The sequence below is a fragment of the Hydra vulgaris genome, chromosome 14 (genome assembly GCF_038396675.1).
Source record: "Hydra vulgaris chromosome 14, alternate assembly HydraT2T_AEP".
Taxonomy (NCBI): domain Eukaryota; kingdom Metazoa; phylum Cnidaria; class Hydrozoa; order Anthoathecata; family Hydridae; genus Hydra; species Hydra vulgaris.
The window spans coordinates 39005722-39077810 of NC_088933.1; the positions used below are offsets into that span (position 1 = coordinate 39005722).

Below are 72089 nucleotides of genomic sequence, written 5' to 3' on the forward strand. Positions count from 1 at the left end.
TAAAGTAAAAATATCTCAAAAACCCATTTGATGTCAGCGCTGAGATAAATGGTTATATACCTGTCCTACTTTCCAATGGAATACCCCTACCAGCAATTTATTATGCTGTGCTTTTAAAAAACAATTGTTTTAATAGGTTTATAACACTATTTCTAAAACTTGGTATTCTGATAAAATTTAAATCCTGTTTTTCAATTTTAAATAGAAATATCTTGTTTTTATTGACTTTTTTTTTTTTACTAATGATTCAATTTTTTTATTTAAAATACTTTTCTGAGAAATATTGTAAAAGTTTAAAGTATTTGCTCACGTTTATTGTTGTGCACCAATCCAATAAGTTTTACCAAATTGCAGTGTAGAACCCAATTAAAATTAAGATTTAGTGGTAGAATGCCTAATAATCCCAAAAAGAACTCTGGATTTAGAAGTCACAAAAAGATTACTTTTTCCTAGTTTTGGTATCCAGGAGCTCTAAAAAAAGCTTATAAACTACTAATAGAAAAAAGTTAGGACGTTTAGGAGTCCTTAAGTATAATGGCAGCAAGGACTTGGAAGCAATAAGTTCCAAGTCAATAAATCTCATGAATTTTTTTCCTGTAGCAGATCATAAGTCAACTAACATGTTCAGAGCTTCTGGACATAGAGACCAGGAAAAAATAGAGATATAAAGCCGGAGTCCTTTTGGACTCACATCACTGTTTCAAATATAGTCAACGCCACTAGAAGTCTGAAAATCTGGAAAATAGTGAGGTTTTTGAAAAACTCCAAGAAAACCCGGAAAACTCAGATTTTATTTTAAATTAGTGTTTAAGCAACTAATTGTTTTGTTTCTTTTATTATTACATTATTGTATAATTATTATTAATCATTATTATATTTTGTTTTGTAGTAAATAATTATAATTAAATAGTTTGTTATATATACACATATATATGTATATATATATATATATATATATATATATATATATATATATATATATATATATATATATATATATATATATATATATATGTATATATATACATATATATATATATATACACACACACACACACACACACACACACACACACACACACACACACACACACACACACACATAGATAATGGTTGTTTAAGAATGTTTTATAATAGTTTCTACAATTATATTATATAAGAAAAAAAATGACAAGCATGTTAAAATGGTTTTTGTTATGTTTTGTGGGAGTGTCTTGTGATTTGCCTACAAACTGTTCATATGAAGATACTGTTGGATCATGGATATTATTGACTAGTCAAAAACAATATTCAAATAAAATTAACTGCAGTCAATCATTTGATGTTGCATCAAAACTTAAAGTTGAACTTTTGTTTCCTAATTATGTTGTTGATGAACATGGGAATGTAGGTACCTGGACTATGATTTATAATCAAGGGTACGATAAAGTTTTTTTGTCAAAACAGGTTTATGTAATTAATGATTTTAATTTTTAAATTAGTATAATAGTATTTTTTATAATTGTGATTTATAAATATAATAATGTGATTTCTAAATAATTTCTTAAGACATTGGTATGGTCAAATATTGGTTGATATAGTTTTTTTTTAAGTTTTTGTATAAAAAATTGTAGGGGAAGACGGGGAACATTCGACCACTTAGCTGGGTTTTTTTAATTTACAAATGATTTTTTGCCAAAAACAATTAAATTTTTTTTAGCATTACAAGAATGGGTTAAACAAACAAATTAAAAAGATAATGTATATAAAATATTGATTTTTGGTAAATCTACCACTGTTTTAAAAGTGAGCCTCAAAGTGGTTGAATACACCCCACTGCTGAGGTAGTTTCAACCACCAAGAGGGGTACTTTCGACCATATCATTAATAAAATGATAAATCTATATGCTTTCTTAATTTTAAATGTTTTATTGTACAAATAAAAACTTTTCACAAAACATATAAAAACAAATAGTAATAGCTATTTTACAACAAGATCTGTGAAATTATATTGAAATAAAATAAAGATGCCATTCTTTCCGTCTTTGGAGTCACAGTCTTTAAAAGCGTTTTTTTTTTTCAGGTTGATAACTCTTCCTCTTTTTTTAAATTTTTTCTAAATGAAGTTTCTCAATCTTTTTCTTTTCAGGAGTGTCAACATATATCATTAACTTGGTTTCCTCTTTATTTGTTTTGTCTTTGAGGAGCCTTAGGGAAGGGCCACACATGTTCTGGAATCAGTTTTTAGTTGTTAGAGTTATTCTAGTAGTTGCAGGAAGAATGTGTTTCATTGGTAGATAAGGTTGGTAAATTATTTTGTAATGGTGTACCTATTAGCCCTAGACTTTCACTTGTTTCTCCCATTAGGGTTCTATTTATGATATATCTGGGCATGAAATCTTTTTGTGGCTTCTCGTTCAGACAGTGAATTATTGAAAATACTAATAATTGTTTCCTTTACCACATTTTCATATCTTTTATTTCGATCTGTTTTTGTTACATATTTTTGAGGCATCTAAAAGATAAGAGAAATAAATTATTGTGGTATTTTCAAGCACCGGTCGAATGTTCCCCAGCTATGTAGATTGAATGTACCCCACAATGTGTTATATATAAACAAACAAGGTTTGAATTTTTCGAAGTTAACTAAAAACAATGGTTTTTAACTCAAGATATCATTAAATAACAAACAACACAAAAGTTTATGAGATTAAAATTGGAAAAGAGATTCTCTGCGGATTATTTAAAACATAAAAAAATTACCTTTTATCAATAATTAGATTTTCTTCTATATAAGTACTAATACTAATAAAGACGGATTGATACTTACATCCCGCGATAGCTTATTAACAGACAAAACGTACATAAAAATTTTAAGCACTTTTATTTTAATCATACTGGGAAATATTTGAAAAGGTCGAATGTTCCCCATGGTCAAATGTCTTCCCCTAATATATATATATATTATTATATATATTTTATTATAATATTTTATATAAAATTATATTATTAAGTTATGTATATATTAATATTATATTATATATCCTCGTCATAGCATTAAATTATGTTGAGGCTGATGATGATGATGAGGCTCTTTAGGAGCTGTCCATTAACTATGTCAACAATTTTTTGGTAATTTTTACCTCATAAAAAACATCCTTTTTTCCCCTCCTTTTTTAAGTAATTAAATTTATTTAAAAAAAAATACATTGTTGCCATAAACTTTTTTTGAGCTCCCCCTCCCTCTTGTCACCAATTGTCAAAAAAAATGTCTGGCCAACCTATCCCTAATATGTAAGGCAATTTGCATAGAAAAAAACTCTTATATAAACCCCCAATTTAATTGTGGAGTTGCTTGCATATCTGGTGGTAATCTTCCTAATGTATCACAAAAAAACTCTGTTATGTATGTCAGTCCTGACATACATAACAGCTTAATAATAGAAAGAAGTTGCTTTAACTTTTCCTTTTATTCATATTTAAATAAAAAAATGCTGTTATAAAAGCCTGTTTAAATCACACAAGTGTAAAAAAATGGATGTTAACCTTTTTTTAAAATTATATTTATATTATTACATTGTATGCATGTATACAATTTTAGTATTTTTTTATATTTTATAACATTTGTTTAAAACATTTTGGTTTACTGTTTTTTTAGATTCGAAGTTATTATAAATGGTCGTCGATATTTTGCATTTCAATATAGCTTTCAAGTTTCACCAACACAATGGGCCAGCAAATGTAGTGAAACTTTTAATGGTTGGGTTCATGATATAGTACCTGATCATCCAACATTTCCTCCTAAAAACTGGGGATGTTACAGAGGTAATTTTTTCTATTAAACGATGTTTTGTTTTACTTTTTGCACATATATAGGGTTGCCCGATGTCCGGCTTTTACCACAAAAAACACACAAAAAAATTTTCTTACAGGTTTCGCGCTGTATTCTCCTCCATAATAGTCGGTTGTCTGGCAACCCTACACATATATCAACTATGTATGTTGATATATGTGATAACAACAATTTTAATTGTTGTTGTCACATAAGAACAGACGCAATTCTACAGTAGAGGGTGTTCAAAAATTTTTTTTTTCTCAAAATGCGAATTTAGGGCAAATATTGACATTTACCTTGCGCTCAAGCGGCAAAAAAACCCAAAAAAATTTGTACCATTATGAATACATTAGGAAAAAAAAATTTATTTGTGGTATTTTTGGGGTAATTTGCAGCTTGAGCACAAGGTAAATGTCAATATTTTTGGATCTTTTTTTTTGTAATTGTGTTTTTTTTATATTTGCCCTAAATTTGGCTTCTTGTGTATTCGTATTTTGAAAAAAGTTTTTTTTTAACACCTCTATTCTACAGGTGTGTGTTATACCCCTCCCCCTTCCCTCCCACAAAATAAAAACAAAGAAGATTTTCAAGTTATAGTCAGTTTTTTGAGGAATATAGTTGGCCAATCAAGTATTTGACCCATTTGATTTGGGTGGTTTTTAGTTTTGAGGACTTGGTGCTCAAAAATTTGAAAATTAATGAATTTGTTTTACTCTTAAAATAATAATTTTAAATAGAATCAATACATTTTTTAAATGGAAACTCGCATATAACTAATGTTCAAATTACCTGCTAATGTTAATAGTTTATTTGAATATAAAAGGAAGTTTGATAACATGATATGATAATTTTAGAATTGAATTAATTACTAAAAAGTAATAGTTTTTTAAAATGAAAATAACAAATATTAAAAATGTATTTAAAAATTTAATTAATTGATTAACAGAAAGAAAAAAAATCTTAATTAAATTTAATTAGATTAAAAATTTAATTAAAAAAGTAAACGTAAAAATGCAACAATTATATAGCATTGCAATATTAGTTATAGAAAACTATTTAATATGTTCATGCTGACGATAAAACACATTAAGATGTTTTAATGCTGTTTTATATAGCATTAATAACATAAAATGTGTTTAAAATAAAACAAAGTAAATTTAAGTATAATTAATTTTTTCATTTAAATAGTTTTGGAATAAAATATGAAAAAAAAAAATTTGATTTAATAAATCGGATTATATTTCTTTAGATTTAAGTAAATGCTTGAATTATTTTTATGGAAAAAGATTTCTTTGAACAGAAGTAAAATAATTTATTTTTTTTAATTTAAGTTTTTTATAATTTCATTTTTGGTTTAACGTTTGCAATAATACTGGTTTAATGTTTGCAATAGAATGTTTCTTCTTTAAAACTATTTTCAAGAAACAAAAAATAATTAACTATTCAAAACATTTATGATTTAAATAAAACTTTCTTCCTCACTTGCACTATGTTTTAAATCTGAATTTGTTATTGTAACTAGATATTTGTTTAACTTTCAGGAATGATCCTTGCTATGCCACTGCAATTAAATTTATAATTATTGAGCATTAAAATTCTTTTAAATTTTACAAATTTTTTTTAATTTCAAATTCAATCGCAAAATAATTTGAATAAAGGAATTTTAGAAGACTATAATTCTTTTGTTCAAATAGAATTTTTTTCCTAAAAAAACCTAAAAACAACTTGCGTATTTATAGAAAATGTTTAGTTTTGATATCGCTTTAAAGGGATCCCCAAGTGCAGAGACAGTTTGTGTTCATATTAAAGAAAATGTTTAAAAAAAATATTTAAGCTGAATTTTTTTGATTAAAACTAAATAATGAATGCACACCATTAATTTTAAAATTCATGTTTTAGTCAAAGCTTGCCGTCTCCATTTTTTTTTTGGTTCTTGGAGCCTGTATAATGTTAGCTGCAATCTGCAGACTTGATAATTTATTCCATGCATGTTTAATTCATAACAGTTTCGGCATATGACCTCATCGTATAAATTATTTCTTTCAAGATATTGTATTATTTTTTTGCCAAATCATGTTAATTGTATAATTTTTTACTAAATCCCAAAAAAAATGTTTCTGATACAATTAAAAATTAAATTTATAAAAGTTAAAAAATATAAACTAGATATTAAAAGAAGAAATTTTACTAAAGCGTATAAATCAATTTAAAGTATAAACTGAATAAAAAACAAGTGAGTTGAATAAAACATATTAACTGAACTAACTAGAAAATAAATATTAAACAAATTATTTTACTAATAACCATACAAATCAAACTAAATTAAAGTTAAAACAAATATTTATACTAGAATATACAAAAAAAAGTTATAATATAAATATAAAAATGAAGAATTGCATTAACTCGTTCACTACCAGTAGAACAAAAATCTTTTTGTAGCGACCGCACATTTTTTTGAATAAAATTTGAATGGCATAACATTGACAATTAATTAAAATTTGAATAGTAAATCTCTATATAAATGTATGTCAAACTATATATCAATAGAAAGCTTAACAAATCGTCGTGTTGGTTTGACAAGGTTCTGACTGATTTTTCTTATATTAGGAGAATAATAAATAAATCTTTTTTTATTTTTTTTTTGTCTGAATAAAAATATTTAAATGATTATTTTTCATTTATTTATCTATTTTTATGCATCAATCAAAAAAAGAATACATAAACAAATAAAAAAACAATTAAAATAACTTTAATTAAACATTAAAAAAAATTAAAAGATTTTTTTTTAGTTCTCTCAATATAAAAAGTTTGAATGAAGCATTCTTGAAAGCCACTACCAGAGGCTTGCGGTAGTGAAAGAGTAAAAACATAACTAAATGTAAATTAAACATAAAACAAACAACAAACAACTCTATTTAATCATATGAACTAAATACAAAATGAGAAACCGTATCATACTGCCTTTATTTTTTCTTTGTCTGCGAACTCTAATAATCACAAAATATGTATATTGATGTTCGAGGAAAAAAACTAGGTGAATAAGAGATTTTGGATCACTTAGGAACAGTCACAGAAAAAATATGAGACTTAATTGAATGACGATTAACACAAGAATGAATTTTAGTAGATGGTAGTGATGTACTGATTATCACATCAGGTATCACATCAGCCTTTTTTTTTATCAATTTACCGATTTTCCAACCGATGGCATTTTATTATTTTTATCAAGCATTATTATAATAGTTAAATAATAAATAAGCTAAACTTTATGCATTGCTTTTATCATGTTTTACTAAGTATTTAACTTTTATATTTTTATATTATACTTTTATATTATATTTTTCTTTTATATATTTATACTTTTATATTATAATATTTATACTTTATATTTATATTATAATATTTATTATTATATTAAATGTTTATACTTTTATATTATATTATATCAGGGATGCCGAGTCCCAAAAAGGACTCCCGATTTGAAAGTCACAAAAAGATTACGTCATCCTAGTTTTTGGTATCCAGGAGCTCTAAAAATATAAATAAGTATATGGACTACTGATAGGAAAAAAATTAAGACTTTTAGGTTAGAGGAACAATCATTTTTTGAACCTGAGTCTGTAGATATAATAGCGGCAAGGACTCCAGGACTCCGGGCTTAAAAACAATAAGTTTCAAGTCATTAAATCTCATGAATTTTTTTCTTATAGCAGATCATAAGTCAACAAACATGTTTAGAGCCTCTGGACACTACAGACTTGGAAAAAGTAGAGATATAAAGCCGGAGTCCTTTTGGGACTCCGCATCCCTGTATTATATTATACTTTTATATTATATTTTTATATTATACTTTTATATTTAGTTTAGCTTTTATATTTTATTATATTTTAATAATTTTAATTATACATTACAAAGAATTTTTTTTGAATTACTTAGAATTTTTTTGAGAAATTGCTTTTTTTGACTTTGTTTACAGACAGTATTGTTTATTCTAAAGATGATGTTTACAAGCTTTAATTTAACAGCTGATTGTACATATACTTTTATTACCATAATGTTGTTTTTAGAATAATTTTATTTTGTGTTGTTCTATTGTTACACTTAGAATTAACTTATTTAAACATTGTTATCTATATGTGTTCAAGTATAGCCTATGATATATCTATTTATTTTTTTTTTACTTTAATTTGCCTCCCCAAGGCCACAAAGAGTTTTAAGGTTTTGTTGATGTAAGAGGAAAAAAACTAGATTAATTTTTTTTTAAGATGACCCTAACTTCCTGCAATATTTGTTTAAATATATTTTTTTGATATTTGCTGAAAACTAGTTATCTAGATATTTGATCTGAGATCAAATACATATACATACAGTACCGCTATACAATACATATAAAACAGAACCGCTCAAGTCTAAGACCTGAGAACTGCTCAGATCTAAGATCTGAGTACCGCTCAGATCTGAGTTCTTAGTGCAGGCCTTGTTTTAGTTAAAAAATGCTTCAAATGTTCAAGTGCATTTTATAACATTAATTACTTCTTTTATCTTACCTCCTGAAAGACATCTTTCAACTAATTTAAATATTAAAAAATTACTAAGTTACTTAACTGAAATCGCTTTAGGTGTACGTAAAATAATGTGTATGTAAATTGCAAGCTGCGTAATGCTTTGACAAGGCCTGTAGTACCGCTCAAATCTGAGATCTGGACTTATTATTTAGTGAACTTATTTATCAAGACTTGTGTTTTTGAGTTATGACTTTTAAAGCCTTTTTATTGAATAAATATGATTGCATCCTATTTATTAAAAAATAAAATCAACAGTTTATTAAAAAGAAATAACTTTAAACTGATCAAGGCATTTTGTTATATAGTTAAAACTATTTGTAGTTAATTTGATTACCAGGGTTTTATAGTTCTAATAAATTTTTATAATATATACTTTTTAATTTATTTTTTATAATATTTGATGTTTGATTTTTGTAATAAATACTTAATTTTACCATGTATTACATATGTTAACAATTTAAAGTTTTGGTTCAAGGTAAAAAACTTAATGGTGAAACAAAGTTGAAAATTTCAGAAGTTCCACCTGTTTCTGTCCTACAAAAGCAACCATTATGGAAAGTTAAAAATTATGTAAACCAAATAAACAGTGTCCAGTCTTCATGGAAAGCTTCTGTTTATGACCATTCAATACTTTCAAATATGGTAAACTGGAGAAGAGGAAGCTTAAGACAACTTCCTCGTATAAAACCAAGGTTTAAATTAATAAAATTTGAATTAATAAAAATTAATTAGATGATAAAGATTTTGAAAGAATTTAACTTATTAGCTTAACTTATTTTAAGTATAACTTTTAAGTTTTATTTTTATTTTGAGTTTAACTTTTTAACTTATGACAAAGATTTTAAAAGAGTTTTGTTTATTTTTTGATAAATTTTTATCATTTAGAGAATTAACTGATGAAATGAAGCTTATGTCTGAAAAATTACCTGTTAGTTTAGACTGGAGAAATAAAGATGGTGTAAACTATATTTCACCAATTAGAGATCAAGGTAATTGCGGAAGCTGCTATGCTTTTGCATCTATGGCTTTATTAGAAGCTGGTGTAAGAATATTATCTAATAACACATTAAAACCAGTATTTTCTACTCAAAATATTGTTTCATGTTCACAATATTCTCAAGGCTGTGAGGGTGGTAAGTTTGATTTTCTTTTGTTTTTAACATAGATATTGATCATTAGTAACAACCAATATTAATAAATATCATAAATAAGATCTATAAGATAAACAACCAAAAGTTTTACTAAATAATAAACCTTATGTTTGTTGTTATTAATTTATGTTCATTAATTTTATAAGTTTTAGAATAAGCTTTTGTTATCTATTGTATACATGCATTATATATATATATATATATATATATATATATATATATATATATATATATATATATATATATATATATATATATATATATAAAAATTAGTAGAAACAAGTAAAACATATTATAATTATAAATATATATACATAAAACAAATCGTCAAAAAATTGCAGACCTTGTTTCTTTGGTTTATGGTAGGACCTTTGTATCAAATTTTTTTTTGCTGACCTGATGCTCTAAAAGAGGTCAGCAAAATCAGCTCGGGTTGATATATATATATGTGTATATATATGTATATATATATATATATATATATATATATATATATATATATATATATATATATATATACAATAGAAATAATATAAATCTCATGTTGTTTTCAAATTTTCTTGTGCTGGCTGTAATGCCAGTTATTGGAGAAACTTCCAGACATTTAACAACTAGAATTAACAAGCATCTTGGGACTGATAAAAAATCATTAATTTTTTCAAAATTTTATTGGGTTTAGGGGGAGCACAAAACCCTTAAGCACTTACCGTGTCCCTAATATTATTAAAAAAAAAGTTTTTTAAAAGTATGTCATGTTGGGTCACAAAAGGAGCGAAATTCTATAAAAATTTAAAAAATAACAGTCATTTTATAAAAAAATTGTTATTTAAGATTTTTAAACTCTATTATTAATTTTATTGCTTGAATTGACCATGAAGCAATATAGCTCTTGCAATGTTTTTGCTTATATTTATAAGTTTTATTTTGCAAAAAATAATATTTTATAATAGTTACATCAGCTTTATATAAATAACAGATTTTGCAATATCAAAAATATAAAAACAGAAATTTCCTTATAATTAAGAAAGAATTTTGATTAAAGTTATTTAAATTTTAAAAAATTAGTTTTTTTGTCTCAGTTTTTCTTCCTTATTTTTTACAAAAAGTTATACTCCTTGTAAACATGTTATAACTTATAACACTGCATCAAAAATATTCGTAAAGTGTATGTTGAACTTTTTTGTCTTGAGGCAAGTGACAGCGCAATGGCATATATTTTTTGATAAACAATTCTTGGAAACTTGAATCTTTGTTTCTCACAAATTTTTTTGTGAGAAACAAAGAAATTTTATTCACAAAAAAACATTTTTCATCTTAAAACTGATTAAGCAGATTAAGAACGCAAAGTTTTGATTGTAAAGGATTTATATAAAAATTTTGTAAAGATTTATATAATTATATAAAGCCATAGGCAAATAAAATCTGTTGAAAAAGCTCATAGGACTTGTAATACAGGTCATTATTGACTGTGGTATCAAAAAGATTATAAACACATTGAAGAACTTCCTAAATAAATGCACGAAAACCCAAGTATTTATAGTAAATTCAACATTTATATCATTTATTAATGGACCAGATTTTCCAAATTCTCTTTAAATAAAATAACACATTATTATGGAATATTACATTAATTTCTAGAGATGTTTTAAAAATAGTGAAAATCTTGAAGACACATATTGCAAAGACAATAAACTATTATGCAAATTAGCAAAAGTATAATAATTAACAGTGCAAACAAACTTTGTAACCAAAAGGTAACCAAAAATAAAAAGATAACCAAATGATAAAGTCAAGTGGGACTAGTTAAGCTTTTTTTTAAACTATTAGCTAATGGTCAACAAATTTCAAATAATAAAAGTTTACTAAATTAAAACTGTATTTTAACAGTAGACAAAGTAAACTAATGGCAGTTGGTAGAACACCTAAGTAGAACTATAGTAATAAAATAACAATGTTAAAAATTAAAAAAAGCATGTTTGTAATACATAATCTTTGTAGTTAAAAAGAAAAGATAACCCTACCATTGTTAAAAATATCCCTACTGTCATTAAAAACATCCCTACCATCATTAAAAACATCCCTACTGTCATTAAAAATATCCCTACCGTCATTAAAAACAGCCCTACCATCATTAAAAACATCCCTACTGTCATTAAAAACATCCCCACCATCATTAAAAACATCCCTACCGTCATAAACATCTCTACTGTCATTAGAAACATCTCTACCGTCTTCAGCTAATACAGATAAAACTATAGAAATTAAAAGTTTAATTTTGTAAACAAAATATAAGAGAACTTATTGTTATTAAATATCCTTCTATATAAAAACATTAAAAAAATATATAATCTAATAAATTTTACTTTGATATTTATGTACTCTTCTGCTTTAAAAACTTTTAAAATAGTTATCGATGAAAAATGTGATACATGAGAAATATAGGATTAAATACACTATTAAGAAAAATCAAGCCAACATTAAACTTTAATTTCTTTATGAAACTAAATTTGATGTTGTAGATATTTATAATTTTATATTCTAGACTGATCTTTACTTTTTGTTACATTCATAAAAAGTCTTTGTTCTAATGTGTATAAAATAAAGTAAAAATATCAAAAGTAAAAAAGTTGAAATATCTAAACTTTAGGAACTAAAATAAGGATCTGTATAGCATTTTAGTTATATAAGATAAGAATCTTAGCTGTAAGTAAAGGATCTAAGCTATAAGTAAGTTATTGTTATATAATAATATAAGTATATTATTGACTATAAGTAAGTTATTGACTTATTAGAATTATGATTCAGCTAGACTAAAAGTGGAAATAAGGCTTAGGCTAAAAATTGAAATAAAATTTAAAAAGTCAATATTATAGGTTGAATTACTAGAAAGAACAATAATTTAAAATACATGGATATTTTTGAGATATTTTTCAGGAAAGAATTTTTCAGATTTTTAGTATTTAACCTGGAGAGTTTTTGATTTTATATTTGAATTGAAACTAGACATAAGTTATTTTGATAGTCACACCATTCAATGTGTAGCCAAACCACTTTATTTTTCTATCAAATTTTGTACAATATAGTGTTCATACTTTTACAACTCAAAACTTAAACTTCACAACTCAAAACATCCTTGATTTTTATATTTTCTTAAAAATAAAGATTTAAAAAAAGTAGTTTGCTTTCTTAAATAGCTCTAAATATATATAAATAAATAAGTATAATATTCCTAAATAGCCCTAGTCTTCCCCCCTTTCTCTCCCCCATTTATTTACTTTTAACATGCGCATTATTGCCCAGAACCTAGACAAAATTTTATTTGAAGATTCCTCCTTACACGGTGTGTCTGATTTTATGTCTGATGCATGAAGTGCCTTTATGCACAAACACACTACTAAACACACACATTTAAATGCTGTGACAAAAAACAAAATCTAAGCAATATATATTTTTAATGATATTTAATGATATTAGCTCAACAAATAATTCCTATTCAAAGTACTTCAGGTATCATACTCACATTCAATATCATATTCACATTCATTATCATACTCACAAATACATACTATGTTTGAGTACCGCCAGAATGCAAAACTATTGGCACTAAAAATATCAGATATACTGGACAATTGAGATAACTGCCTAGATGCTACTAGATACTACCAACACACTAAAAGAGTATTTTACTACTTTGTTTGATAAACACAGCATGGAAGAAATCATCTTTAATCAGTGGCAAAAAGTCAACAAAAAACATGATATAGTTCCAGTAACTCTTCCAGTGGATGGTTTTATTAAAAAAACTTTTCAACAAATAGACTAATTAAGAGACCATCACTATGCAGCCAAAAATTAAATAGCATATTTGCTGCACTAAAAATAGCATTACCAAGTAATCATATTTTAGTATTACTAGACTTAGCAGTTTTTTAACTCAAGATGCAGCACAATGTCAAGCAACATTGCATTATTAGTTTTAATTATGCATAATAAAAAGTATGAGCTATTTTGTTTATTAAGTTAGTATATTCACTCAAATTTGCCAATTAGAAGATTTGAGAGGGTTTGTTTCTAAAATAAAAAATTTGTTCATTTTAGAAACAATGTTTTATGTGTGTGCATAATTTATTTTTTTAATATTTCAACATTTTTAATTTTTCTATTTTTTTAATATTTCTATTTTTTAATATTTCTTTATTTTAAATGAAAAAAAATGCTAGTTTTCATATGAGAATTTTCTTATTTAAAATTATGCAATAAATGATATTTTTATTATTAGTTAGATAATACCTAGCCAATAATTCTTAAATTTTTTCTTCTATTATTTATTAATTATTGGTTATTTAAAATTGGTTAACAGTTTTATTTTTTTTGTTAATTTATCTATCGATCAAAGCAATCAATTCCAATTAAAATCAAATCTGTATTAACTTATACCCAATACTTTCAAAACTTAGGCTGTAATTAGATAAATAAAATGTTAGTATTAACTCATTTTGTTATTTCTTTAAAAGCCTCTTTAATTAACAGTTTATTTTTATGATTAATAATACGTATTTTTGAAAACCATTTGATTGTTGTAACTATGTTATAATTTTAAGTCTGTTATAAATCATAATTAATAAATTATTACTTACCTAAAATTTAATTTTAAAATAAAAACCAGAAAATTATAATTTATTAACATAAATTTTCTCTAGTTCCAAGTATTGCTGTAATTTAAACTAACCTTGGTCAAAATCAAGCTTCGTTTGGTCAGACTATTATGTTTTATATTTAAACAAACTTTTTTTTAAATAGGATTTCCATATTTGGTAGCAGGTAAATATGCACAAGACTTTGGTGTTATTGAGGAGTCTCAATATCCATATACAGGTAATGATTCAAAATGCAATGCTCCACCAAAAGTTGAGCGAACTTATGTTTCTTCATTTGGTTATGTTGGAGGATTCTATGGAGGGTGTAATGAAGTGCTGATGAGAGTTGCTTTAAATAAAATCGGTCCGTTAGCTGTGAACATTGAAGTTTATTCTGATTTACAGTTTTATAGGAGTGGTATATACCACCATACAGGTATGAAGTTTACTTATACTGTTTAAGGATAACTATATTTAAAAACTTTTTTAATTTATTTACCTACCTATGATCACTATGGTTCCACTAAAGATCTACAGGTAAAGAGTTAACCTAATATTTTTACCTAATAAGGTAAAGAGGTGACCCTAATATTGATAAAAAATGTTGCTGTGTAGAGAATTAGGTTAAGCCTACAACTTGAGATGTGGCATTGTTTTTACTATGCTCCTTGTGCTTACAAAAATGAAAGTGCCCTGCATTTATACTAAAGTAAAGCTCTACCACTATTTTAGTGCTATATCATATTTTCTTATAAACAATTTAGATATTTTTGAGAAAATATTTTAATCTAAAATGCTTTTAATTAAAAATATACAGTGTTTTTTTGTGTAAATGATATGTGGCTTGCTTGTATATTGAAAAGAGAAAAAAGTTTTTTAGATAATTGTTATGCAGGTATAAATCTAAAATTGCATTCAAATTAAAGAGAGATAGCTCTACAAACTGTTTTTAACTCATATAAGTCATAAACTCTATAATTAATTTATAACTTTATGTTAAGTATGTAAAATATTTTTTGATGGTTTTAAGTTTGACTTGTAATGTGATGCTTGTTCAGATTTTAATTTGGTTTGAGACCCTAAGATTTTTAAAGGTCTTGAGGTTTCTCAAGACCTTTAAAAAGTGCGGACACCCAACATAAGAGGCAAAAAAATATAAAAAGTTAAACTGGCAAATTTCTTTTTAAAAATTGTTTTAAGATTTTTAATTTTCATTATTTGTAGAGGTAGATTATAAATTCAACCCCTTCGAAATAACAAATCATGTTGTGGTTGTTGTTGGTTATGGTGAAGAAAATGGCCAAAAATATTGGATTGTAAAAAATTCTTGGGGTGAAGAATGGGGTGAGAAAGGATACTTTCGCATTCGGCGAGGAACAGATGAAATTGCTATTGAGAGCTTAGTAGTATATGCTGTGCCTCATCTTTTAAATTTAAAAAAATGAAACTTTTTAATGTTTTTTTAATGACAACACGACTTTTTAATGCAAAAAACTTTGAATAATTTTTTATTTTATTTTGTAGAACCAAATTTTAATTGTTTTTTCTACTTTATTTTATATGAATGAAATTTCTATTTTATATGAGTGAGTTTTTATATATTTTAATTTTTATGTTATAGAAAATCACTATTTTTTTTATAAATTAAACTTTGTATAAATATTATTAATTATTGAACTTTGTTTAAAATATAAAGTATAAAATAAAAGTTAAAAAATATAAGTTATAAATAAAAGTTAAACTAATTGTTATATTAAACTTTTTAAGCTTTTTTTTTAAAAACCACTGTTGAATATTTTTAAAATGTTTATAACAATAGATTGTGTATTATATTTTATTAAAAAACTGTACTTACACATTTTTAAAATAAAATACAAAATAAATAACATTACCTGTTGATTAAAAAGTTGTTGTGACCCCTCCACTTTAAATTTCTTTTAGCTACATTATATATTTATTACATAAAAAGATTTAAGCTATATTATATATTTTGAAAAATATTTAAAAGTATTTCTGATTTCTTTAGATTAAATGTTTTGATAAAAATTCCGTTTATATTTTTTCATTGACTTAATCTACAAATACAATACACTCTGATAACATCATTTCGAGTATTCATTTTAAAACAAGTTTTTTTTAGATAATTTAAAAAAGGAAATGAAAATAATTATTTTTTGTCTTTTTATTGGTTTGGTGGTAAGTGATCTGCCAACGAATTGTATGTATGAAGATACAGTTGGTGTGTGGACATTGAACCTAGGTCCATCCAATCAGACTAATACTATTGATTGCAGTAAATTTCAACCTGTCAGTACTCTCCAAGTAGAGCTCACTTTTCCTAATTATGCTGTGGATGAGTATGGGAATATTGGGAAATGGACTATGATTTACAATCAAGGGTAGGGTTTTTATGGATTATAATACATGAGTAAAAGTAGCTTAACATGCTTTTTTGTGTTTTCTTGTTTTCTATGTGTAGTTTTTATGTGTTTTGTTTGTGTTGTGTCAACATATTTATTGTTGCACTAGTAAATAGGTTGATAGGTTTAAACTAATGGCGTAAATCACGGTTTAAACCATTTGACAATATGGTTTAAACGATTTTAAATATTTTGAAAGCATTTAAAAATACTGGTTTAAACCAAATTAAGAATAAATTTTAAAATAAGGATTAAAAAAAAGACTATATTTACAAATTTAACTATATATTTAATGTAAATATTTAATATAAATATATTTATTTAAAAGCATAAAGATCTGAAAATAAAGTTTCTTGAACTAGAAAATATCTAAAATCATTTGATTTTGGAATTATAATGGACATTGAAGGATTGTTAAAAGCATTAGCTTTTGGAGAAGAAATCACATAAACTTTTTAAAATAATAGGCTTCTATATTTAAATAAGAAAAATAACTGATGGAGGATCAAGATGACGGATGTTAAATCAATAAGAAAGATTAAAGATTGATTGTTCATAAAAAGAAAATTTATTTTTTTAATTATATAAAATTGAGAAAGATTTAATTAAAAATTAATTTAAAGTTTAGTAAATTATATAAATATAGATTAATTTTTATTATTTAAAAAGTATGTAGTTTATGTTAAATGTAAATCTTTTAAAACAATTACCATGATTTATTTGATAAAAACAATACTTTCAACAATAAATGTGTTTTTAAAGGGGTTCCAAAGTGCCAAGACAAGTTGTGTTCATATTAAAGAGAATGATTTAAAAAAATATGTTTAGGCTGAATTTTTTTGAGTAAAACAAAATAATAAATGTATACCAAGTAAAACTAACTTTGTTGTTTTACTCGAAGCTCGTCATCTCCATGTTTGCAGTTGCTTTAAGTCTTTAAAATTGCGTTTAATTCCAAAGAGTTTTAGTATATGACTTCATTGTTGGATTTTTTTATAAAAACATTAAATTTTTTTTAATCAATATTATTTTTTATTTTTTTAATTTTTTTTTTTAAATAAGCGTTTACCATCAATCCTATGACTTTCCTATAAATTTTATATGAAGCTAAACAAAAGAATGTTTTCTTATAGAGCGCCAGAACCAAATAAAATTAAGATTTTTATGATACACTCTTAAATATAATAAATATATAAAATGATGTTGATCACCTTATATTCTGAATCGTTTTTCTTTTTATGTAAGCAATGCGAACTTTTTTTCTAGTTTATCTAAGCCGTTTGTTGCTATGTTTTTGCTCTCCTATCGAAATGACATTTTACAAGCTCCTAATTTTTTAATTACTAAATAATTTTGGTAAACAACATCATTTATTAGAGATATTTGCCCAATTCATTAATTTTTAATTAGAAATTATTTATAGATTTTACACTTAACAAATTTATTGACAGTTTTTTAATAATTAAAGCAATAATTGATGTTTTATGGCAATAATTTGAGACTATTAAAATTGTCATTGTGTTGCAGTGTGCATTAAAAAACCTATTATATTTAATATTTCCCAATTTATATGTTGTATTTGGCAAGTATTTTACATTAAAACCTGTCTCTTAACATTACAAATCAAAAAACTACCAAAATTGACAACAAAAAGTTTTTCATTAAACAATTTCAAATATTTTAAAATTGACTTAATAATGCTACACTTTTTTGCAATCTTGGCCAATAATTGTTAAATTTTAAAAGTAAAATAAAATAAGCAATTATATGTTTTAGAGAATAAATTTCTTTATATAAATTCTTGGATGATTAAATAAGAATTTCGAGAATATTTGTACCCAATGAAAAGATTAGCAAATAAATGCTGTTAATTAAACTTTCATAAGGTAATACAAAATAAATAATACAAAATAAGTAATAATAGTTTTTTAACAGAATCTTAATAAAGATAATAATTGTTTAATAACAATAAATATAACACAAAAATAATTTCTAGCAATAGATAAGATTAAAATATCTGAAATATTTTATTCATATTTTTAATGGGAACTTCGCGAAATTTAGTTATTATTTTAAAATAAAATAACTAAAGAAATTCTATAGTAATTTATGATGAAAAAAAAACTTTTATATAATAAGTAACTAAACAAATTCATTAGTAATCAATAATGAAACAAAGAAAAAAAGAAAATCTATAGTTTGATGAAAATAGAATTTTTAGATTTATCAAAATTCTGCTATAATGTTATATAAAAACTCTTTGGAGTTAAACATGTTTTAATAAATAATAAAGTCTAGATTGTGAAGTATATTTTAAAGACTTAAAGCAACTGGCTAACATGACTACAAAATTAGAGTAAAACAACAAAGTTAGTTTTTATTGGTATACAATTATTATTTTATTATTATACATTTATTATATTTTATTATTATACGTATTATTATACGTTTATTATTTTATATGTTTATTATTTACTCTAAAAATTCAGCCCAAACATTTTTTTTTATCATTCTCTTTTATATGAGCACATCTTGCCTTGGCATTTTAGGATCCCTTTAAAAGAGGTATATAAAAATTGCTGAGAACAAGAATTTCAAGCAATTGCTCATTGTTATTGAAGAGAAGTCTCATACAATACTTTATACAATTGAAATCTTGGTATCAATTAATCACTTACAATCTATTATCTTTTTCAAATCTCTCTTAAGAAAACGTCCATGGCATTCGATACCCCACAGATAAACTAATCTAAAGCATATAGTTGAGATATTTAAGGAACATTTATCTATATTCTGAAACAATCTTTGGAGACTACTTGATGTTGTTATTGGGGATGTCAGAAATTGTTTAAAACCTGTTATTCTCTAAATAAATCAGCAAAGGTCATAACAGGGATTTAAAATTTTTTAGTCCTCAATTCAAAAAGTATTTAAATTAATAAATAGTAATACTCCATTCCAACTTAAGTGTTAGCAAAGCAACTATTTAAAACTGAAAGCTCTTTTTTCATGGTTAAGGAAGATAATTTAATCAAATAAAATACTCGTTGCTTATATTTAAATGAAAATTTAATAGTTAGAATGGTTATTAAATTTTCATTTATATAAGTATAACACATATACTTAGGTACAACCCTGGTTGTAGTTTAATTGAATGAGCTTGTTTACTTGATATTTGCTTTTGTGTATAATAACAAAATTGAAAGCAACAAGTAAGAAAAATTGTTACAAGAGAACTAAAAAAGAATAAAAAAGTTTATCATCTAACAATAATTCAATGGAAGACATTTAAAGAAATATAAGAAAATAATTATATTGCTATATATTCTGTTTTATAAATGTATGTTTGATATTTATCCATTTGATAAAGGTTTCATAAGAATAAAACATGATAAAGATATAGAAATAATAGTGAACAGATTGGCACAACTAAAGTTATTCATATAGATCCTACTCCTAGTTATGGAATTTAAGTAAAAGTTTTCTAAAATTGTATTCAATTAGAGTCGATTTTTTTTTGTTAGGCATCCAAATCATTTTTATTTCTGTTGCTAAAGTTGTTTCCCTCTTAAATTTTTTTACAGCTTGTAGTCCATTCAAGTCATTACATTCTCTAAACATTTGTTAAATTCCTTGTAGCAACATTCTTACTGAGTCCTCTACTAAAGATCATTTTAGATTATTATTCACTACTGACCTCTCATTAAAACCTTATATACAATCCATTGCAAAGTTCGCAACTGCTAAAGTTGTCTCTTGCTATTATGCTTTCTATTTTCTTACTCCTGGTTCTATTCTTTATAAATCCCTTATTTGTCTTTGTAACACTGTTGAGGCCCTCTCTCTTTCAGACAAGAACTAAAATTGCAAATGTTATTCTCGCAAAAAATCTATTCGGAAAAATGATATTAGCATATAGAAGTTATATTTTCAAAAAGATTATAATTCCAAAATCTATTATAGTAAATAAAAATATAAACATTTTTAAGAAGTTATGTATATATTTAAGTGACAGTTGTCTTAATAACTAAAACTTATCTAAGACTAAACAGCAAAACTTATCAACTAAAAAATATTTTATTTTGTTTTTATTTAAAAACTGATCAAGTGTGATATTGATAAACATCATAAACAATGAGTATTGTAGCTCTTTAAATTAAAAAAATACTCAAAATTCAATTAAAGTTGAAATATCTGCTCATCAGTTGAATTAATTGAATAGTGTTTCAAAATCCTCAGCAGGAGTAAATGAGCACAAGAGCAGAGAAAAGCTCTTCTAGAACCAACATGACAAGCCATGTGAGCTGCTCCTCTAAACAGCATCTTATGAGAGCTTTTGGTTTTAGCACAAGCAATCTGTTTACTCATTAAAAGACATGCTTAATAAGTACAAAATTTGGTTTCATACTTGTTACAAGTATATGTTTGTAATGTTAATGGTATAAAAATATATACATAGCAAGTGTCAACTATTGTGCAGTGAAAAATTCTTTAGACGAGCGTTGTCTTTGTGTTTTCACACTAGCTATTTATTTATTAGCAACATTACTTATTTATTTATTAACAACATTACTTATTTATTTATTAACAACATTACTTATTTATTTATTAACAACATTACTTATTTATTTATTAACAACATTACTTATTTATTAAACAACATTACTTATTTATTTATAACAACATTACTTATTTATTAAACAACATTACTTATTTAGTTATTAACAACATTACTTATTTATTTATTAAACAACATTACTTATTTATTTATTAACAACATTACTTATTTAGTTATTAACAACATTACTTATTTATTTATTAACAACATTACTTATTTTATTTTATTTTCTATTTCTTTTTTAATTTTTTTTTCTAATGTAATGGCATTTTAATGCAGGCATTTTAAGAATTATTACAACAATTAAAAATTCCACTATAAAAGTGAATAATGTATTAAAGTAAATTACATATTAAAGTAAAAAATAAAAATTATTATGCATTAATTTAGAGTGTAATAATTTTATTTTTTATTAGTTAAATAATTAAATGTTTTCACACTAACTATTCATTGATTTATTAACAACAAATTTATTTATTAAACAACATTACTTATTTATTAATTAACAACAAATTTATTTATTAAACAACATTACTTGTTTGATAAAAAGTTTAACAAAGAGTTATAAAAGTTTTTAATGCTTATAAAAAATGATTTATATTTTCGTATTGTAAAATAATGCAGACATTTTAAGAATTTTTATGAATTTTTTTTTTTTTGCAACCATGCCTTTTAAAATGCATTGCAGTTTATTATGTAATTATTATTATTTTTTTATAAAAATGACAATGATAATTATATTTTTAAGAGAAAGATTATACTTTTGCAAGAGCCGTAAATTGATCCCATAAACCTTTTTAGGGGAGTGTGGGCGAGAGTTGAAGCTAAAGCTCTCACTTCCTGCCAAGACCTGACAGTCTGTAGTTTGCCATTAGTTTTGTTCTTATTTTATTTTAATTATCTCAAAATCATTTACATTAACATTTAAATTCTTATTCTCTAAAAGTCTTTAAAACCGCTTATTGTGAGCGGTTCTTTACCAGGACAATTAAAAATCTATCCTATATGACAGAAAGCTTACGATTCATTCAATGCATACACAGGAAAAGTCATTAGTAACTGTAAAATTAAATTTTTTTATTTTTACATATAATTTTTTAATTTATATTTTCAAAAGTAAAACTAAATAAAGTTTTGTACTAATATACAGACTTTTACATTTCAATTATTATACTTAAATTTTCAGTTATTTTTTATTTAAAAAATTTCTTGTAGTTACAATTAAAAAGTCCCAAATGATTGAATCGTTTGATCCTGCAAAGAAACTCTGCACATGATGTAAGCAAAAGATTTCCAGAAGTAAAAATCGAACAGAAATGGAACAACATCATAATAAAAAATTATGATTTTTTTTTATATTATTATTCAAAGAAACAATACGCTCAAAAAGTAAAAAGTTGCAGACATCGAAGTAGTAAAGAACATAACTAGAAAAGTTGAATGTCAATATTTATTGGAAAGAATGTTTTAAAATAAATATTGCCTAAAAGGAAAGCTAAAATCTTTAATTTATGGGCCTAATAATTAAGAGAATATTCTATGTTCCAACAAAAAGACTATTGTGCAAAATAACTTGTAATAGCAATTACAAAATACCAGGTAAAAAAAGTTGATTGTTTTTTAAAGAAAAATAAATCAACCTTTTCGAGTTGTTAGTTGATTCTCCATTATTTTAAAGGTTGCATAACCTAGATAATCTTTTACATATAGATGTCAAAGATTCAGTTAAAATGTTTAAGGACTCAAGTGGTATTTGTTGAGCCTGGAAAAAAAAGATTATCAGAAACTAAAAATATCATCAGAAAAAAGTTAATAAAAAAATAAACAACTTTTGTGTAATTTAACGAAACATGTTTTACAAAAAATACCAGAAATTTAAATAAGTTACATGAAATTTGCTTCATTTAAATCAAAATGGTACATTTTGCCATATACAAGTGATACATATTCTGTTTTGTGTTTATCCTTATTGCCAAAATGCCAAGTTGCTAACAAATATATTAATTATTTGTGAAAAGTACAAAGATTAACTTTCAGAAACTGTTTACTAAGTAAAGAACAATGAGCACAACCTTGCTTAGTGCAAAAATTGTCCTGGTAAAGAAACGCTTGCCAAATATTTGTATGAGATTTTCAGAGAATATGAATTTAAAATGGTAATGTAAATGATTTTGTCATAGCTAAAATAAAATAAGAACAAAACTAATGACAAAATGCGGATTGTGAAACACTATTTAATTGATTCAATTGATGAGCAGATGTTTCAACTTTCATTGAAATTTTGGTTTTTTTTTTTTTTTTGAAATGCTTCAATCCTCATTTTTTATTGCATATTCTCACATAGAGTACCTTAATCAAATAAAATAAAATTTCAAACTATTTTGACTTCCAGATTAGAAGTAAAAAAAGTTTGTAGAAAATTATGCTTTTGTCATCCAGGTTAAAATAGAGAGCTATTAATGGAACACCAATAAATTTTGTTTACATCCGTTAGTGATATATTATAATGACAATGAAATAAAAAATATATGCTAAAACACAGTTTTTTACAACTTAAAAATAATATAAAAATGTTTCAAATATAAGTAATATCAAAGTTGTAAAATTTATTTCCATGAAAAGGTCAGACTTATAATCGTGTAACAACACTACCTGATACTTGTAACTTTCATCAGTTTATAAATCTTGGGGATATTTATTGCCCGTCCTAAACCTTTAAACACTACCATTGGTGTATAAAGGTATAGTACATACAATATCTATACAATCCACAAACTTAGAGAGAGAAAAAAATAAAAATGAAAATAAAAAACAGAAGAAGTACATGCAAAATTGCAACATAACCCAGTAATATATAAACTAAATAAAAAATCTATTTTAACCATTTTATCTTCCTCATTTATTATAAAGTTGCATTAGTTTTTTTTAACTTTATGTTTATGCTTATGTTTAGAAAACTTTCTTTATAGAAATTTTTAGATTATTACGTGAACTTTTACAACTACTCAAATTTAACATTAAAATTGTTTACATATTCATCTATTAGCATCTTCATATTTTTTATTAATATTTTGTATTAAAGTTTATTTCTATTGTATTTCGCGCAATATATTATACTGATTTCTTGAAAATGGATATATCTTTGAAATTATGGCTCTATATGTTACTGTTAATTTTTTTATAGTTATTTTTTTTTTTTTTTTTGTAACAAGCAAGATTATAAGTAAAAATTATAAAGACACAAAAAAAATTTTTTTTTTACAGAGGAATGTTTTGAGAACCCAAAAGTTGGGTTATAAAAATTAACTGTTTTCTTAGTTTTTAAGTGTGTTCTTTTTATATTTCAGCATTCTAAGTGTTTTTATTTAATTCTGCATCAAATGTTGATTGTTTTCAGAGCTATAATTTTGCAAGTGCAACTGCACTGGGCCCCCAATATTTTAGGGGCCCCAAATATTAAAAATACTTTTTTCCAACTTTGAAACTTATTTATAAGAAACTAGCACTAGAAGCCAAATCTTAAGAATCTTTAGTACTAAATTACTTTTCAATTAGAAACTTATTTTATTAAGAGTTCGAGGAATATTTCCTAATTTTGTGCGCGCTATTGAATGAAACTCCATTCAAATGAAAATGGAATTCAGCTCAAAATTTCCCTTTAAAAAAGTTTTAGTTTAAAAATCAATCAAATGGAAACAAAAAAAATGTGATTAATTTGATAAGGATTTAACAGTATAATATTTTTCAATTATATTTCAAGTATACCTAATAGTTTGTTGTTTTATTGTTTCAAACTGTTAGTTTTTATTTATTTTTAAACAATTTTGTTAACATTTTTAAACTCACTTGTTCTTTAATTTAAATTTACATACAACATTTAATTACCTCAAATGTCGAAAAGATGTTATGAAAGTGGCGCACAAAAAAGAGCGAAACAGATCCGGAAAGTAGCAGAATTAAGTAGCCTTGCTGGATCATAAGATAAATTTTTTAAATGAGGCAAAGGTTTGTCAGTTTTGAACACAACTTTAATCGAAAAAATGCAATTTAAATGGTAAATCTCATTTTGAAAATGATAATCTTGAAGAAAATATGAATGAGTTGCAACTTCAAAACATCGATAATCAGAACAAGAATGTAGATGGTGAATCAGGACCTAATAGCACCAATATTGAGGATTTAATATTTAACAAGACTTCAGAAATTAGTGATAATTTACAAACGGAGAGCAGCACTTGACCAAAATGCAATTATGATATGTTAGATCTTGCAACATGGCCTTTTGAAATCGACAACAAACAACAGATGCTTTTGGTAGAGCAGTCACCAAAAAGTATTAAATATATCCATTATAAAAGAAATTCTCAAGAAAGATGTTTCAGTGACACTTTTTTTACCGACAAATAAAAAATGGTGAAAAAGAATTAAGAAATAGGCTTTTATATTCTAACTCGACAGGAAAAAGTTTCTGCTTCTGTTGTCGTTTGTTTTCATTGACAAAGATAAGCTTAACTTCAAATGAATTTTCTGATTATGCCCATATAGGAATACAGTTATCTCAACATGAATCTTTAAAGCAGTATCAGCAGAATCAGTGTATAAATAGTGAATTCTAGAATTTAACGTTAAACACAGAACAGGAATAGATCATCTCAATGAAGATGTGTTCAATAAAAAAAAACGAAGATGGCGAATACTTTTGAAATGTATTGTAAAAGTGGTATTTTTTTAAGTAAACAAAATTTAGCTATTAGGGGCAGCAACGAAAAACTCTTTGAACCAAATAATGGTAATTTTTTAGGAATAATTGAATTACTTGCTGGTTTTGTTCCAGAACTCAAAATGCATTTGAAATCAATCACTAATACAGAAAAAAGAGTTATATATTTTTCTGTGAAAAGTCAAGCCGAAATTATATTACAACTAGCTTCCAGAGTTTTACATACAATAGTGAGTAATATTAAATCATCAAAATATTTTTTCGTAATGATAGATTCTACACCAGATTTTTGCAAAAAAGACTGTGTTCATCATTATTCGATATGTTATAATAGCGAACCAAAAGCCAAGTGTTCAAGACAGTTTCTTAAACTTTGTAAACATAATGTCATCAACCGGAGAAAATTTAGCAAACATTCATATTGAGAAATTAGAAATATTAGAAATCAAGATTGCTGATTGCCAAGGGCAGTCGCATGACAGCGCAAGCAATATGAAAGGAGAATATAAGGGAGTGAAAAGTCGAATTTTAGAAGTTAACAACAAAGCATGGTATACATAGTGTGGTGGACATAACATCAATTTAGTTATAAATGATAGTGTTAAAAGCACGATTAAAAGTCAGAACTATTTAACTACATTAAATAATTTAAGATTTTTTGTTGCATCAACAAAGCCATAGGCTATTCAAATAAAATATTCGAAAATTAATCTGAAGGCGCCAAGCAATACTCGAAGGGAATATTGCTTTAAATGTATAAAGCGTGAAATACCAAATAAAAAAAATTAGTCTTGCGCTAGATAAATCAATCACTAATACAGTAAAAATAGCCATTCAGATTGTAAAACTCATGCTGTGTTTGATATATAAAATAAAACAAATAAAACTTATGAATTTGTTGTGCTCACAACATTTTGGTATCACTTGTTATCAAAGCTTCTCATTTTCATTAGCTATGCTATTATCTCTTGATGATTTCATAAACAATTTTGAGCTGGTTATAAAAGAAGCACAAGAGGCATCGGTATATATAGATGTTATAGCACAGTTCACTGAATGGTCTTCTTGTGAAACTCAAATATTAAGTAGAAACAAAGATTGTCTTGATAAATCAACAGAACTTGCTCATAATATTTATAACAATAATAATTTGCATACAATGTTTTTTTACCAATAGTTGTCAAACTATGAAACAAAAACAAAAAAGGTTGTTTCAACTGGTTCGATGGATGTGAAATTGTTTTCTAAGCTTCCTCACCATTATTACACAAAAAGTAGATAATTATTTTAGTTAATCAAATAATGTACTGTCACTCATTTATAAAGTAAAGAAGCAGTATTATTAAGATTTTGTACTCCAAAATTTGTCATACTGTTGGTTTTAGTTTTATATGTTTTTATTAAATCTTATATCATTTATTAAATCTTATATATATTTTTATTAAATATATATTAAATCACTTATTTTTCTTAATTTTATAAATTTTTAATTTTAGATTTGAAATAAATCTCAATGGTCGTTCTTACTTTGCGTTTCAATATTACGAGCAAGTTTCAAAAAATGAATTTGTAAGCTATTGTCATAAAACATTTAATGGATGGGTCTATGATGCAGTTACTGATAAAAAATTTCCTCCAAAAAACTGGGGCTGTTATGATGGTAACCATTATTTTATATTTTTTCAATAGCTTTTTTAAAAAGAATATAATTTCTATTAGAAATTACAATTTATACAATCCATGGAATTCAGTTAAAATCAAAAAATTATTTAAATTTTAAAACGCAAAAGTGAAAATGTTTCACTTGGGCCTAAATAATAAATTTAAGATTGCATACTTAGCCTTTCATGAACTGTCATTGATGAAATATTGAAATAGTGAGGTTGTTCTAAAAAAGTTTAAGCAGGTACTATTTGAATTTTTTTTCATATTTTTCAGATATTGCTTTTTTCATTTTTCTTTTTATTGAAAAAACTGTTAGGATTAAAGTCGGCAATTTTAATCTCAAAGTGTTCAAAAGTATTAGAACAAATTTAAATATAAATACTCAAACTAGCAAAAGTGTGTTCGTGTGTATGTTCATACTACAGGCTTGGACAGGAATGGCATGCGATCGAGCGCTATTGCTGACCATGCAAATGATATTATTTTTTGACAACTTGACCACAACTGATCTTTTTTAAACATTTTAGAAATGCGCTAAAAAAAGAAACGCAAGCTAGACTTTACTGGGAGAAAAATTAAAAAAAAAAAAGAAAACAATTTGAAAAAAATTCCTTTCGAAAAAGAAAATAAAACTCAAAAATTCAAGCTTGAAGCGAAAATTACTTTTTGTTAAGTTTATAAGTATAAGCATTTTTAAATTAATAATAACTGTTTTTGATTTTTAAAATTGATTTTATGTTTTCTGTCCCTGCATGCTCTAAATCTTTTATTTGTCTTGTTTTTTTCCTCTCACTTTGAATCTTTGGAACTCTCTCCCATCGTCATGTTTTCCTGACTCATACAACCTTCAACTTTTTACTAGTGATAGTCTTCTGTCAACTGATTCCTTGCTCTATAACTCTATTCTTTTTTTCTGATAACTCCCAACTTAATAGTGGTTGCTTGCAGCTTTGTTGCAGGGTGTATCAGATTAAAAAAATATAAAAAATTTTTTAAGTTTATTTTTAACAATTACTTATTATTATTATTAGTTTAAATTTTTTTTTAAATCTTTATTAATCAGCTACAAAGAAAGATAAAATCACTAAGTTCTCTAAAATGACTTCTATTGATGACGATGAGACATTAGATGAGCCTTATGGTTTAAAACATGAACTTGTGCAAAGCATAAACAATATCCAATCACTTTGGAAAGCTGGTGTTTATGAATTATATGCTAACTTAACAATCAGAGACATGATTAAGAGAGCTGGAGGAAATAAAAATCTTTCACCTGTGTTACCAAGGTTACTCAATATTGTATAGTTATCTCTTTTATTTTCAGTATTTTTATTTTTTATTTTTTTTTTGTCTTTATAGCAAAGTTCTGACTATTTTTTACAATCTTTTTGCTTCACTTTTTGAAAAATTATAAAAAGTGATGAGTTTTCATCACTCTTTATAATTTTTTTATAAACAAATTTTTACAATGTTTTTTAAATCCCTTCCTAAACTTCTTTTACAAGCCTTTATAAACCTTTATAAACCATTTATGTATTTTTTTAGATTATTTAATCTTTGTTAGTAAGTTAACTTTTTGTACATTTAGGCCATCTTTGCTTGATGGAAAAGACCTACCTGATACATTTGATTGGCGTAACAAACACAGTAGCAATTTTGTATCACCTGTTCGCAATCAAGGAAACTGTGGAAGTTGTTATGCTTTTGCTTCTATGGCTCAACTAGAATCAAGTGCAAGAATAGAAACAAATAATCGCATAAAGCCAGTTTTTTCTACACAGAATATTGTATCTTGTTCACCTCTGTCTCAAGGATGTGAAGGAGGTATTTTTTTATAACTAAGCGTTAAATATAAATTAACTCCGAACTCTGAATTTGTAAAAGTATTTATAAGTAAAAGCATTTGTAAAAATAACACATTACTTTGCAGTCATAGGGTAAATAAAAATTACAAAACATTTAAAAAAATAAGTCTTTTCAACCATTTTTACTTCATGTTTTTACTGCATATATTAAAATAAATAAAAGAAGAAAATAAAAATAAAAATTAAAATTTAATGGAAAGTCTATATCTGATTTGCATTTTTATTCAAAATCCATGTTGATATATTAATATGCAAGTAGGTATTTAAGTAATTGGCAGATATTTAGTATTGGTATTAAGTATTGGTAGGTAGTAAGTATTTAAGTGGTGGGTAGTAAGTATTTAATTAGTGGGTAGTAAGTATTTAAGTGGTGGGTAGTAAGTAGAAATGTGTTTGTTACTTTGAGTTACTTCCATCAGCTTATTAAAAGTTCTTTTTCTCCACTTAACTGTCTTCGTATCTAGTTATATGAAGCAGATTGGTCTAAACAATTACAAACATTCATTGATAAATTGCAGAGGCGTGGTGGCCCCAGAGGCTAAGCGGGATTCCCGCATGGGCTTTTCACTTTTTCATCTAAATATGGGCCTTATGGCAAATTTTAATTTTTTCTACATTTTAAAGAAATTCCAGAATCATTTAAAATATTTATGTTAGCTCAAATTAAATTTTATTAATCACTTGATTTCAAACTTGATTTCAACTTTGAGCGCAATTATATTAGCATTTTGCATAATAATAATATTGCTCTGAAAACAAAGTAGATGTTTCAAAACGTATTATGATATTTTTTTATGAGAAAAATAATGAACCCATAATCGGTTTTTAACGATCGTAATGTTGACAAAATAAATTTAAGAAATTCGGCAGACCCAACAATAGTAATAGCTATTAATATTGTTGGACTTAAATTAACTTAATTTAAAATTTAACCCCAAAACATTTTTCTTAAATGAATTAAATCACAATACAATTACTATATAGTAATTGTATTGCGTTTTAATTCATTTATAAAAAATATTTTGGTGTTAAATTTTAAATTAAGTTTTATATAAATAAGGATCGAACTCATGTTTTGCATTTTTGTAACCTTTCGAAACAGATATAAACTTCTTTATTAATAAATAAAGTTTTTTATTGTTATACAGTTCATATTATTGTATGTAAATAAAGAAATCACCCCGCAATATCCTGTCCTCAGACAGATTTAAAAAAGGATGGTGAACTGCTAAATGAAACTACATTATAAAAACTTTTATGTGTAAACTATGTCAATAACGGCACCATTTTTAGAGCGGCATTTTGGTTGTTGCGAGTTTATCCTAAAATGTTAAAAAAAGTTAAAACACCGAATTAAACAAAAGCATAAGCTAAAAAGAACTTTCTCATAAAATAAAAAGAATTTCTTAATTTTCAAGATTTTCAATATTTATTTAAAAAAAAAAATTATATACAATTTAAAAAAATTTATATTATGGTACAATAAAATAAATATCATTATATAGTATTAAAAAAATTAAAATCTTTGATTTTTAATTTTGTGTTAGGCTATGTTCTTCGAACAATAAAATACTAATCGTATTTGCTTGCGGTAAAGTTGTGTTTTAAGAAAATCAAAACATAAACGTGGTCGCTGCATCGCGTCGTTACCATTTTTTATTTTGAAGTATTACAAACAATATTATTAATTACAAATAGCATTATTTCAACTTTTTGGTTTGTATTAATGATTTATTAGAATAAGGTCAGTTATTATATATATATATATATATATATATATATATATATATATATATATATATATATATATATATATATATATATATATATATATATATATATATATATATATATATATATATATATGTATATATATATATATATATATATATTTTTTTTTTTTCGTATGGGCCTTTACATAAAGCATATATGGTATATAATCATATAATTACATAAAGCATATAATCCCGCATATATAGGCCTTTTAATAAAAATCCCGCATGGGCTTTTTAGAGCCACCACGCCCTTGATAAATTGTACTGGTGTATAATTTCTGGTTTTTCCTTGACTATACAGAAATATAATGACCCTTCCCAAAAAGTTAAAGTCAATAGTCAAACATTTTCTCTGATTGCTTTTATGTTATATTTCCACTTATAGGATATATCATTTCCAATTTGCATAAGGATATTATAGGTATAACCAGTAACACTGTCACAAAAAACAAAAATTTAATATGGTATATGCTTGGTTTGCTCTGGTTATATTGTTTATTTTTCCATCTACCCTCGAATTAAAAAATATTCCATTAATAGAAACATCTTTATAGCCATAAAATGCATTTCGATAATTTGCAACAAGGTTTTTCATAAATAGATCAATTTTTTCTTTCGCATTGTCTTCTTTAGAAGCAACATAAACCAAGCTATGATAATACCTCAAATTTATTTCTTCGAAACATGGAATTGTTCCAAAGAGTGATAAATTTCAGTTATTGACCAATAGTATTTAATTGAGGGTCTTTTATCAAATCACATTGCAACCGTGACACCAATTAACTTGAAAAGATTGTATTTATTAATTGGAGTCCATGAAGAAAATATAGATGAACTTAGATATCATTTGTTTATCTGCATTTTGTGCAGATAAACAACCCATAAATTTTCTTTTCCTTTTATTTATAGGAGAAGCTTTTGTGGAGGAAGTCTCGTCACTGCTGATAATCAAATCAGATGAGACAGTTTCTTCCACAATTGAAGATTTTAGTTTTTCTGAGCTAGAACTATTTTCAAACTTTCTTTCTGATTCACTCTGAACTTTATTTCTGATTCACTATGACCTTTATTTCTGATTCACTATGACCTTTATTTAACCATTCAATAATTATGCATATAATTAATTAAACTTTTTTATGAAAGTAATTAAGTGTGTCATAAATACTTATGCTCAAAATTATGATAAATAGTTTAGCATATTAGAAAGCTGCTACCAACACTTGCAGTGGAAATTATTAAACAACAAAAGCTGTTGTCAGTTGTTGTGAAGAAGAAGTTTAATCCAATTTTTTTGAACTTTATTTTAAGCTTTTTCTTGCTTCTCAGTTAAATTCTGAATGTTGCAGACAGAAGTTTTATGAAACGGTTTTTATTGATCATCTTTTTGAAAATATAAAATAGGTTACTTTTTTACTGCTTTTTTGTTTTTTTGAAGGAAAAAAAATTCTTTTATTCATTATTGTTCTTTTATTTAGGTTTCCCATTTCTAACTGCTGGTCGCTATGCACATAGTTATGGGGTGATTACTGAAGATAAATACCCATACATTGGTAATGATACAAAATGTAACCCAGGGTCATCTGATTATAGATTTTTTGCTTCTGAATATGGGTATGTTGGAGGGTTCTATGGAGGATGCAGTGAAGTCTTAATGCGATTGGCATTGATTAGGTATGGTCCACTATCAGTAGGAATAAATGTTACAAGTGAATTCATGCATTACAAAGGAGGAATTTTCTACCAACCAGGTAAACATAATGGAAATTCTAGCAACACAATTTTCTTTTATTTTAATAATTTCTTTATATATTATAAGTATATATGAAAAACTTGTCAGGCACTATAAATTATAACACATATTAGAAAAATCAAAAAACAGTGAATTGTTATTTGATTTTTTTTATATGTGTTATAGGAAAAGATAAAGTAAAAAAAGATATTAGTAAAAAATAAGTTAAAAAAAAAAAAAAAAAAAAATATAAATATATTAAACATATTTTATGGGAGTATATTTTGACATTATTTGATTATGTTTTTTGAGTGTTTTCTTAAAACCACTAAAATGTAAAGTTAAAATATATAGCATTCTACTCACTATGTAATATATTGTCTTGATAAATAACATATTTTGTCTAAAGAAATTGAGCAATCATCCAAAATCAAATCAATATAAAATGTTTTTTGTTAAAACAAATTAGTTCATTTGAAAATAAGTGATACTGCAACTATATGCATAGGTATTACTTACACATTTGTTTATATTTAATTTTTTTTCGTGAGATTTAAATTACTTTATTTGGTTACTTTTAAAGAATTTTTCTCAATTAAATCAATTTTAAACAATCTCAGTGGTTGCTTAACTGAAGTTCATTTGGTCAGTTTATTTGTATTAGTTTTTGGGTTTTTCTTTTAATTTGTAGTTATAAAAAAGATAATTATAAAAAAATTTTCAATCGTGTATTTTTTAGAAATATATATTCAGATTTTTTTTAATAACTTTTTTTTAGTTACATGCAGTGAATTGAGTTATATGCAGTGAATGCTTATCTCATCACAAATAATTTTCTATCAATTATTTTCCTTCTAAATTGTATTCATTTAAACAGAAAAAATAAAGTATTTTTTACACAAATATACTTAAGTAATAATATCTCCCAGGTAACTGGATAAACAAAAAAATATACTTAAGTAATAATATCTCCCAGGTCTATGTAACTACGTAAATAAACAAATATACTTAAGTAATAAGCTAATTAAGTTAATAAAAATAAGTTGTTTAAATTTAAAAAATTTAAAAAAACTTTCAACTGTTCAAAAAATGGTAGATTAAAAAAATTAAAAAAAAGCAAAGTAAAAAAAATGCCAAGTGATGCACATAATCAAAACATTATATATATTTATATAAAAAAATATATTAATTGAAAATTATAATCACATTATATATATTTCTATAATTACTACCACGTATCTCAAAAAAACAAGTTTTTCATAAGAAGCAAAAGTCTGAACTGATCATTACAAATCTGAACTTATCATTACAAAATCACAATTGAAAAAATTCAAAGTTCAAAACAACAAAAAAAACTCAGAATTAATATTTACCCTTTTTAAATTTTTTTGGTTATGATATACTATATTATGGTTATGATGTACCATATTATGATTATGATGTACCAGATTATGGTTATGATGTACCAGATTATGGTTATAATGTACCATATTATGGTAAATAACAGTTTAAAAGCGTTGAAACCACACAAGTGCGCATTTTGAGATATTTAGTTTTGACTTAAGAGTAGCGATATGCATACATATTAGGGTTATAACTTTTTGTTAAACTTATGAAAGTAACTAAAAAGTTAATGGTTTTATTAACTTTTTGAAAAAAGTCTTCCAGCATGATTCTTGATTACGTGCTGGGTCCCATATATTTGTAAAAAAATTATATTTATCAAAAATTATATGAACTTGGGTCTCAAAAGAACCAGAGTTGTACAGATATTTTAGGAAGAATTACTAATAAAAATTACTTGAATTTTATAGTCAAAAAAAAAATTAACATTAGCAAGAATTAATGATGTCATATTTATGACATTTTATAGCAATATAGTGTCTCAAAAAGTTATCTGACCAAAAAATTTTAAAAAAACTTTCCTAAAAAAAATTGCTATATTTTTGTAACTTTTTTGGTAAACTCAAGATAAATAATAATAAAAGAGCATATTTTTAAATAGATTTTATTTATTTTTGTGTAAAATATGACTCAAATTCCTTTATTTTAAAACTGAAAACTTTGTTTTCAGTTTTAAAATAAAGGAATTTGAGTCGTTTTTTTATTTTCATACTTTGTAAGTCCTCCTTTTACTTGGATTACAGCTTCTAGACGTTTAGACGCATTGATCCGACTAAAGATTTTGTTTCTTCTAGTTGAATCTTTTCCCAGGCTTCTTCAATTGCCACTTTGAGGTTCTCATTTTTATAAAATTATTTATCTCCAATTTTTCTGTCCAAAATTTTCCACAAATGTTCAATGGAATTAAGGTCTGGTGATTTTGCGAGGTCATTCCAAGACCTCGACATCATTTATAGCAAACTATTCCTTAGTTTTAGTGGCAGTATGCTTGGCATTATTATCTTGCTGAAATGTAAAATCAGTTCGGAGCCAAAGTTTTCGAGTAGATGACTTCAAATTTTGTTTTAATATGTTTCTGTATTGCACTTGATCCATAGTAGTATCAATAAATTGAAGTTTTCCAACACCCTTCCAAGCCATTGAACCCAGTTTCTCTCTCGCAGCTTAATTTGTAAGCTTCTCTGACTTTCTTCAAACTTTTTGGGCTCCATCAGATGAATTTAAGTTGAATTTCGAATCGTTTTCCAAAAATTTAACGGCATGTTTTTATACTTCTTAGCAAACTCCAATCTTCTTTTCATGTGCTTCTTACTTAAATATGGTTTATGTACACGCCTTTAAAACCCCTGGTCTTGGATACGATTTCTGATTGTCTTCAGCTTGCTCAGCCAGTTTTCGAGCAGGAACGAAGCGATTTTTTTGGCTTGTATAATTAAGTTTCTATCAAAGCTCTTAGATGTCTTCTTTTTGCTGCGTCTATTGTGGCTGATCCGATCAAATTCTTCATTACGTCGGATACTGCATTATGAGGAATTCCAGTCTCTTATTGCACCTGGCGATACACCCTGATTGACTAGATCGACAGCTAAATTTCTCTGCGCAACAGTCCAGTGACGTTTACCTCCAGCCATTTTACTAAAAAAAAATACATTAGATGTCTACTGTGAGATAATTATATCATATGTATTAAAATAATTATGCATTTCATATGTTAAAATATACAGTTAAAATATTGCAACATCAACCAATAATAAATGTATCTAGCGTCAAGTTATAAAAATGTCACCTTTTCTGAAATAATTTAACGATACAGAAAAATTAAATTTCTTCCAGTAAATATATTTCAATGTATACTATAATTATAATATAAGTTTTAAGAAAGTAGAATTTAATATTATTTTAATTTTTAAATTATTATATTTATTTTAACTAACATGGTTTCGCTTTTTTATTGATTAAAAATATGTAAAAATACAAGAAAATACTTACATTAATACTTACAAAAATACATTAAATTGAATTAAATTTTTCATTTCAGAAACTCATCTACTTGGTTCTAAGTTTAATCCATTTTATTTAACAAATCATGCTGTTCTTGTAGTCGGTTATGGTGTCGATCATGATAGTGGAACGAAATATTGGGTAGTGAAGAATTCTTGGGGAGAAGGTTGGGGAGAGGGTGGTTTTTTCCGAATTCGACGTGGAACAAACGAGATAGGAATTGAAAGCATTGCTGTATTTTCTAAAATTTATTTTGGTCATTAGTTATTAAATAATATATTTAATTATAGTTGTATCTTTTATACTAAGTTTTATGTTTTTTGTTTTCGTGTGTAACATGTTATATTTTGTTTTTATCTTCATTGTTCATTATTGTTTATGATAATCGTCTTGTCTTTGCAGCTCATCATTGTTAAATGTAAAATTGTTGTTAAATCTAAATTCGTTGTTAAATGTAAAATCACTGTTAAATATAAAATAAAAATTGAAGAATTTTTTACCTTTTATAATAGAATATTTTTAATTCAAAATAAATTGATGATTTATTTGATTTTGTCGAAAAAGTTAATTGTTAATCTAACGATTAACAATTATGTATTAGGGTCGCGCGCAATTTAGATATAAAAATAAAACGCAGTTTTTGGTGACTTTTTGAGGTAAAACACAGTATAAAGGTAAACAGGTAAAACATTCGTAAAAACACGTAAAACAGGTAACGCTCGTATAAACACAGTTGCTTAAAAAAATAGTCTATCGTTATGGATTTTACAAAGAAATAAACGAATTCCCCCCCCCCCCCTCTCCTTCCCTAGTATTAGTAAAACTTTTAACCACCTTTTAACAACCATAAAAATGAGTAAAATCATCAGTATATGGCAGGGAGTACAATTTTAAGTGTAATAATAAAGCCAAGTAATAACTAGGCAGTAATTAATAGTTAGTAATAGCAATTTATGTTTATAATGTTATTGACTTATATTCTTTTATAAAATAACTTATTTTAAAGAACTTTTAACTTATAAAATAACACGACAAAATTTGTCAAATGACCTTCTATATATCTACTTCCTAAATATTGTAATAAACAAGTAAAATAAGATGTGCTCAACAATTTTATAACATGTCTTTGCTCTTATTATTACTACATATATTTTACTATCCCAAACTGCATGAGCTATTGTGTAATGGCCTCACTTTGTTAATCAGAGAGGAAGATCAGTAAAAGAATTATGTATGTGTAAACAAATAGTTATATAAAAAAAAAAGTATTTCTACATTCCATAATTGGTCTTAGAAAAGTATACGGTTGATACATTTGTAATTAAATGAAACGCTGCAAAAAAACCTTATAATTTTACTTGACAAAATTTAGGTAAAGACTTAATACTTGATAAAGTACTTGAAGTATTTTTTTTTTTTTTGATGGCCGAAAAGAATTTAATTAAGTTCGCACAACTTGTTATTAATTTCACAGGAACAACTATCACACAAAAAGAATTATACAGCTTTTCCCATAATTGAAATTAAGATCAATTTGTATGCTTTTTAATAATATTAGGGAGGTGAGTAATATGCCCCATACCTACAAACTATAAAAGCCGTATTCTCCCTGTTTCGTATAATATATACAATGAAAATATCAAAATAAGATCTTTTCACCAAGTTTTTTATTTGTTTAAAAAACCCGTAATAAAAGACAATTTTTCTAACGTCAACCGTGTTTGTAAGGCTTTGTAACACAACCGTGTTTGTAAGTCAATCGTGTTTGTAAGTAATAGCGACACAGTAGTGAAAAATTATTTTCTATTTTATGTTTAATGTTATATTAAAATTATTTTATAATAATTTAAGGATATTAGGCGTTGAGTAGTTAGCAACAAGGACAACTTTTTTTGATGTTTAAGCTAAGCAACTTTGAAACATGAAGAAAACTCCATATTTAAGTATGTTCATATATATGAGGAATGAGAATGCGACGCAAAAAAATAGGCTTTTATGACTTTATAAAGTTTATACCCCCCTCAATTTGAGAGGGGTGTAAACTTTATAAAGTCATAAAAGCCGAACAACAAAAGATAATTGAATCAAATTTGAAATTTGTCGATGAATATTAATAAAGTTTAAAATTAAAAAAAAAATAACAAATTTGACTAATTGCCCTCCTATTTGGGGCTGGGGGGCTAACATTTTGGGGTTTTTGTTGTTCCTAGTCTCATATCATCGCAATTTTTTGCGTAACAACCTCATTCCTCATATATATGAACATACTTAAATATGGAGTTTTGTTCATGTTTTAAAGTTGCAGCTCAAACATCAAAAAAAAGTTGTCTACGGCCTTGAGCAAGGTGGTAAGTTTTATTAAGGTGTTTCAGTTTTATCAAGGAGTTAATTATTTTGTGCCGCCATGGTGTAGTGGTTAGAGTTCTAGCTTCAGAACTGTAGATCCGTGGTTTTAAGCCAATAACACAATAATCATGAGCAAGAAAGGAGGCGTGAAATTCCTGGTTAAATGCTAATCCGTGGAACTCAGTGATATGACCGATAGAATTTCTTGGAGCACCTAAACAATATAAATTTTTTTTAAAAGTAAGAGTTAAAGCTTATTTCATACGGTTTCATTTTAGAGGCTAAATTAAAACCTACATTATCAAAAAAGTTTATTTACAATGAAGTAATTTTAATTTTAAGGATTTTGGTCGATTTTTTTTGTCAAGAACTTTCTTACAATATAATGAAACCTTTTTAATAATGCTGCCGTGTTTTAATTATAGTATGATGGACAGTCTGGTAGTTTAGAACAATCGTCTGCACAAAAAGAGGACGTCTAGTATTCCTATTTCGAATCACGCTAACTCAAGCATTTATATTGTCAATAACAAAAAATTTATCATTTGTCGGTATTGAGTTATGAATGAAGTATTGTTCATTGTTAGATAGGCTTCAGTGTTCAGATAGGCTTACAACTTATGCACAAAAAGACCACTAATACCTTTATCTCTATGAAGTCTTTCTCTTGGTTTTGTGAAACTTACTTTTTTGTTAGCAGTAAAATGGCTGAGAAAATCAGTTTCTTTTAATTATCTCAAGTTGGGTTTTTCAATTAGGCGGTTCATTTGTATTTACGCAATTTTCAAGAATCAAAACAAAATAGCTATTAAAATAAAAAAATTTTGCGGCGCCTTTGGTAGATGTTTACTTGACAACTGCCCAAATACCAATTTTACTTGATAACGTAATTAGTTCAATAATTTTATATCTTAAAAAGAAAACACAAATATAAAAAAAATTCAGTTTTAAAACCTGAGTTGAATTAATTTGAATAATTTGAACTTATGAAAACTATGTTACTTGTATAAATAAACGTCATCAGCAATGTTGACTACGTTTATACTCATAGATTAAATAGGTGACTTAAGGAGCTGAATTTGTCTTTGCGGGCCTTGGTAATGTGGCCTCAATATGGTAATTAGCCGGATAGATAAACCACAATACCAACTTATGAAAACTATTGTTAAAATTACGGCTTTGAATAAATTTATATAAAAACTCATGCTATATATTTTTAGAGGTTACTATGGCATTGGATTTTTAGCATTTAATAAATAGTTAATATGTTTGTTATTGGAGTTAATATATTGTTTATCTCACCAAAATCATGTTATAATTGTTATTCATATAAATTGATATTCATGTATATATAAAAATTAGATTTTAAGGTATTTTAGTAGCAATTCATGTACTTTTAAGTATTGATAACATTTTTTTTAAGTATTGATAACATTTTTTTTAAGTATTGATAACATTTTTTTTAAGTATTGATAACATTTTTTGTGTATTTGTACTGTATTTGTATTATATACACATTGTATTTTTATTATAATAAATAAAAACACAAACAATATATTTATATACTATTTTTAACATAAGATACAGAGAATTTTTTCAAGTTATGTTATTGTTTTTATAGCTACATTTTTTACCTGTTTTAAAAAACTCTGAATAAATTAAGGTAAAGGCATTCGATACCTTTTCTTATTATTTTGAAGATTTTGTGAATCAATAAAGGTAAGCATTTACCGCCGCCGGATTTTTTGCATTCTGTGGAGATTTTTAATACTATAGTTTTTTTATTTTAGTTATTTAGAAGTCCTTACTGTCTTACCACAGAATTAGCACTGCGGAATAGTTAGCTTAATTAATATACTATTTCTCCATAAAAATAAAACTGTATGTGGGGAGATTTCAAACCTGCACTAACTGTTATTCACTGCATATATATCATATATATATGCAGTGAATAACAGTAATAATAATAATTATCAGTATAATAAATATTACAGTATAATAATATCATATATATATATATATATATATATATATATATATATATATATATATATATATATATATATATATATATATATATATATATATATATATTAAAATGCAAGTTTTGTTACTTGATAGACTGCCTGCCCAAACCAAACCCTCAGTCGATGTAGCAGCACTCCTTTGCAAGTCAGGCTATAAGATAGTCGATGTAGCAGCACTCCGTTGCGAGTCAGGCTATTTGTCAGTCGATGTAGCAGAACTTTGTTGCGAGTCAGGCTATAAGATAGTCGATGTAGCAACACTCCGTGCATGATTTACAGTAAAAATAAATAAAAATAAAAACATTTTATTAAAAAAAATAAAAATTAAAACATTGTTTATATTATTAAAAACATTTAGAATGTTTTTAAAAATATTCTGGTCAATTAAATTTACGCTTTTGCGGTTTTTTTAAAAAACGATTGATTTGTAATTAAATTAATGGTTTTTACTTTCTGACAACACGCTAATGTTGGACGAAAGTCAAAAGTAATTAAAAGTGACGTATTTGTTGGCATGAGAATCATTTTTTTCCATCGGTACTCCCAAATGCAACAATCTATAGAACTATATATATATATATATACATATACTAACGTTGTATACTATACATTAACAACATAACATTAATATGACAATAATCAGCAATTATATTTATATGGCATTATGGTACTAAAAGTATAGCAAAATTCTGCATTATGGCATTATGGTACTAAAAGTATAGCAAAATTCTTTTTAAAATAAATAATGTTAAATATTAATTTTAAATATTATTAATTATTAATTTGAAGCATAAATGCTAATGTGTATACGCATTTTGTGTAGTGGTTAAGTAATAAACATCTCCTCAGAGCCGCGTCTATTATTATTGGCGTCTCAATGAGGATCAACACTAATAACAACTTAATCACGTCAGATAAACGTGTTTGCCACTTATGCTTTACCCCGCAACTTATGCACATTCCATACTACAGTAAAAAAGGATTATTTACAAGTACCCAAAGCCCGAGCACACCAAATTTAGTGAAAACATAAGCTATTCTTTAAAGAATTGATATTGAAAGTGTAAATCCCCACTGTATAAAATAATTGATGTATAATATAAATAAAAATAACTAAATCAAATTTTAGTATACTATTGGATAAGAATATGAAGCACATTAAATAATAATTCCCCATAGAATCACCAAAATTAAAACAACTCAAGTAAGCATTCAAACAAAACATAATAAAATTCTTTTTAAGACAATTAAAACCATTATCAACTTAATGATTTATTAAATTAACTAAAAACCAAAAAGAGTCAAGAAAAGTCTTTTTATAATAGTTTTTTCTGGTTTATTTTTTCCCCGCAAAGATTAATGTAGTGAAACATGTTACTACGGAGGTAGCCAGCTTTTTAATTGATACAAACTTTATGCAGTAAATTGATTTTTTACAAGTAACAAATATTCTGGCTCTATAGTAAGATACTTCAATTAATTTTCACGAGTATGAACGGTATAGAGAACCGACATTATTCTCCAAAAACCTTTTTTGATTTTTAGTATTAAAAAATAAAATAATATAATAAATAAACATCCTTTAAAAAAGAAGTTAAGCAAAAATTAAAGAATTAGTTTAATGACAATAAAAGATTTTGCATTAAATTTGTTTTAAGCTCAGGTTGTTTTTATTTGCGTAATAAATTATTTTACAACACTCTTTGCAAAAAATGTCATTATTAAGTTTTCAAATTTAAGCAATAAAGGCAAGAGTTCGCATTCGTTTATTGGCAGGGTTTTTAATATAGAGTTATTGATCGGAGTATAGTAATTAACATGCTTGGTTTGTTTTGTCATAAAATTTTTCTGTTCATACAATCATACATTTGTTCATACATTTGGTCATAATGTATGAACAAATGTATAAATGTCTTAATGCTTTATGGTTGATTAAAATAGAATACAAGAGTTGCCATTTCAGTTTTATTGTACTATATAATTGTATTGTGAGTACATTACAGTTGTGTTGTATGTATAATACAGTTATTTTGGTTTCTTAAAATGTCAATAAATGTATGCGTTTCCAATTATGCTTTGCAACATTTTTTTATTTACTGGTTTTACCTATTTTGTATTTTATACATATATCATAAAAGAAAAATTTTGCCGAAAGTGTGATGAAGTTTCGATTACCGCATTATTGCACAATAATGCGGCAATAGTTGTTTGATGTTGTGTGTATGATGATAATGGTGTGTATGTATGTGCTTTTTACTGAAAAAAGTTTTTGATCGTGTTCACTTAAGAGAACACGAACCCTACTCCTAACCAAGAAATTTTAGTATTTGCCTTTGACATTGAACACCATTTACTTAGATTATCCAATTATAGCCGTTTTTCCATTTGTAGATCTTCCAATGGAGAACTTTGATTGCGTCTCTTCTAATGTAGACCGGCTATCGTTGAATAATCTAAGTAAAAATGGTGTTTAATGTCAAATGCAATTACTGACAGTTCATGGTGATGGCAACAAAAACTGACAATGCGCGAATACTGATCTTTTCAATAAAAAAAGTTTCAATAAAAAACAAAACAGTTGAATTATAGTTGCGAAACACAGTAATGTATTTCGCAATATTTTATACCAGTAAATTTATATCAATCGCAAGCGGAACTTTATAGCGGAAAAACGTATCAATTATAGAAGTATGTATCACTATTTTTATTTAAAATATTTACCGCAATGCTTTATCAAAAAAAAATGATTCATTTTTTTCTTTTTAAGTATATTACCTCGAAAATACTGAAAATGAAATATTTATTAGAATTCATTGCAATAGTTTCTATTCGCATTGAGTTCTTGGAATGTTTTGAAAAGGGATTAAACGATTAAATTAGTACCAAAGCAAAAAAAAAAAAAAAAAATTGCTTACAGTTGGTATAATCATTTGTTTTTTAGTGGGGTAAGTTTCAAAATATGTATGGATTTTGAAATAACTTAAACTGATTGTAAATTACAGTGCAATTAAAAGTTTTAGAGACCATTGTTGTAAAAAAATTGTAAATTATTTATGAATATCGTAGACTGTTACATAAACGTAACTGTTTTTGACATCAGAACAATTTCTAATTATCGTACCCCATTAATTTTTTATTTGTTAACAAATTGTTTTTTCAAAAGAAATTTGAAGACTGAGGAATATATGTGCTAGGAGAACGAAAAGAAATATACTGAGCTGCTGGTTGTACATTTTTGAGTAAAGTTGAAAAAAAATCTTTTGATATTATTGAATTAATTTTTCCGGAAAATTTCCCCGGATTGTGGCAAAACAGTGCTTAGCTGCTTATCATATTTTACCAACATTTTCACTTTCAAGGATTTTAACCGTTGTTAGAATGAATTGGATTCTAATATGCTTTGCATTGTTTATCTGCATACTCCACTCAACAGCTGCAAATGATATTGCTCATGGTAAAATTGAAAAAAATGTTTTTATTCAAATTACAAACTTTTTTTATGTAATTGTAGGAACTGTTTATAAAATTATTTATTCACAATATATATATATATATATATATATATATATATATATATATATATATATATATATATATATATATATATATATATATATATATATATATATATATATATATATATATACACACACTTTTTTTAATAATATTTTTAGCTTTAATGAATATTTTTTTTGTTTATTTAGGTGTTGGATCTTTTTTATTCGATGGTATTTTCTCAGTTAGTGATGAATCGACAAAAAGAATTAATTATCATTCTGGATTTTTAATGGCAGAAGCAATGAAATTCGCTGTAGAAAAAGTAAAAGTTTTTATTAAAATAAAACTTAAGGAGATATATTAACTTACAGAGCCTGTTAGAGAGACTCTTATAGTGACTAAAATCAAAATTGCTTTCAGAAAAAATCTCAGAGGAGCAGACTTTAAAAGATAAAGGCCTACCTGAAAGATTCTTTCTAAAGATATGAAAATGTATCAAAACTATAAGGAAACAAAGCTCCAAGTTATAAATGCTGTTAAATATTTCAATTCTAAATTTTTAATCTCTCAGATTTGAGATCCTTTAATTTCCCCGAGCTATTAATTAGCGTGCTTGAGTGGACTTACACGAATAATTGATTTGATTGTTGTTAGTTTTTTGAATTAAATTTTATTTTTTAATAACAGTAAACAAGAAAAAAAACTTTTTTATATTCAATTTTTTAAAAAGCTATAAAAAAATAATGACACTTTAAAATTGTCGTTACTTATTGATGGGCATAAATGAACAAGTGACAATATCACGTGATCAAAAAAAAAAGGAGTTTATTTCATTTTATATTTTTTTAAAATAACGTTAAAATAACAAAAAATGATCATTTCAGCAACGCGCTTCTACTTTTTTCAAATAAATGATATTTCAATAAAATATATATATAGCAATTTAAAACCGTTTTAATATTAACAGCAACGTATTTTTATATTCATTTGAGAATTCATTACAGAATTAAAATTTAAAATTAAAACAGAAATTAAATTAATTACAGAAATAAAATTACAAAAGAAAAAAAATTAAAAACCAAGTCCTTTACTTTAATGTGTTTTCTGTTTATTATGTTATTAACTTCACTTATTATCTACTTCCTGTGTTCTCTATTTCCTGTTTTTCATTTCATGTGTTCTCTATTTCCTGTTTTTCATTTCATGTGTTTTCTATTTCCTGTGTTAGCTACTTCCTGTGCCCTCTACTTCTTGTATTCTCTACTACTTGTGTTCTTTACTTTTCGTATTTTCTACTTCCCGTGTTCTCTACATCCCGTGATCTCTCTTTGTGTGTTCTCTACTTTTTAAAACTATTACTAAGCAAAAAAAAAAAAAAAAAACCCTGCATTTAAGTTTCGTCATATAAATTTTGTAAAAAAAATATATACTTTAAAATAAAAAGATAATTTGAGTTTATTTTTTTCTACTTTGAGTATGTATTTTAGATTAACAACAACAGCGACCTGTATGGATACAAACTTGATATAAATGCAATCTATGACGTCTCATCGACTAACACTTTGCGAAATAAAATTCTTTCAACATTTCTTGAAAAAATTCCATTTATAATTGGTCCTTATTCTTCTCAAAGTACATTTATTGCTGGAATACTAACAACAACATTCGAACAACCAACCTTTAGTTACAGTGCAAGGTATACCGATTTTCCTTTAGTCGGAAAAGAAAAAATATTAAGAACTGTCCCATCAAATTCCTTTCAAATACAAGCTGTTCTTGACTTAATTAAAAAACTAAAATGGAACTATTTATCGGTAGTTAGTTCGTATGGTTACGATGGAGAAGCTGATGCCGAAAAATTTATTTTAAGATTGGGCGAAATAGGTGTGTGTTTAGCTCAGAGAGTTGACATTCCTAAGAATCCATCTCAGATAACATTTGATGAGGCGGTGGAAAACTTAGATATTCTTGAAACTAATAAAGATAAGTCGAGACAAAACGGCTTGGTGTTTTTTACAAACAACAACGATTCATATAATCTATTTTCGGCCATTAAGCGCAATAACAAAACAAAACGCTTTCTTATAATTTGCTTGTCAGGTTGTGCAAACTATAAAGAAAACACTGAAGGCAATGAAGAAGCAGTTGAAGGAACTCTCAGCTTAGATGTTGTCCAATTAGAAATACCAGAATTTAAAGAATTTGTTTACCGGCAAAAACCAAACTCTTTATCTGCTGAGTACTTTAACAAAACATGGGAAAATATTTTTCGTTGTTCATTAAATCCTTCTGTTTTTCCCACTTGTTCAGGTAATGAAAAATTAGGTGATATAATATACCGATCATACATACCTGTTTACTTAGTTATGGATGCGGTGTTTGCTGTTGCAGATGCATTGAAATTTTTTATACACTATTTCTGTAGTCGCTCGCAATTTTGGATGTCACTGGAAAAACACTGTGTAATTAATGCTGCTGATCGCAATGATTTTGCCACAAAGATATTTGAAATTCTCAAACTTATGTCATATACTGATGGAACTCTAGAAGATATATATACGCCTCTCGTCCGTATAAACCGTTCCGTACAATACAATATATATCAGTTTAGGTTAACAACAAATGGACAATACGAAAACATCTTAGTTGGTAATTGGAAAATTAAAAGACCCTTTCTTAATGAATCTGTTGAAGAAACATTTTTATACCAAAAGCAAGATTTTTGGTTGGACCATTACAATGAAACTAATTCGAACCATTCAGAATTACTACCTGTTGCCAAATGCAGTGATGAATGTTTACCTGGTTATATTGCAGTAAATCACAAAGATCTTCAAAAAGCTAAATGTTGTTGGAACTGTATCAAGTGTCCTAGAAACAGTATTTCGGTTAATAATAACTGCTATGCTTGTAAAAAAACAGAAATGTTAGTTAATAATGAATGCGTAAATATTCCTGAAGTAAAAAGTATTTTTTCGGATGCAGGTCGAACCTTAGGGTGTTTTTCAATATTAATGGTAATCGGGCTATTATTAGTATTTTTTGTTACAATAATGTTTATTCGCCACAACAACACCCGCGTTGTGCGGTGTTCAGGAAGAGATCTATGCTACATGATTCTTCTTGGATTGACAATGCTTTTTGTATCTCCCATGGCTTTTATGTCTCGACCTTCAACAACTGTTTGCATTATGAGAGGTGCTTTTCCTGGAATATCTTTCCTGATGTGTTATGCACCCCTTTTTTTGAGGGCAGCTCGTATTCACCGAATATTTATACGTGCGAGGATGACCATTTCAAGACCAGCACTGATAAGTCCTCAGTCTCAGGTTTTTGTTGTCTTAGGTATTGTCGGTGTGCAAGCACTTCTTGCATCAGTATGGTTTACGTCAAAAACACCAGGACCAGACTTTGTTGTTTCTTCAGGCGGAGATTCCATTACTGTGCAATGTACCGGAGATGAAAGTGCAGTTGCAATGTTTGTAAATCTTGCTTTAAGCGCTTTTTTTGTTCTTTTATGCACCATTTTAGCGTTTAAGACGCGATTGTTTCCTAAAAACTACAATGAAGCAAAATTTATTGGAGTAACTCTATATATTACTTGTGTTATATGGTCTGTTTTTCTTCCTGCTTATTATTTAACTGCTGGAAAAGGTGTTTACATAAGAGAGTGTTTAATTTCAATTTTATGCATTTCAATTGGTTATGTTACACTTTTCGGATTATTTGGTCAAAAAGTGCGTCTACTTATATGGCCTGATAACGCTGCTAATTGTGAGAGAGAGATGATTTCTTTTAGCAAGATATCTGGTACCATTTTAGAAAAAAGTGTTGAAAAAAATTTAATAAGTGGTGTATAGATTTAACTATGTTAAAAACCAAAATTTTAAAATTATACAGACATATACATAGAATATATATATGTATATATATATATCTATATATATCTATATATATATATATATATATATATATATATATATATATATATATATATATATATATATTTATATATATATATATATATATATATCTATATATATATATATATATATATATATATATATATATATATATATATATATATATATATATATATATATATATATATATGTATGTATATATATTTGGCATTACAACTTTGATAAAATGTTATTTATATATACTTATAGAAAAGTTAAAAACTTAAATTTTTGTAAATAAAATAGCTTAATTTTTAATTTAATTTAAATAATATAAAACAATTGAAACCATAATATCTGTAAATGTCTTTTAATATATGCATTAAAACATATTTACTTAATGCATGCATTAGAGTTATTTAGTATATTTTCCTTTTTTTTTTATTAAGTTATACGGTTATTGGAAGGAATTTTATTAATTTTATATTTAAAAAATTGAATTTTATACAAAATAAAAAACTTTAATTTTCTTTAATATTATAATTACATTAAATAAAATACAAATATCGTTGAGAATTGAAGAGCATTTTTCTAAAAGGAGTTGATTTTTCCAAAAGGAATTGACTTGTACCTTTGTATTTTTATCAAAATACATTTTATCAAAATACAAAGGGACAAATCTAACTATGTTAGTATCAATGAAAAATTATTTATCTTTATTTATGATAACAAAATTACTAAGATTCAAAAAATACTTCGCCTGATAATTATTTTTTTTTATTTTTCTTAAAACATCCAAAAATGTGACTTTGTCACATTTTTGAATTCCATTTAAAAAAACGCTCTCGAATTTAGTCAATTGAATTAAGAATTTGTTGTTGGCCAAATAATTATAATAAATATAAGATAGTGAGTGATTTACTATATTAGCTAGAAATATAATCATTAATAAAAATTAGAAAAATTAGGTTAATATATTAAATTTCTAATTACTAAATTTTAGTAATATAGGTTGTTTACTTTATTTTTTTTTTATTATCTTAAAACAGTCTATCTGTTTAATTTTAATATAAAGTTTTATAAAAATATTTTCGGTTGTTGATTTTGCATACCAGATTTTCTAATACCTTTGTAAATACATTTTATTAGCAAACGAATTTCTGCTTTAAAGGGTTTAAAAATAGTTTTTTGAATTTTTCAATTTAAATGTTGCTAGATAAGCGTTACAAAAACACTAATATTGAGGTTTTGTTTCTGGTGTATACACCAAAAACAAAACCGAAACAAAAAAAAGTTATTATATTCAAAACCATTTAATGAAATATTCTTGTGGTATTTTATTTTACTATTTTTAAAACTGTTTCAGCGTGATTCTAAGCAATGTCCTTTAAAACCAAAATAATCAATTGCTGTTTATAATAAAAGAATTTATTTAAAAAAAGCGTTAAATTTTTATGTTTAGTTGCAGCAAATAGTTTTAGAACATTTTTTTGTATAACAGTGAATATATTTTAACTATTCAATACTACAACTACTACAAAATAAAAAAAAATAAAAAAGAAGAAAAAAAAAGTGACGAGCGTTTATGTCATAGGCTGAGAGCGTCATTTAGGATAAGAGCGAGGTAACTTAAAGCATTTAACGTTTTATCTTGTACATAACGTGTCATATAGTTTAGAGAACCAACAAAAACTATAATATTACGTTATGTAACAAATTAAAATTTTTTTTCCCACTCTAAATTCTTTATTGTTCGTTAAATTAATTTTCTCTGCTAATTCTAAAATAATAAACTACCGTTTCAAACTTATAACTTAAACGGTAGATTTTTATTAAAATAAATAAGATCAATATTATAGAATCGTTATTTTATATTTTTTATTATTTACCTGTGATGTAACACATCGCAAGTAAATAATATGTTGTTATATGATCCGCTTCTAAATGTATATCTAATTTTCTGTTCCTCTCATAATGGCTGAGTATGTAGATATTATATTGGCAAAAAGCAGGTATTACTTAAGGTTGTGAAAGGTGCCATATCGTTGGTAGTGTACGCAATACAATGTCTATAGGCGATCAGGAAAAACTATGAGCCCCTGATGTGATATGTGAGATCTGTTGAACTACTCTAGCAAGGTGGGTAGAGACGCTAAGCTTCTTTACGCCGCCCAGGACAAGAACATTGATTGGCGCACCATTTTTTCTAAATTTTCCTATATTATAAGTAAATGCACTCTTTTTGCAGATAATTTTTTAAAACTTGGCTCCTTTGGAAATCTGTTACCCGGGGCAATCCGCCCCTTTCATCCCCTTTTTGGCGCCCCTGAGGGTGAGTACAATGTTGAAGAAAAGCATATCGAGAGAACCGAAAAAAAATCACGATTTTACTATTGTAAGATTGGTATTACAAACTTTGTTATACCAATGATTAAGTATCTATTAGCAAAACCTGGTTGACCTATTCTGATCAGTGGTGTCAGGTATATAAAAAAACTATTAATTAGTTACATAAAACAAACCGTCAAAATAGAAGACCTTAAAAAAAAACAAAAAAATCAAATAAATTTATAATAACGTCGGTTAAATTTTTGCATAAGTTGTAAAAACAAAAACAAGTTTTTGTTTTTACATAATTATATTGAGTTTACCTTAAGTCGTAAAACTCAATGGTGGTATTCAGTGATGACGGTTCAACAACGGTATTCACATGTACCGTCTGGCTTTGTTGGCTGAGAAACAAATTCTTGTAAAGTTATTTTTCGATATTGAAAAATAGTTACACGAAAATGGTTTACATACCTTACATGAACGCGTAAGAGATTTTTTCAAGTGTTTTTTCCTCAAATTTACCGGAGATAATGCATTTATCTATTTTTGTTGATTACTTGACAACGTAAGAGAAATAAAGTTTTGTTTTAAAACTTTTATTTTGAATTTTTTTTTTCATACCCCCAATATTTATATATTCAGGGATTATGGAAGTTTTTGGTATTTTAAGAAAATTTTTTTTAGGTATTTTTCTTTCCAGGCTTTAATCGCAACACTTTTTTGAAAAACTTATTTGATAAACCCGTATTTATAGTTTGTTTCATGGCTGAAAGCTACCTAGGTCACACACAAAAAAAGCTTCAGGAATTTCTGGAATAGTAGACATTATTATAAACTTTTAACAGCAACATGTCCAAGAAGATATTTGTTTTCAAAACACAAAACGCTTTATCGTAAATTCTTTTCTAAACTAGTTGAATTTATTAAAAAACATTTTTTAAACAATCATTTAATCAAAGTACATATTATTTTTTGCAGTCTTATCACAGAGCACCGCGTGAAAGCATTTAACCAGAAGGTTTACGCCTACTTTCTTACCAATGAAGCGTATATGGCCGGAGCCGGCTTTGAACCACAGACTTGAAACCAGAAATCTAACCAATACACCACGGCTGCACAAAGTGTTATTAATTCTAAATTGAATTTTCTTGATTTTTGTGGTTTTATTTGTAACCTTGTGTGACAATTTTTTTTAACTAGATTAAATCTTCCATTTTCAATGATGTTTTGCCTTAGAATTTTATTTTTGAAAGATTTTATTTTGATCGAAATTAAAGATAATCATTATGTCATTAATGAATAGCTGGTTACTTTTTGTCGTTGAAGTTAAAATCTACTAAATTAAACGACTATTGAATAAAAATAAATAAGTTGTAGAATTTTTTCGATAAAATAAATGATGGAGATATAAATACATGATATAGATAAAAGTGTTTAGAGTGCTACAGTTATTGTAAATACATTTATGTATTTTTTTTAACTATATACCTTTTCAGATGAGTTGAAAAGTCTTCTGGTGGCATAATTGAGGTAGAGTGGTTCAATGGAATGTGAATGTGTTAATTTTTATTTTTTTCTTTTCCTTTCATTTAGCCGTACAAATATTTACAAGTTCCGTGTTTTATAATATACATAAAAATGGCAAGGACGAGAAGAAGACAGATTTGCCTTATCTCCAAGTCCCTTATTTTTTCTAGACATTTATATAAATACGTTGTGACTAAAATTAAAAATTAAAAATGAGAGAAAAAAGCAAAATGTTTCAAAGAAGTTTACATTAAGTGCAAAATAGTTTAAGTCTTTCAAAGTTGTTTTTAATAAAAGTTAAGGAAGTAATTTATTCTCAACAACATGAAGATTAACTTACGGTCATGCAGTGCTATATATATTCAAATTTCAAAGTTATTCATTAAAATAAAATTTTAATAAATTATTCAAGAAAACCAAAACCAACAGCAAAAAAATGCATGCACACAAATAAACACATATACATACCCATACACATGTATGTACACATGCATATATATGCACACTTGCGCATGTACACATATACATATACATACATGCGCACATAAATGCTGTAAATCTATATAATTACTTTTTCATAATATAATTGAATAAAATGTATATAATTAAAGACTTTAGAATATTTATTGAATATTTATTCATGTGTTGAATTTTAATAAATAATAGTTTGAAGATATTTGGTATTGTATTATTATTAGTTTTATACATAAAAGTTAGCAGATGATATATATTCATTTGGTACAAATTTGATATTTGATAATTGGTGGTGTAGTGTGGGTATTAGTGGTAGTTGTGTTGAAACACTTATTACAAATGATATTTTTTAGTTAGTTAATCAGCAAATATTTTATATCTTAAGTAGTATAAACACAGTATTTCTTCTTTTTTTTTTGCAATTAAAATTTTTGGTCAGAAAATTATACTTGCAACTTCTTAGAGGAGGATGAATGTTTTAACATAATTTAAAACGATTATTCACATTAAAACAACACAAGTGATGGATTCTAGTAAAACATATAAATCTCATACCCACAAAGTTACTAGTTGAACTTTTAAAGATTGTTATTATAATAAAACTATCATTTTATCAATATTTATTAAACATGAGCGAGATCTCGTCTCGTTCTCGTTACTCGTGAGAAACGAGAAATAAAAAATTCTCGCGAGATGTAGAACGAGACTTAAATAATATATTATTTTCCAAATTAAAAATTATTATAATTTACAAAATGCTTAATAATTTGTTTTTTTAATTAAATAATATTTTGACGCCGTGATTTTAATAAATCTAATTAAAAATTTAATTTGTTTTTGACCAGTAGCGGACTGACCCGGTGTGCCGCTATTCTATAGCACAGTGGGCCGGTACCTGCTTAAACGTTTTGGGCCTCAAGCAAAGATATCTATAATTTTATATTTTTTTATTATCTTTTATTATAATTTATAATATAATATAAATTATTGTTATATTGGACGTGGCCGTTTCCCGTTAACACATAGACACATAGTATAAAATATTAAAATATAAATAGACATCAAAATTCAAAACAAACAAAAATATTTTGTTTCTGCGAACGTTATCGTCTTATCGGATATCGGTATTATATCATAATTATATGACAATATCAATATACGCCATGGATAGCAACGTATTTACGTATCAATAATCTATAAATAAATACGAACAATATATTGTATGTGTGTGTGGTTGTGGTCAGTGGGTGGTACCGTGGTGGTGTATATCAGGAAGAAACTGTCTACAACTGCCGGAACAATTATTAACTTAATAATAATTTGTTGTTGAGTATTACCTATACTGTTCGTCGTACATTTACCGGAAAGTACATTAGGTGCATTAACCTAACGAGTATAATATAAGATACGACTACGGACTAATAGTCAATTCTAAAAAATAAAAATGAATAAAGTTAAAACTAATCGTAAAGGAGGAGCGGAAAAAATTAGAGATAAACGAATTGCCGAACTGAAAGCAGCAGGAAGTCATCCAAAACAAAAGAAATTACAATTTTGTTCAACTATCAATACACGAAGTGGTAAGTTTATAAGTTTATATAATTCAATTCTGAGTGGGTATGTTATAGATAGTATATGTATATAAATAATAAATATATATGAAGACGTGAAGTACCTTAAGTTCTTAAGTACCTATTTTAATTTATATTGCATTAACATTTTTAGATAACTTTAATGATAATACATCGGAATTCGAAATAAAAACAAATAATCCTATATTTTCAAGTGTAAGTATTAAAGTATATTACCACCAGTCTTGCTAAGTATTCGAATACTTGTATTTAAATACTTTTTTTGTATTTTAAATACTTTTTAAATTCTTTCAACCTGTGTATTTTTAAATATTTAAAAAATACTTTGTTTTGTATTTTTATTCGAGAATACTAAATACTTTTATTCTAGAGTTCAACTCGAAATTCCAATTACCAATTTTTCGTAATATACTAATTTAAATTTTGTTTCTAAAGTATTATTATTTAATGTTAATAGTTTTGACTTATGAGAATTTATGAATAAGGTTTCCCGAAACACAAGCAGATAACAAAATGACTGAAACCCCCATCTGCTCCTCTCTACCATGGCATACAGGACACTTGTACTTACTACTTATTAAAGAATTATATTTAGTCATTGAAACATTTATAAATAAGTTTAAATATCTATACATTTGCATATCGTGTTAATTATATATTATATATTAATAATTATTAATAAAAATAACATTTATAATATGCAATTTATTGAACTAAAAAAAAATATTTGTTAAGTATTTTGAATATTTTTAAAAAGTATTTGTATTTATATTCAAATACATTTGAAAAAAATTCTTAACAAGACTGTCTACCACATTAAAATATATTAAATGTAAATAATAAAAAAACTTACACAAAGGTATTTTTTAAAAAAACCTAGCTATACACTTTTATTTTAATATTGTGTTGTAGACTATAGAATAAAAAACTTATGTTTCTTATTCAAAATAACTTATATTGGAATTATCATTACAGGATCCTGTATGTACTAGTACATCTACTGTGCATAATTCCAATAACTTAAACATCAATGAAAAAAGTTTGGAATTAGTAATAGAGTCTGATGAAACGAAAAATCCTACATTTTCTAGTGTGACAACAAGTATTAAAGTATCTTATATACCATATTAAAATATATAAAATGTAAATAAATAAAAAATGTACACAAAGGTAGTTTAGAAAAACTAATACTTTTAAATAAATTTGTGTTGTAGTCTTGTAGACTATAAAATACAAAAAACTTATGTTTCTAATTGTTTGATTGCATTAGGTAGAAGATATTATTATACGTTCTAATATCAATATCAATAGTATTATAGATGATGAGACAGGTATTATGAATAGCAGTATTGGAAAAACTGGTTCTGATTTTATTTCGGTTTGTACATCGACAACTGACATTCCTATTGTGAGGACATTTACTTATTGTCATTTTAATTAAATAGTTTACCCATTAAATTTATATGAGATTTTTTTTTTTTGTAGGAAAATTATGGTTATACTATACAAGTTGATTTAAAATTTCCGACAAATCCTAAAAATTTAACCGTGGTTCAAAAATTGGAGTTTGTTAATACAATTCACCCTTGTCAACCTAAGTTTTTAAAAAATGTAGCTTGGTCTCTTCACAGAATATATAATCGAAGAGACCTAAAAGGTAATTTAATACCAAGAAAATGGTTGACTGTAAAATGTAAAGACAATAATTATGTAGAAGCTGTTTATTGCACAATTTGCATGGTATTTAGTTCTTCAGCTAGTAATTTTTGTTCTGGATGTACAAATTTTAAAAATATATATGCCACCATTGAATCACATAAAAATAGTCAAGTTCATGGTTTAGCTGTGGAAGCGTATATTTTAGCATCCATTACAATAGCATTACAATAGCATTACAATATTGAAAATTCTGTAAATAAAAATATGATGAATTTAAAAAAAAACAAGCACTTGAACGTATTCATGTTTTAGAGCAAGTTTTTGAAATTGTTAAGCTTTTGGGAAACAAAATCTCCCTTATAGAGGTTCAGGTTCATCTGAATCTTTATATAATATTAACTGTGAGAATATTAACTATAATAGAGGAAACTTATTAGAACTCTTAAAGTTTACAGTCAAACGAGATTCAATTTTAAATGACTATTTGAAAGTTGCAATTGAAAGTAGTAAAAAGCGCAAAGAAAATATTGCTAATAATTCTAAAGGAAGAGGATCTTTAGTAACAATGCTCTCTAAGAATACAGTTAATAAAGCTATATTAGAGTTATATCTTAGCTATATTAGAGTTAATAAGAAGAAAAGTTAAAGGTGAATTGGGAGATAAACAATTTAGTATACAAGTATGTTATTTAAAAATTATATTTTTTTTCTATATGTGTATATAATACATATTTTAAATATTTTGTTCATAGGTAGACAGCACACAAGATATAGGGTCTACAGACCAAGCTGCTGTTTGTATACGATATGTTTTTAAATCTGAAGTAAAGGAACGTCTCTTTGCTGTATTAGAAGTAAAAAATTCTTCTGGAAAAGACATGTATGAATTATTAAAAAAATGTTTTGATGACCATTCGATTAATTTTAAAAACATTGTTGGTGAGTCTTTTGATGGTGCTGCTAATATGCGAGGAGATTTCAATGGACTTCATGCGTACGTAAAAAAAGAAAATAAAAACAGTATTTACATATGGTGTTATGCACATATTTTGAATTTATGCATTTGTGATACTTGTGATAATAAAAATGCTATTAAACTATTTGGATTATTGAATTGTCTATCAACATTCTTCTCAGACTCTTACAAAAGAATGAATGTTTGGAAAGAACAACAGGAACAACTAGGAACTGGTCAGAATAAATTAAGAAAACTTAAAAAAATTGGTGAAACCCGATGGTGGTCATGAGAAAAAGCATTAAAATGGGTTTTCAGTGGTGCTGACTGTTTATATCTAGTTGTTGTTAGTGCTCTTAACTTTGTTACCACATCAAGTAAATTTGATCCAAAGTCTTCATCCGAGGCCTCGTCTTTAATAGAAAATTTATGCAATACATGAGCTGTACATATGGTTTTAAAATTAATTTTAAAACCATATGTACAGCTCATAGATAAAATTAATTTTGATGATGTTATGTCAGAATCAGAAAAATTTTGTTCGGATATGAATACCAAGTTACAACTGTTAAATTACCTGAAAATATAATTGTCGAATCCGAGTTTAAGCAAAACAAAATAAGACGTACAAAGCGAATGTTTGACGAAATATGTAGCAATGAATCACCAATAAATCCCAAACAAAAATTTAAGGTTGAAGTATTCCTGTGTATTATTGATCAACTAAAAACTAGCCTGTCAGAGAGATTTATAAATAATACAAGTTTAATTGTTGACATGCAATATCTTTTACCAAAACATTTTAAGGATTTGAAGTCAGATGATCTTCCAGAGTCAGCGTTACAAAAATTGTCTACTTTGGCGTCAGTAGACCATCCATTGTTAATTGCTGAATTAAAACATTTTGCAAGTATTTACAATAGTGTTAAACAACCGCTGAACAAATCCTATCGTATAATATATGATAGCATTGATGACAATAGCCATGAAGAAGATGATGGGATTAATGATAATTTATATGAACTTCCCACTGATATCAGGACAGGTAAAATAAAAAACAATTTAGGTAAGTTGTAACTTAAACCTAGGTGTATAAACAAGTATAACTAAAAACTTAATAGGTAATTCATTTTTTTTTTAGGATGTGACAAGTCTATGAGAGAAAATGATAATGGACATAATCGTGATTCTTGTCTCTTGTGTGTTCACAAACTAATTTATTCGCTTAATATGCATTCTCCTTTATACGCTAATCTTTTTACTGCCATAGAATTTGTATTAACACTATCCGTGAGTCAAGTAAATTGCGAGCGTGTTTTTAGTAAATTGAAAATAATTAAAAATCGTTTACGTTCTTCTCTTGGAAATGAACACTTGGAAGCATTTCTTCTTATGACAGTTGAAAAAGAAATTTTAGACGAATTGAATTTGAAGACATACTTGAAATAGTAAAGAGTTCATCACCGTTAATGTCTAAGCTGTTGTCAAAATAATAAATATTTCAATTTATATTAACTGTACCTAACTATCTAAGTACCTATAAGGGGATAAGGCCAGTAAGTATCATTACTTTTATTTTGTTTAATTATGTTTTATGTTATATCAAATTTATCACATTGATTATATTATTATGTATTTATGTTATGTTTTCATACTAATTTATACAATATTTTAGCAAAAGTTATGTTGATGACAATATCAACTATTTAGATATTGTACAACAACATAAATATAATAATGGTATAAAAACCATTAACATATTCATAACATTCAGTAATTATTATTTTGTATAAAAGATTATTTGGCCTTCGACCCACAAAGTTTATAAAGGCCCGTAATCACAATATGAGTAAACATTTTTTTTTTGGGGGGGGGGGGGGGTTGGACCTGTAGTAATAGGGCCGCTAATGAACTTGGAATAGTGGACCGAACCCTTCCCAGTCCGCCCCTGTTTTTGACAAAAACAAATTAAATTTTTAATTAGATTTTTTATTAGATTTTTTAATTAGATTTAAAAAAAAAATCTAATTAAAAAATTTTAATTAGATTTTAAATATTTTTAATTTGATTTTAAATACAAAAACTTTTTGTATAAAATGGTGCACTTTCGACTTAATTTCATTAGTTTACCAGTGGAATTCAACTTGACACATATTGTTCATATTGAAAAGAAATATTCTTGCCTCATTTCAACGATCAAAAACGTCACCAAGAAAAAACAAAATCTGGAGATATTTTCAAAAAACAAGTGACGGTGCTGAATGCAAGGCGTGCAAAAAGTCTTTGAAAACAAAAGATGGAAACACAAGCGGACTTCATCGTCACCTCGAAAAAAAACACAGCCAAGATTACGTTGAGTATTCTGAAAAAACTGACGACTCTCTTCTTCCTCCTCCTAAGAAGAAACAACGAATTATGGTCGAAATGCTTGAAACAAAGTCCAAATATGACAAAGACAATTCCATTCAAAAACAGTTTGACTCTGCAATGGTGGATTACTTTTGCACTGATCTGGCATCCTTTTCAGCAGTCGAAGGAAGAGGTTTCAAGAAATTGTTTGACTTTGCAAACCATAAACTGAGCCTTTATCACAGAACAACATATTGAAGAAAGCTTTCAATTCGGTCAAGAGAAGTTCAAGCTGGAGTGAAGAGCATAATAACGGAGATTACGCCAAATCTAAAAAGTGCTGCATTTATTTCTGACCTTTGGACTTCTAGAGCTCAGGACAGCTACATCTCTTGGACTTTTCATGCTATTGACGAAAATTGGAGACTACATCACTGGACACTCCATGTCCAACAGTTCCCAGGCAGACACACAGGTATTTTAATTGAAGGAAAGCTGGATTCTTTCTTAGAAGAACTAAATTTGCCTGCTGATTTGCCAATGTATTGCGTGAACAACCAGGGAAGAAACATGAAACTTGCAGTCAAATTGTCAAAGCGCCTTGACCAATACTTGTACAACAATCATATTTTGAAATGTGCAGTTCGAGACTCATTTGGAATGACTGCTGGAATGGATAATGCGTTGCAAACATGCAAAGTTTTGGCTTCTTTAACTCACCAGTCAACAGTTGCAGCTGAGTTCCTTGAATCAGAATCAGACGCTCAAGGAATCAATTTTAGACAATTACGCCGATCTGTTGACACAAGATGGAATAGTAAACTGGATTGCATGGCTTCTGTCCTACATCTAAAGAGTGCAATTATCAGCTTCTGTGCAAATGAAGATATTTTTTCTTCAAAGACCATCAGTGCATCACAGTGGAAATTAATCGAAGGAGCAGTAGAAATTTTGGCACCACTTAAAGAAGCTACAGAAACGTGGTCGGCTGAGTCTATTCCAACAATTAACACTGTCGCCAATTCTCTTTATTTGTCCCCTAATTCAAAACTGAAGCGCAAGTTAAACGTCAGACTTGAAACACAAGAGCCAACATCTGAACTGAATCCTATTTTGAGCGAAATGTGCAAGTATGAATATCTCCAGGATGCCAAAAAAGACTTTCCGATTCTTGATTGGTGGAAATTGCATTCAAATACATTGCTAGAACTCTTTTCATTAGCTAGACAAGTTTTAGCTATTCCAGCAAGTTCAACTAAATCAGAGAGAGTTTAGTCTCGCTCATGGTTAATATTTATATATTTATATTGTAACTAGTAATATCAGTTATCCCATATAAAGTGATATGTAATTATGATATGTAAGTATACAGAAACAGCTACGTAACAAAAATATAGACTTTTCATAGCTTGTAAAAAAAAAAAGGTTACCAGTTGTAGTTATATCTAGTCATGGTCATGAGGCATGACCAACTTAGCTGTGTTTGTAGCACGTGATTATAATGTTCTACTCAATATTGGAGGTGGAGTAAAAATATTCGTTTTATAAACAGTTAGTATGCGGTAAAAATATATCTAATAAAGTATATGCGCTGTGTGGCTGACTATATGCCATGGTGTGATGTGATGGTGTGATGCGATGGTGTGATGTGATGGTGTGATGTTATGGTGTGATATTTTTTAAATTTTAATTAGGATTTTATTATATTAAGATAAGTAAATATAAAAATTTATAATAATTCGTATAAAAAGAACAAAAATTGAAGCGTTTAATAATTTAAAAAAAAATTCAATAGAATAAGGTGGAGCTGCATCAATTAGTGGATGTCTTTGGAACAACATCAAGAATTAAAAAGCAGTTTTTAGAGTGAGATATAAAATTATAGAGATTAAAATCTGACTGGTGTAAAAGGATTTGTTTGGGTGGTACCTGTGTTGCTTGCATTATGAATGATACATATAAATTCATACGATTAAATGCAGTGAATATAAGCAGATTATTAGATTTAATACCTTTAGTGTTGTTAATTGGGCAGTAGTTATGTATAATGGTAAAGAATATTTCAGCAATGTTATTAACAAAACAGAAAGCAAATTAAATAAAAATTTAATTACACATCTACGCACAAATATTTATGTCCAAGTAACATACATACAAACATTCACATTCATTTATGAATAAATACATAAAAAACTACACATAAAAAACTATATACACTATATTTACATTACAATATTTCATACATTATTTTAAGAGTTAAATAAGTGTTACAACCAAGAGTATAAATCCTAGGTTAATAAACATGGCTGCATCGACTGAAAGATGGTTAAAACATAGGTGTTTTGTTATCCAATTATCCATGTAGTGTTAAGATGACTTTCTCATTAGAACCATATATTATCATCAAGTGCCTGAGTACTGGTTGACACCCTATGGACCCTACCTTGCTAAAATGTAAAATTGTAAAACACCACTATTTTATAATTGGATGATGGGTTTTGGTATTAGCTTGTTCTCTTCATAGTTAACCCTGATCAGGATCCTATTATATCTACGTGTAAATGTTAACATTCAGATAGATATCATATAACACCTATTATGTACCACAGACATACAACACAGTAGCATCACTAAGAGGTGATGGCTGTCCACACCGACTGACATCATCACAACCTAACACAGAGGGGTGACACCAAAATGATCAAAAATGCAAAGATCACACAACTGCTCATGCTCCATTTGAACAAAAAAAGATCCTTTTTTCTAAAGATAACTTTTTCCTTTAGAAAATTCGAAGTATAGAGTACTTTTTTTAGAAACTGACGATGGTGCTCCTCGACTTCCACAAGCCCGTGTTGTCGGCCCTGTTAGTAAAAGTCAGGAGGGGCGACAACACAAATTTATCACACTGGGTGATACCAACCCTAGCGACACCACTGATATAACTTGAGTTGTTTTTCGGTTTTTTTTATTTTTAGTTGATAGTAGTATTTAAAAAAAATTTAAAACAACAAAATATTTACAATAATAATGCATACATGATACATAACCTAAAAAAAATCAAACAGCTCATCTTCCTGCTTTAGAACAGTAAAAGTCAATACTAAATTTCTTTTTCCATTAAAACTAGCTACCAAGCGTAGTTTCTGCACATTTAAGTTTATTTTGAAGTTTTTATTCAGAATGAGTTCTCCATGCTGTTCTGCAAGCTGATTGTAAACTGTTCAGAAAAATTGGACAACAGGAATCTTGGCTAGATCGAAATAAAATTTTTAACTTATACACAGTTTGACAAAAAACAAAATTCTTTTACTATTTTAAAGTCTTTCATACTAACTTGAACTTTAAACAAAGAGCTTCTTTATTTTCTAAATCTTATTGGCTATTATTGCACAGTGACGCAGATTAGGTTAAAAATGGCAAAAGGTAACACCAATTCGTTGTTCTTATAAAAAAATTGTTTTTGGTATTGAAACAAACAAAACATTGAAAAAGATGTTTTTAATTCATTTGTAATCAATTCAAATTTCTAAAAATGATAAACTACTTTGTCTTTAGTAAATAAAGATCCACTTTCATTTTTTATTTTATTCTAAAAACAATTGATTTTTTATGGTTTACAATGTTAAAATGTAATTTTAAATGCACAGTTAGGAACATATGTGTTAGCCAATTAAAAGTTCCGTGTTGTTTCACGCTTTTTTTTTTTTAAACAAACTATTATTCTAAAAAAAAAAATCCCTAAAACACTTACAGCATTTTCTTGCACCTTATCCTTAAAAGAGATATTTTAAATCGGACGCTGTTTTGTTAAACACAACGTCCGCCTTCGTTTTTATAAAAAGAGTAGTAGTTTTCAAACGTGTGTGTACTCAATTATTTTAAGCATTACCCTTTTTTCATAGGCATTACCGTTATTCGATTAACTTCAGTAATGCGGTAAACTTCGATATTTAGATAAGAAATCGGGAGTGCTTAGTTATGAATACAATATTTAGGGGGTGTCAACTTTAAGATAGCGTTGTCAACTTTACAAGGTCATAACTTTTGAACAATAAGATATTTTTTTTATTAAATCATAATTTTACAGATGAATTTTAGTAACGTTCACAACGGTAGAATTTTTTTAAATTTGTTATTATTGCTCCTCCCCTAAAGCCTCCTCCAACGTCAATGCCCACCTTAAGAATGTAATCATTTGACAATTTTCTCTCCTTTATTACTGTGCCAACAAGTTATTTAATGTTTTTACAATAAACCAATTGTCTGGAATCTTTTACAAAAATTTCTGTAACATCAAAATAATCATTTAAAAATCTTACATTACTTTCAAATAAGTCTCTTTCCTTCTAGCTAAATATGCTAAGAACTTTGGTTCTCTGTCAATTAATAAGTCCACAAATATTTTTGAATTTATTTATTTCCGAAATTGGGATTTATTCAAATGGAAAACTTTTGCCGAGCATTTTGGTTGTTCATTGGCAACTGCGTTAAAGTACTTCGTTTATCTTATTTTCAAAAGAAATTTGCATCATTGTTTTCATTTTCTATATTTCAAATATTTTATATAAATTTCTAAGTTTCAAGTTTGAAATACTAAACTATGAAAAAAAAGGTTCGCAATACCTTTGCCAAGTTCTTCTGTTAAATTTTCTTTTCTCGTTGTGTGAGTGCAAACGTAGGGTAATCCTTGTCCAATGACAATCCTGCACCTTTTAAATATTTTCATTGTTCCAAGTGATGATGCCTTTACTCTTCCCAACTTGATTCTCCCTCTAATTTCAGATGTTGGATGTGAAGTAATTGTAGTTCAAGAAATTTCACAGATGTTACAAACACAGAATGATCGGTTCCTGGTGAGAATACTAACCCAGTAGACATGCAACGTTTTATTCACATTGTATTTATTACTTTTTACGTTAAGGCTTTCACATTTGTTTTATTAGTTTTTATTTATTTTAGTTTTATCATATTACAATAATGCAGTTTTAAAATAATTAAAAAAAAATATTGCAGTTTTAAAAAAATATTGCAGTCTTAAAATAATTAAAAAAAAAAAAAATTGCTATTTAGTATACAAGTACCCCTTACAATTTCGAAATGCATTTTAGACATTATTAAAAAGTCACGTAAATATTTTGAAATTCAATACCCAAGTTTAAAGAAACAGATAAAACAAATAGGGGAGAGTGGGGAGAAATGGAAAGTGGGGAGAAATGGATACCCCCTGCTATTTTTAAAACTAGTGGACCATATTGTTTTGGACCAGAGTAAAAAAACTTCAGTAACATGAGATGTTTTTAAAAAACCATTTCCTTTTCCTTAATTCTTATCCACGTTTTTTATTTGCATACGGAAATTTTAACCAATTCAGGTATTAGTGGGGAGAAATGGTCCACAAGAGGTCCGTTTCTCCCCAAACTTTGACATATAAGATGATTCGTGTTAAGTCATTTTTTAATATTAAAACATTTCAATAATTTTTTAAAATATAATGAAAATGTACTTTTATAAAACTTGCCGAAAATCATGAGATTTTTTTTGTTTTTCTATTCAGAATGTTTTTTTACTGTTCTATACTTTTTTTAAAATTTTTTTTATTTAATCTTGTTTGTTTAATTTAATTTTTATTGATTTTCATATTATATTTTTATTATTTATTTATGTTTCAGCGCAGCAGAGTGTGCATACATAGACTGATTGAGAAAAGCATGCAGGGAGTGTACATAAATCTACTGATGGTATGGGCTGGGGTAGGCTTAGTGATAGATGCAGAAAAGTATACATCAACTGATTAGAAAGAGCATGCAAGGAGTGTATATATATCCACTGTTGGTTTTGGTCGGGGCAGTAGCTTATTAAGTTAAATAAAATAAACTAAATTAAATTTTTCAGCTATTTTCTGGTCTTTTATTTAAACTTAAAATAAAAACGTCAAATGTGTAATTTTTTTAGGAAAATTTAAAGTCGACCAACAGGATAAATATATTATGTATGTATTATTTTTTAACTAGTAATAATATTTTAATTTTGCATGATGAGCGAAGATGAAAAAAACACAGAACATCTGTGTTTTTTTCATCCCTATTCAAACTACATTTTATTTATTTTTTAATGTAGAAAATCTCAACAAAAAAAAATAAAAAAGTGTTTCAACAAAAATTCACTCAACTTTGGTCAATTACAATACCTGATTTAGAGTTCGAACTTTGTCTTCCTGGGCGTTGCAGAAATACTAAAGCACCCCGTTGAAAGAATTTCATTTATTTCAAATCTTGTTGGAGTGTGCAACTAGATTCTGAGCTGTATTTTCAGAACACGGTATTTACTAGTGACCTGATTTGACAATACTTTATTATACATACTTTTAGTTCTATACCTAATATATTATATAATATATTATATATTATATAATATATTATATATTATATATTTTGTAATATATTATATATTATATAATATATTATATATACAATTTCGGGTTCGCTTTTTACAATCGCTTTTTAAAATATTTTTTTATTTACAGCAGTAGAAGAAAAAAAAAAGTCATATCCCTATAATATTTAATAGCAAATTTATGATGCTGCTCCCGCTGTTGCTGCTTCTGCCCTTAATCATTCGTGAGGGTTTCACACGGAAGTCACGGCAGCCATTACACCCGAGTTAATGGCATGAAAGCGTTGCATCTTGCAAAAGCCTATAATCAGTTTAGTATTTTTTAGTTAAATCCATAATTTATTGAAAATAACATACACAAATGATATACACAAGGCTAAGATTTAATTTATCTTATATACGCATTGAAGCCAGTCTTCTGATTAATCCACCCATGCCACATTCTGTACAAAGCTGTGCAGAACAAATATTTGCAGTTGTTTTTATTAGATTTTGATGCAATCGATTATATCGGGTTGATAATAATTTTTAGTTAAGTTTAAAATCTCTTTTTTTTCTAAACTTCTTTATTTTGCTGTTTATATAAACTACAACTTTCACAAAAAATAAACAGACAGACAATAAAAAAGTCAATCAAATAAAAGAAAGTGATTTGAATAAAAAAAATTTTTTCCTTCAAATCACTTTCTTTTATTTGATTGGATAATAATTTCCTTTTCATTAAGTTTTGTTCTTGTGTTGGATTGGAAAACACATTCAGAGATCTCCTATTCTTTACTTTCTTTATTTTAATTTTCTGTTCAGCTTTTCAATGCTTTTAACAATTGTTTTGTGTATGGAATGAGGTTTTGTGCGACTTGAATTTAAAGTCTTCTGAGAAGAAGGAACAATTGTTCTTAGTAACTAAAAATTTCCTCGATGAAATCTTTTTCTATCTATGAATGGTTTTTATACTCGTGTTTCTTCACAGTGTTACGGAGAGGGTATATACTTCAAAGTGTTACGGAGAGGGTATAGCCCACAACTTAGTAAATGCATCTAAAATAAGTCCTCATTTTATAATTATCTTTTCCCACAAACTGTTAAAAATAAGATAGAACCAATCACAAGGTAAAGAGACAAATCAGAGAACTGTCAGAGAGTTACTAAGACAAAAGTTTTGATCATTTTACTTTCATTACCTTTTAACATACCATGCATTTCAGAGGTAATTTCAAAAGTTGTTATAGATTAATATTGCACAAAGAACTCTAAACTTCCTAAAAATGAGATCTCCACTACAATTCGGAATTAAAGCATGGTTAATTTCAATGGAAATGTCAATAACAAAGTTGCCTTTTTTATTGATGCACAATCCAAAACTAATTTTAGGGGATTAATTAAAACACAACAAGCAAAAAAAAAAAAATTAAAATGGTTTGTGATATGTGACACACATCAAAATCTTTTTCAGTGGTAGATTGTGTCAGTCCAATGTTAATCCTTCTCAGTGAAAGGCTGCTTGACACCAATGAGCCATCACCGGTGTCTAATAGCACCGGTGATGGTTCATCTCCACTTCGTATGAAAATAAGTTTATGATATTAAGTTTAGTTGCTATGAGAACCTTATTATGCATAGCAATAAGCTTTTTATAGTGACAGTCAATTTTATACATATTCTTGACTTGTTTGCTGCAAATTATTAAAAAAAAGGATTTTTAATGCTCTGGTGTTCTAAATTAATTTACGTCGGAACTTTTTAATTTATATCTTAATTATAGAATACTGACAATTTTAATTTATACTGCATAAATTTGAACTTTAATAATAATCAAAGCAAGAAACCAAAATTTGGCCTGTAAAAATCCATAATAAGAACAACTAAACACTGTTTTTTAACAGTTGCAGAACACCTTCTAGCAAAACCTTCTTCTTAGTAATAACTATTGTTCTTAGTGAAGAAATGACTGGATCACTAAAACAAAATAATCGTTTAAATAAATCTTTATTGGATTTGATACGGTCACACTTGTGTGTAAAATGCTCACGATGCTTTTTAAAATCTTTATTTCGGACCTCTATAGTTTCTTCACTTAAGAGCCCAATTAGTAATGTCATGTAATCAACAACACTGGGAGCATGAATTAGCATTTTGTGAATGCCCCTAGGCATATAGTACCATGGATAGCATTCCGCGTAAAACCTAACTGTATGTGTACAGTAGGGGTATGACAATTTTGCAACCCTGTATTCCCATACTCAGTTTAGTGGAGTTTTTATGCAAAAATCAAGAAAATATCAAACATTTATACCATATCTCAAAAAAGTTCACCCTCCATTTAAAAAGAAGATTTATGGAATATACGTAATGTAATTTTGTTCCATTACTTTAAAGAAAACCAATAAAACAAAAATAACTATAATAATTTTACAGTGTATTTGAAAATAAGTACTAAATGTTAAGTTTTTATATGCTATGAAATTAAGGCACTAAAACTGATTAGTGATCACCAAACCATATATCACCTCATGAACCACATATGAAGTCGCATGCTGCTTGAGTAGATTTTGATTCTTGATAGTCTGGTATAAGAATGTAAGCTAGTAAAACGAAAATTACTCTCGAGTTCCATCTTGCATTGCTTATAACAGGAAATTCACTTTTGGAAAGGTACCTATGCTATAACAAGCTATTAAGTGATGCAGGAAGTCCATGTTATAACGCCAGCATGTCCAATTTACTTTTGTCAAAGGATTTCAAGTATTCTGAAATGTTAACTTCAGGTTCTCGTACTATTGCAGTAATCTTGTCACAAAAGTGCAATAAAGATTTGGTGATGTGTTTGATCTTTCAAAAAGATTACTCATGATATGTTTTAAAAGAATATCTAAAATTTGTTGTATTATTGTAAAATATTTCTGTAACAGTGTTACTACACTAATTCTTGTTCCTGTATTTGCAGATTTTGTGTCAGATACAATCATATTTATGACTGGCCACAACTCGTATTCATCCAGCACAAGCTTTATTCTATTATATTGTTTTATCTTTTCCATTCATCAGCTCGAGAACAGCAAGTCTATTCTCTCTTTTCATTTTTCAAAACAACTACTTGGTTTTCCATTTTCTTTATGTGCTTTCCATCAAAGATCACTTTTCATTTTTTAAGTTCTCCATATAATTTGCTTTCAACTTTTCTCATTCTTACATGACACCTTTGTAGACACCACTTTGAGTTGGAGTAAGAATAGAAATTCTACCTTTTAACAGAGTTTTGCAGACTTTATGTGTTTCTTGGTACTAATCTTTGCAGAGATAACTAAATTTACAGCCAAATTTGTTTTTTGTCTTTCAGATAATGATGACAAACTTTCAACATCTTCAACTTCAGTATCACTGCTGAAATACTGCTCTTCAGTTTCTGAATGACCTCCTTCATTATCTGATTCATCAAAATCTTGGTCTTAGCTGATAGAAGTTTGTTTCTTTATCAACACTAGTTTTCTTGGATGAATACCTTTAGTATCTTCAATTGTGGTACAATATCCAACTCTTCCATTTGTTGACATTTGTGACCATAAAATTTTTTATCTTCCTGACACAAACATTCACCTTTTTCATTAGTTATGTTAAAAAATTGGTCAAAATTTAGACTTACGAGTTTTTGACTATCTTTTTCAAGTTTTTTCAATACATTTTCTATTTTTCTTTCTGAAGCTGATTTCCCTTGTAGAGTTGGAAAAATCAGCTTTCTCCATAGCTGTTCAGTTTCTTTTGCCAAAATTGCAACTCTCTCCTTTCTGCTTTTCACATTTGATGACAAACTTTTAAATCAATCAATGATATGCTGTTCTGTTGGTATTTTATTAATTTCACCCATTCTTTTAACAACATTACATCTTCTTGAAGTCTTAGCTTTTTCAAACCTCACTAAATTTTATTCCCAAACTTTCTTATTCTTGTCTGAAGCAAGACCATTTTAAACCATTTTTGTATGTGTATTACATAAAGATAATACTAAAAAGAAAATTTTTTTTAGCTCGGGGGGTAATCTTTCTCAAAAATTAATATCAAAAACTTATATTTTCTGTTTATAAATAAAATTTCTCCCCTCATGGTGAAATGAGGAATTGAAAATTCTTAAGAAAAATTTTTAGTCATACCCCTAGTGTACAGTATTCCCTGAATAAATCTGCATCAAGCTCAAAACCACATGAAATACAAGTCAGAACAACATGAAACAATTTTATAAGTTCAAAATTGAGTTCTGTGATTTCAGAAAACAATTTTTCATTCTGAAAGGCTCTTCTGGAGGAATTGCAATGATTTAATGTTTCTGAGCTACCAGCCTTAGGCCTCTCGACAATCAGTTCCCATCTTCTCTTGAAAAGCAAGTTGAATTTTTTTCTTTTGCATTTCGATTTGTTGCTTGTCAGCTGGTAATCTTGATGACCATTTCTTGACTGACAATTTGTGAGCAGTGTGGATTAAGCATTCGAATGTTCGTATCCGTGCATATGGAATTGAAATCCCATATTGTAACCCATTTTGAGTGTGCGACTTCAGTAACACCTGTAATAAATAAAAAAATGCATTTTAAACTAATCAAATATAAAAAGGTGTGTGCGTGTGTGTGTATATATATATATATATATATATATATATATATATATATATATATATATATATATATATATATATATATATATATATATATATACATTAACAAATTTTAAAATGTATTCAACAGAAAGAGTGCTCAATGTTCTTAAAAGAACAGAGCAATAATAAATTATAACAGATCAATAATAAAAATCTTAAAATTTTTTTACCAAATACGATGCCCGACCTCTTAATTGATAATACAATATTAAAAAGGGAAAAAGTTACAAAACTTCTCGGAGTTCTTGTACACGAAAACTTATCCTGGAAACAACAAATCGATAATATCTTCATAAAAGTTGCTAAAAGTATTGGAATTATATATAAAGTTCGACATATGTTAAATAAACAACAATTAAAACAACTATATTATTCGTTTATCCACTGTCATTTAAATTATGCCAATATTGTATGGGGAAGCGCACAAAACTTAACTTAAATCTCTTTATCAGCATCAGAAACACGCAGCTCGCTTAATTAATTTTGTGAATTCAAATCCACTTCTGAGAGAAATGAAAGCCTTAAATGTATACGAATTAAATGTTTATAATATTTTATGTTTTATATTTAAATGTATAAATCATTTATCTCCTGATGTATTTATAAACCTTTATAATGTAAAACCCATAAACAAATACAATCTTTGCAATGGAAAAAATCTTCAAGAACCTCTCTGCCAAACTAAATTTGAAAAACTAATTATTTCTTATCGCGGTTCTTTTTTATGGAATAAAATAGTTTTGCCAAATTTTGGTTTGTCTTTGAAATGGACTTTAACTTTTTTAAAAAGAAAATTAAAAGAAATTATCTTTTCAGCAAAAAATATTTTTTCTTGTTTTTTTGTTCTTTTGTTTCATATATTTTATCCAATATATTTATATTTTAAATGCACAATTATATATACTTTATGTTGATTTATTTTTTATTGGTTAATTTAATTTTATTGTTATTATTATTATATTTGATACTAGCATGAGTTACCCGGCGTTGCCCGGGCCAATATTTAAACTGGCTTACCTGATATCTGTACACAAAAATGGGCCCAAAAAATGGGCCCCCCTGACCCCGGGGTTAGGGGGGCCTATTTTGGGGCCCCCTGACCCCGGGGGTCGGGGTACGGGGTCAAAACCCAGCTAAGAACCTTCTCCTCCTCGAGGACTACCCCCATGCCAAATTTCATCGAGATCGGTCCGGCGGTTAGGATTTCTATAGAGAACAAACAAACACACACATAAACACACATTGCCCTTTATATATATAGCTGGAGTTACCCGGCGTTGCCCGGGCCAATATTTAAACTGGCTTACCTGATATCTGTACACAAAAATGGGCCCAAAAATGGGCCCAAAAAATCGGCCCCCTGACCCCGGGGTCAGGGGGGCTCATTTTTTAGCCCCCTTGACCCCGGGGGTCGGGGTACAGGGTCAAAACCCAGCTAAGAACCTTCTCCTCCTCGAGGACTACCCCCATGCCAAATTTCATCGAGATCGGTCCGGCGGTTAGGATTTCTATAGAGAACAAACAAACACACACACAAACACACATTGCCCTTTATATATATAGCTGGAGTTACCCGGCGTTGCCCGGGCCAATATTTAAACTGGCTTACCTGATATCTGTACACAAAAATCGGCCCAAAAATCGGCCCAAAAAATCGGCCCCCCTGATCCCGGGGTCAGGGGGGCTCAATTTTTAGCCCCCTTGACCCCGGGGGTCGGGGTACAGGGTCAAAACCCAGCTAAGAACCTTCTCCCCCTCGAGGACTACCCCCATGTCAAATTTCATCGAGATCGGTCCGGCGGTTTGGATTTCTATAGAGAACAAACACACACACACACATTGCCCTTTATATATATAGAAGATTGTAGAGGGCTTCATGATAAGATTGTATGATTTTCTGGAAGGCCTGCCGATTATATTTGTAATAAAGCTATTCTGTAATTGTAATTTTTTTTATTTTATTGAAGGCAAATAAATTTACATTTAAATTTACAAAATAAACAAAAAACAAACAATAAATTTGTA

At 26.8% G+C, this 72089-nt stretch overlaps 3 protein-coding genes across 3 annotated transcripts; all 3 read left to right on the forward strand.

The window, feature by feature from the left end:
• The first annotated feature begins 1104 nt into the window (after positions 1–1104).
• On the forward strand, positions 1105–15748 carry LOC100207605 (dipeptidyl peptidase 1). The gene is made up of 6 exons (XM_065817177.1): positions 1105–1418; positions 3638–3804; positions 8855–9071; positions 9265–9512; positions 14331–14603; positions 15392–15748. The coding sequence occupies exons 1-6, from the start codon at positions 1168–1170 to the stop codon at positions 15610–15612; spliced, it is 1377 nt and encodes a 458-aa protein (XP_065673249.1). The 5' UTR covers positions 1105–1167; the 3' UTR covers positions 15613–15748.
• Positions 15749–16272: 524 nt separating this feature from the next.
• On the forward strand, positions 16273–36898 carry LOC100205671 (dipeptidyl peptidase 1). Its single transcript, XM_065817178.1, has 6 exons — positions 16273–16566; positions 27422–27585; positions 28654–28876; positions 29179–29414; positions 32706–32978; positions 36402–36898. Exons 1-6 carry the CDS (start codon positions 16325–16327, stop codon positions 36626–36628), a joined length of 1365 nt encoding a protein of 454 aa, XP_065673250.1. The 5' UTR covers positions 16273–16324; the 3' UTR covers positions 36629–36898.
• A 6731-nt stretch (positions 36899–43629) lies between these two features.
• LOC100209185 (metabotropic glutamate receptor 3) lies at positions 43630–48140 on the forward strand. Its single transcript, XM_065817179.1, has 3 exons — positions 43630–44191; positions 44442–44557; positions 45723–48140. The coding sequence occupies exons 1-3, from the start codon at positions 44116–44118 to the stop codon at positions 48093–48095; spliced, it is 2565 nt and encodes an 854-aa protein (XP_065673251.1). The 5' UTR covers positions 43630–44115; the 3' UTR covers positions 48096–48140.
• The last annotated feature ends 23949 nt before the right edge of the window (positions 48141–72089 follow it).

Bases quoted from the DNA above. Each gene is read 5' to 3' on its own strand.
- LOC100207605 (XM_065817177.1), top strand. From the start codon at position 1,168: ATGACAAGCATGTTAAAATGGTTTTTGTTATGTTTTGTGGGAGTGTCT. The intron at 9,072-9,264 runs GTTTAAATTAAT...TTTATCATTTAG, and splicing joins CTTCCTCGTATAAAACCAAG to AGAATTAACTGATGAAATGA. The intron at 14,604-15,391 runs GTATGAAGTTTA...CATTATTTGTAG, and splicing joins TGGTATATACCACCATACAG to AGGTAGATTATAAATTCAAC.
- LOC100205671 (XM_065817178.1), top strand. From the start codon at position 16,325: ATGAAAATAATTATTTTTTGTCTTTTTATTGGTTTGGTGGTAAGTGAT. The intron at 28,877-29,178 runs GTTACTCAATAT...TTGTACATTTAG, and splicing joins CTTTCACCTGTGTTACCAAG to GCCATCTTTGCTTGATGGAA. The intron at 29,415-32,705 runs GTATTTTTTTAT...TCTTTTATTTAG, and splicing joins GTCTCAAGGATGTGAAGGAG to GTTTCCCATTTCTAACTGCT.
- LOC100209185 (XM_065817179.1), top strand. From the start codon at position 44,116: ATGAATTGGATTCTAATATGCTTTGCATTGTTTATCTGCATACTCCAC. The intron at 44,192-44,441 runs GTAAAATTGAAA...TTGTTTATTTAG, and splicing joins TGCAAATGATATTGCTCATG to GTGTTGGATCTTTTTTATTC. The intron at 44,558-45,722 runs GTAAAAGTTTTT...TATGTATTTTAG, and splicing joins TGAAATTCGCTGTAGAAAAA to ATTAACAACAACAGCGACCT.